Below are 72,089 nucleotides of genomic sequence, written 5' to 3'. Positions count from 1 at the left end.
TTCTAAAATACATTTATCAAAAAATTTTCTCCTTATTCCATTAGTTACGAGAGATTCTTTTGAATAAATGTCTCTCCAAATTCTATTTAATTCCTTCTTTCATAATACGATATATCGGTAAAAAAAAAAAAAAAAAACTGAGAAACAGGAAACATTGTTTAGTAAAGCACACACACACACACACACACACACACACACACACACACACACACACACACACACACACACACACACAAGATCCGCAAGATACGCCTTAAGGCAGAAGACGAAATGTGTAGACTTTTGTGACACACTCTCAAGTAAATAAAAATCATCTGGCGCTGGTTGGAAGAGAATAGTAAAGTTATCCCTGCCGTAACATGATAAAATTGGTAACCGCAGCTATTTTCATGCCACTAAAATTCAACTAATCGGATCGTCTAATGGTAAGAACATAATACTAGAAACGATAACGATGAGGCATTTCCAATAGTCGCGGCGCACGACTCTGAGTTTGTCATTATCGTACTTTGGCAACCTACCATTCAAAAGTGCGTTCGATTTCCTATCATATTATACATGAATCATATTATTATGCACGAATATATTATACATATACATGAATATTATTTTACACGAACATATTACACACGAATCACATGCGTCTCATATTATATATGAAATCGGATGCACTTTTGAGAGGTACGTTGCCAGATCACATTAATAACAACCCTAGAGTCGCTGACCGCAACTATAACAATCTGAACAAATATAAAATAGGAGTTTATCCAGGTGTCGGGGCCAGCTACCATGACACATCATTTGTGAATGTTATATTACTGCAGAATTTTAGTACATTCTTTAAAACTTGTGATCCATCAGTAAGAAAATATTTATTCAATAATACTGATTGCCTATAAAGTTACGATTTCCCTCTCTCTCTCTCTCTCTCTCTCTCTCTCTCTCTCTCTCTCTCATCGGCATCTGTTCAGTTCTATCTATCCACTGTTAAGTGTCACCCAACGTCGCCACACACCCAATAATCCATAGATGCTTATCTGTCCACCCCCACCCTCCAGACTGCGAAGCCATCCATATTTTCATCCATCCATCCATCTATTCATAGGCCTTCTTGTCACACTATCCATACATCTTTCCTTTCATCTATCCGTTCGTATTTCTAATATCCTTCCATTCCCTACTCCGACTCTGCTTCACCTCTTCTAATTTTGCACCTTCCACTCTTCCATAGCTTCATCTATTCATCCATATCCCCATTCATTCATCCACCTACTACTCAACCATCTATTTCTTCTATTCACCCTGTTGCTTGATCGACCTACCAATCCATTTTACCCACTTTTTCCCCTTGCTTTCACGATTCTCTTACTTCATCAATCCGCTCACCTATGAAAGTTGCCTATTTCATCCACCTTGTTCCTCATCCAAATAGACTGATCGTGCGGAAATTATGAGCAAGTTATGGAAATTAAGAAGAACTACGATCCATACTAGACAAACAAAAATTAAAAGTCATTAATTCTTCAATCCGATTATGTATTTTGTATGTTCGATTCTTCTCGCCAGCAGTTGACTTTAATCAACTTATAGTAGGACAGATCTTTCATGGTCAAGGAGTTGCTAAGTAAAATTTCTAACAACCCCAGTTCGAGAAGTCAGCAAAACTAAACAAAAGCTTCTGGAAGCAACAACAAGATGGTACTAAATACGTCATCGGAGTAGAGGAATGAACTATTTCTGCCCAGTACCCTTCCTTTGCTTAAAAAAAAAAAAAAAAAAAATCCTCGTGATAAAATGAATGGTTAAAAAATATCATAGAGGTTGTTTCAGTTGCTAACTAGTACACTTTTTTTTTTTTTTTTTTTAATGCACTATTTTCAGTTTTTTTTCTTCTTATCTTAACCTTCCTTCACAACTATATTTGGTTTTTAATATGAAACATCTCTCCTAATCCGATTTAATTTTTACACTTCTAATACGATGAATCGGCTAAAAGAAACAAAGATCCGCGCATCAGCAAGGCCACACTTCTATTCCCTACTCTGACTCCGTTTCAGCCAATACTTATTCTTTGAATCTCACCATCCACTTTCCCTTTCCTCATATGTTTATCCACCCCTCATTCTATTTACAATGCATCCATCCATCTTTTCCATCTATCCCCTTGCTTGCTCCATCCACCAGTACATTTTGCCCACGTATTCCCCGTGCTCTAACTACTCTTCCACCCATCCATTCACCTAGGCAACTACAGATTCCACCCACCCTGATTATTATCCTTTCCATCTGATCATGCTGAAATTATGAGCATAAGATGGAAATTAAGAAGACGCAATAATACTTTAAAAATACATGGAAAACATTAGAAGCCATTAATGTACTGTACTTTGCCTGATTATATATTTTTAAAATAAGATTCTTGCGGCCAGCAGCCGACTTTATTAACTTTTGTAAGACCCCTATTAGCGAAATGTGTTACTGAGGGCTGTACGTGACTCCTCGAGCTGGAAATTGTCTCTATAAAACTAAAATAATCTTTGGTAGCACCAGTAACTCAGTACTACATACGTCGTTTCGGTGCAGCAGTTAACCCCCGCTGTCAGATACCCGTCCTTTGCTTAATAAAACCACCTTCTGATAGCAACAGTGAGGAGAAAAAAATAAGAGGCTGGTTCGCCAGCCACTCCTTACACATATTTTTCTTTTTTAATGCACTATTCTTATCGGACTTTTTCTCTTAACCCCGTTGTTATGATGGATTTTTTTTTTTTTTTTTCGAAACGTCTCTCCTAATATATATTTTCTTTTTCACTCGTACTGCGATAAAATCAACTAAAAAAAAAAAAACAGCTTATCAATAGGTCCTCCCTATTAAATTACACACACACTCACATACACACAAGGATCCGTAAGGAACGTCATTATGTGGCAGACGGTATGTATAAATTTTTGTCTCACTCTCGGCTACACTTAAACGTATAGTTGTTTGGAGCAGAATAGTAACGTTGTCCTTATGAGAATAAATAATATAGTCGCGGCGCACGACTATGAGGTTGCCATTCTCGTGCCCTGGCAACCTACCATTCACAACGGCTGAAGAGTCACACTATCGTGACCATGAAATAGGATACAAAAACCCACACTGGCAGACGAAAAAAGATGTATTCCAAATAGTTTCAGCGACAGCTGTCGCCCTCGTCAGTGGATCTACAGACCAAGAGTGGTACATACAAATGCTGAGAAGCTGCTTATATGCAGGGTGAGGACACGTTTTCCCAACCACACCTGATGTGACCTCACCAGACTCTCCCTCTACTCTGTCCACGACCTGAGTGAGGGATTACAAGGGGCGGCAAGGACCTTGCCACTAATCCTCTCATCACTGGATCTAATTTATACATTCCTTCACTATGGTTAAAATTATTATATCTCTCTATACATACAGCTTCCACAATCGTACGTTTCTTATAGTTACTACATTTGTACAATATTTGGCTAGAATTCCAGTCGATTCTATGGTCGTTTTCCGAAGAGTGAACATACACTGCGTTATTTATGTTGCCTATCTTACAAGCATACTTGTGTTCCTTAATGCGAGTGTCCAAATCCCTTCCAGTTTCACCAATAAACCAAATCACAATCTCTACATGGAATTTTGTATACCCTGCAGTTTTGTTACTAATGGGTTTATACTTTACCAGTATTGACCTTAAGGTAGAAGTATATCTAAATGCAATGTTTATAAATGTTATGCCTATTGTTAGCCAGTTAGCGTCATATTGAGCTCTCAATCAGAAATTCTATATTCAATAATACTGAGTTCTTCAAGGTTATTTTTTTTCACTTTGTGTGTGTGTGTGTGTGTGTGTGTGTGTGTGTGTGTGTGTGTGTGTGTGTGTGTGTGTGTGTGTGTGTGTGTGTGTGTGTGTGTGTGTGTGTGTGTGTGTGTGTGTGACGATGAATCAGATTTATATTCAGTATCCATGTCCTTTCCGTACTTCAACAATCAAAGGACATTTGTCTTTGTAATCGTTTAATGATTTTTTTTTTTTTTTTGTACCCTGGTCATCTTCCTGCTTCTTTGTCTCTGATCAGGTAGTTTTCAGAGAAAATTAAACATACCAAAAACTCATACATTACAAGATGGACTGCACCACAGTTAAAATATGAACGTCCCTCAATTCCTTCCCTCCCCCCCACCCCCGGCATCTCCCGACAAAGGGGACAAAGGACTGACAAAGGGCAAATTCAGCATGTATTCACCTGGTCTGACGTCCAAATGAACCTGTGGCAATAACACCAATGATACTGTAGTTCGGTAACAAGTTTTTAGTCAGATGACGGTAGGATTGTGGGGAGGCGTGTATAGGAATAGGTACATCACGGTTGAGAAATGCTGTTCTATGTGTTTATCTTTACACACACATATTCCACCCACGTGCTTGGTTATACATCCATCCATATACCGTATGTTTACTAATACACCAAAATCACCAAAATGTCCATTACTCCATCTACGCATCCATCGATTAATCCATCCATCCATCTATCCACATATCATCAGTAAGCCTTTCACTGCATCCATTCATCCATCTATTCAAAGGCGTGAGGTCAGTCAGTCGCTCTCGTGAGGTCAGTCTGCTCAGACGTGCCTGAGATCTGTGGTAGTGTTGTGCTAGTGTGCTTTAGTGATCTGTGATAGTGGTTGTGTTAGTGTGCTTTAGTGATCTGTGATAGTGGTTGTGTTAGTGTGTTGTAGTGATCAGCGATAGTGCTGTGCTAGTGATCCGTGAGAGTGTGTGTTGTGGTGACCCGTAGTGACCCGTGAGAGTGTGTGCTACCTTGTGTGAACTAGTGCGTAATGGCTTCCTCGGCAGAGAGCTGTGTCCCCACTGCAGGTATTGAAAAGGACTACCTTGAATTAAAGGAGGAACTTCTCAAACTGAAGCGGGAGGAACAAATTCTCAGGCAGGAGAAGTCACAGATGAGGGAATTGTTGGAGGAGATGTTAGAGGAGAAAGAGAAAAAGGCTGAAGGTTGGACACTAGTTAACAAGGGTGCAACGAAGTTCACTCTTAAAAAGCAAAAGGAAGTTAAGACAACTAATGCATTCGACGCACTACGGGACGAATGTGAAGGGAAGGCAGAGAGGGAAGTAGAGGAGAAGGACGGTGAGAGAACTTCCAGTACAGGTAAGTATAAACAGAACAAGAAAGGTAAGAAAAATGTTGCTCTTGTTGGAGACTCCCAGGTGAGATATCTGAACAGGGCCATGTATACTCCACTCGCTAAACATGTGTGTCTTCCAGGGGCCAGGGTGGCTAATGTGGTAGAAAAAATTTCAAATATCGTAAAGGAAAGTGGTGACAAACCCACTGTGTGCCTCAGTGTAGGAGGCAATGATATTAGTAGCCGTAAGAGTGAGGTACTGTGGAAAAGGTACAAGTTGATGTTAGAAAAGGTTAGGGAGAGGGGAGGAACCCCTGTAGTGCTTGGTGTTTTACCAAGGTGGCGGGTTGGAAGGGAATGGTTGAGCAGGGCAATAGGATTTAATTGCCGCCTTGAAAGGTATTGCAAAGATAATGCAATACCTTTCATAGACAGCTGGGACCGGTTTTATGGACGGAGTGCCTTGTATAGTTGGGATGGGACTCATCTTAACAGGCAGGGAGTTACTGTTTTAGCTGGAATGATAGATAGGGAGTTGGAGGGATTTTTTCGATATTGAGAAGTAGGTGTATAGGAAGATGCAGCAACTACACTCAGAAATCATTATTACCATGTTTGGATGGATGCATCGATACTTGCAAAATTAAGAACAAAGGTTCAACCAATAGTGTAGATACATCCACTCAGGCACCTCAAATTGAGCGGGCGATGATAGATGATAGAACAAGCGATGATAGAAGGGCGATAAGCGATAGTACAAAAAATTGTTATATTAGTAAAGTAAAGAGTTTCCCAGTTAGTAATAAAATAAATAACAGTAAATGCCAAGGTAGAGGCATAACTACTCGTAATAATCTGAAAGTGTACTACACAAACAGCCGGAGTTTACGTAATAAAATGGATGAACTGAGGGCTTTAATTTGTACAGAGAAAATAGACATTGCCGTTATTGGTGAAACTTGGATGAATACAGACACTCGAGAATTTTTAGCAGAATATCAGATAAAAGGCTATAATATTTTTGTGTCAAACCGTCAGGGAAGAAAGGGGGGAGGGGTAGCTACTTATGTAAAGGATTCATTAAACTGTTACAATAAAGCAGACATTAAAGTAAATAGGGACACAGAAAGTGTCTGGGTTGAAGTTAGTAACAATAGGGAGAAATTAGTCCTAGGAGCAATTTACAGATCTCCTAAATTAAGTAGAGCTGATAGTAAATACCTCTGGGAGGAAATTAGGAAAGCATCACAGTCCAGCTTAGTAATAATTGTAGGGGACCTTAATCTGCCAAGGATAGATTGGAGAAATCAGACAGGAGATGCAGAGTCAGAGGAATTTCTAGAGGTAGTTCAGGATAATTTCCTTTATCAGTATATCAGGGAGCCCACCAGAGGTAATAATATACTAGATTTGGTTTTAGCTAATAAAGAAAATATCATTAGCGATATAGAGGTTGGTGGACGACTTGGTAATAGCGATCATGAAGAAATTAAGTTCAAATTTATTTGGGATGTCTGTTCCACTGAAAATACCTCCACCGTTCCTAATTTTCGTTTAGGAAATTTCGATGGCTTAAGAGCTTATTTTCGAACGGTATTCCACAGGGAGATTAGCTATTTGAGGGAATGCCAGGTCAGTGGGGAACGCCAGGTCATAGGTCAGGCGCAGGAAACACGTGGGGATGTCCGTCAGGTGTCTGTGAGGGGGGAGGTGGTATATAGGAATGTAGTCCAGGTGACGGAAATTAACTCAGCTCCAGTACCAAACAGACGTTCAACCAGTGAGAAGTATAACGAGTTTAAAAATATAATACACGGAGGCCAAGATAGATATATTCCTTCAAAACCGTTTAGAACTAATAATTCAGAACCAAGATGGTTAAACAACAGATTAAAATCTCTCATAGGCCAAAGGAAAGGAATATATAGAAAAATAAAACGTGGAGAGGAACACTTACGTAACCGATACACGATTTTAAATAGAGAAGTAAAGAGGGAGATAAGAAAAGCAAAGAGAAGTTATGAAATTAAGGTTGCTAGTGAATCAAAAGAAAACCCCAAGGGTTTTTATCAAATGTACCGTACGAAAAATAAAGATAGGATAGGACCACTCAGAACAGAATCAGGTGACATTACCAGTGAAGATAAAGAAATGTGCTCCATCCTAAATAATTATTTCATATCAGTATTCACCAAGGAAAATCTAAGCCTGGTCCCTCAAGCAGCAAATATTTACCATGAGAATACGGAAAATATTCTTAGTAAAATAACCATTAGTAAGGAGGACGTATTGAAAGAAATTAATAAGTTAAAACCTCAAAAATCGCCAGGTCCGGACGATATATATGCAAAAATTATAAAAGAAACCAAAGAAGAATTATGTCAGCCACTTTTAACGTTATTTAATGACTCTAAGTTGAGGAGAAGTTCCAGAGGCGTGGATAACCGCAAACGTAGTGCCCATCTTTAAAAAGGGTGATAAATCAGCTGCGTCGAATTATCGTCCGATAAGTCTAATGTCAATAGTAGGAAAAATGTTAGAGTCAATTTTGGCAAATAAGATTAGAGAACACTTAGAAAGATTTAATCTTATAAACGAAAGTCAGCACGGATTCAGGCAAGGACGATCCTGCCTCACAAATTTGTTGTCATTCTACTCGGAGGTCTATGAGGCAGTAGATAGCCATAAAGCTTACGATGTTATTTATCTGGACTTTAGTAACGCTTTTGATAGGGTCCCACACGAAAGGTTAGTTAGAAAGGTTCGAGCACACGGTATAGACGGCGATATCTTAAAATGGATAGAATCCTGGCTGAGAGGACGAAAGCAAAAAGTATTAATAAATGGAACTAAGTCGGACTGGGGATTAGTAACTAGCGGTGTACCACAGGGTTCAGTACTCGGTCCCTTATTATTTATCATATATATAAATGATCTAGACTTAGGAGTCAATAGCAGCATCAGCAAATTTGCCGGCGATACAAAAATAGGGCGTATCATTAACTCGACTGACGATTGCCATAACGTACAAAAAGACCTCGATACATTGTCCAAATGGTCTAAAACTTGGCAAATGGAATTTAACATTGAAAAATGTAAAGTACTTAACTTAGGCAAGACCATTGGAGATACTAAATACAGCTTAGATAACAAAGAAATTAGCAAATCGGTATGCGAGAGAGATCTAGGAGTTATGATTAGTAACGACCTTAAACCAAGACAACAGTGTATTAATGCGAGAAATAAAGCAAATAGGGTCCTAGGATTTATTTCGAGAAGCGTGAGCAATAGATCATCTAAAGTAATACTGAAACTTTATCTAGCATTAGTAAGGCCACATTTAGACTACGCAGTACAATTTTGGTGTCCTTACTATAGAATGGATATTAATTCGTTAGAAAATGTACAGAGAAGAATGACTAAAATGATACATGACGTCCGGAACCTGTCATATGAAGACAGACTGAAAAGACTAAGTCTGCATTCGCTAGAGAGGCGTAGAGTAAGGGGAGACTTAATTGAGGTGTTTAAGTGGATGAATGGTATAAATAAGGGAGATATTTGCAAGGTACATAAAGTGAGCATACAGGATAGAACTAGAAATAATGATTTCAAACTAGAAAAATTCCGTTTCAGAAAGGAAATCGGTAGAAATTGGTTTGGTAATAGAGTAGTAGACGAATGGAATAAGCTACCTAGTAAAGTAGTTGCTGCCTCGTCCATTGAGAGTTTCAAGCATAGGCCAGATAAGCATATGACAAATAAGGAGTGGATATAGAATAAAGAAAATCTTATAACCAATACTAATTCATAATTTTTCCCTTTCAGGTTACACTATGATAGTCTCTATTCTCCTTTCACACTTTCCTGTAAAATGTCCACGCCAGTTTTTCTATACGGCGTGGTTTTCTTTCCGACTTTTTCCTGCCGGCTTCGGCTGGAGGGTTTGGAGGGCGGGGGAGAGCCTTCTTCTTTGCTATCCTTATCTCATTCTAGTAGTTCGGTTACTCTTCTAGGAGCTGCCTAGCATGGGTCAACCGGCCTACTGCAGTTATCCTCTCTTCTTATGTTCTTATGTTCTCCTACGTGTAGGAAAAATATAACGCGGTGGACGTCCTCGTAGTGAAAATAACGTTATCATTAGATGTAAAATACATACGATAATGACGGTACTTCTTGAAATGTGTCCTGATAGTACCGGTTATCATAATACATAATTCAGGTACTGTTGGAGGACGATAATCTGTCAGTGAAAGTACTTACTACCCTACGAGATGAGATACGTATCAATCTTCCTACTCTTAAATTTTACCAGGATTGTGAGAAGGAGGCATACGCAGCAAGAGATAAAACTTATACTGCAAAATACTAATCATCTCCCGGTACAGATTCTCTCTCTCTCTCTCTCTCTCTCTCTCTCTCTCTCTCTGCCCATCATCGGCATCTTTTTTATCTGTCTACCGTTATATGCCACTCATATTCTTCGCCACCTATCCACCAATCCATATGTGTTTATCCACCCCACATCAAGCTGCACAGCCATCCATTTGTTCATCCATCCACCCATCTATTGATATACATTACACTCAGCTATCACTTTATCCATACACGTCACTTCATCTATCCGTCTGTAGGCTACTTATGTGCATCATTGAATTCCCTACGCCGACTCCGTATCAGCCAATTTTTTTTTTTTTTTTCTCGCTTTCTATTCTTTCTTTTCTCTCACCTGTGTAACCACGCCTCCACTCCTTCATCCATTTCCAATGCTACCATCCATCTGTTCCACCAACCCTCTTGCTTGCCCCACTGCCAATCCATTTCATCCACCATTTCCGCTTGCTCTCAAGAATCTCATCTTCCACATATCCATAACCCTGTGCAAGCTGCCGATTCCATCCACCTTGCTTACTATCCTTTCCACATAATCATCCGGAATTAATGAGCAAAAGAAGGGAAGGAAGATAATATTAGAATGCTTAAAAGATAGTAAAAGAACTACAGTTAATTAATTTAGCCAATCCGATTATGTATTTTATATGTTAGATTCTTGCTGCCATCAGTCAACTTTATTTAACTTAAACCAGACCTTCAGTAGTAAAGACGTTGCAAAGGGCTAAAACTACTCCTCCAGTTCAAAAAGTCTCTTTACAGCTGAATATATCCTTTTGGTACCTGCTTTAACTCAATACTAAATACGTCATCGGGGTGAAGCAGTTAACCCCTTCAGCGAGATATCCCTCCTTTCCTTAATAAAATGATCCTATGATAGCAACAATGAAGAAAAACCAGTTCTAGTAAAAGGAGCTGATTCAGCAGCCTCTTCTTATATCTTTTTATTTCTAAAATACATTTATCAATTTTTTTTTTCCTTATTCCATTATTTACGAGAGATTCTATTGAATAAATGTCTTTCCAAATTCTATTTAATTCCTTCTTTCATAATACGATATATCGGTAACAATAAAAAAATCCGAGAAACAGGAAAGATTGTTTAGTAAAGCACACACACACACACACACACACACACACACACACACACACACACACACACACACACACACACGATCCGCAAGAAACGCCTTAATGCCGAAGACGAAATGTGTAGACTTATGTGACACACTCTCCAGTAAATAAAATCATCTGGCGCTGGTAGGAAGAGAATAGTAAAGTTATCCCTGCCGTAACAAGATAAAATTGGTAACAGCAACTATTTTCATGCCACTAAAATTCAACTAATCAGATCGTCTAATGGTAAGAACTTAATACTAGAAACGATAACGATGAGGCATTTCCTACAGTCGCGGTGCACGACTCTGAGTTTGTCATTATCGTACTGTGGCAACCTACCATTTAAAAGTGCGTTCGATTTCGCATCATACAATACACGTATCATATTATTATGCACGAATATATTATACATATACACGATTATTATTATATACGAACATATTACACACGAATCACATGCCTCTCATCTTATACATGAAATCGGATGCACTTTTGAGGGGTAGGTTGCCAAAACACATTAATAACAACCCTAGAGTCGCTCACCGCAACTATAGCGATCTGAACAAACATAAAATAGGAGTTTATCCAGGTGTCTGGGCCAACTATCATGACATCATTTGTGAATGTTTTATTACTGCAGAATTTTAGTACATTGTAACTTGTGATCCATCAATAAGAAAATGTTTATTCAATAATACTGATTGCCTATAAAGTTACGATCTCTCTCTCTCTCTCTCTCTCTCTCTCTCTCTCTCTCTCCGGCAGCATCTCTACAGTTCTATTCATCCAATGTTATGTGTCACCCAACGTTGCCACCCACCCAATAATCTATAGATTTTTTTTTTTTTATGCGAGGAAGAAGGAACCAAAGGCCATGGCCCGCAGTAACAGTTCCCTCCAAGAGAAAAACAAAATACAATAGAGAGCCAAATTCAAGATCCGATCATTTTGAGATGCCTGGACACACTGCGTTTGAAAGACTGGAGATCATAGGCAGCAGGAAATACAGATAGAGGGAGACAGTTCCAGAGCTGACCTGTTGCATAAATGAAAGACTGGGAGTAACGGTTAACTCTTGCATTAGAGAGTTTTACAGAAAAGGGATGAGAGTTTGCTGCCAGACGGGTGCTACGCGCCCGTCGTAGAAGTGGAGGAATGCAAGCAGACAGTTCAGAGGAGCAGTGACCATTAAAGTAGCGATAGAAAAGAGATAAAGATTCAACAGTGCGGCGAAGAGAAAGAGGTTGAAGGGAGTCAGTAAGAGGAGGAGAGTTAATGAGACGAAAAGCCTTTGACTCCACCCTATTGAGAAGAGCTGTATGTGGGGAGCCTCCCCACACACGAGAGTTGTACTCCACACAGGGGCGGATAAAACCTCTGTATAGAGTCAATTGTGCAGAGGTAAAGAAAGAGCGGAGTCGGCTTAGCACACCCAATCTCTTGGAAGCAGATTTTACAAGAGTTGCAATATGATCTTTCCAAGATAAGTCCTGAGTAAATGAAACCCCAAGCATGTTCAAGGATGATGCAGGATTAAGCTGAATATTATTAAACATTAATGGGTATACCTGTGGAAGATTTTGTCGGGTTGATAGGTGTAAGAACTGAGTCTTAAATGCATTAAAGACAACCATATTATTTTTACCCCAGTCAGCGATACGAGCCAAGTCAGACATTAGGTGTGCCATAGCCTCATCCCTTGTTTCTTGAAGTAACTGTTGAGATGGGTGTTGCGGGAACCGAATGGAAAGGTGAAGGGTGGAGTCATCAGCGTATGAGTGGATAGGGTTAGATGTACAACTTAGAAGATCATTGATGAATAAAAGGAAGAGAGTTGGTGATAGAGAAGAGCCCTGAGGAACACCACTGTTGATAGATCTAGGAGAAGAACGATGGCCGTCTACAACAGCGGCTATAGAACGACCAGAAAGGAAGCTAGCGATGAAGGCACAGATAGAAGGATAGAAACCGTAGGAGGGCAGTTTGGAAATTAAAGATTTATGCCAGACTCGATCGAAAGCCTTTGAGATGTCAAGTGCAATGGCAAAGCTTTCGCCAAAGTCCCGAAAGGAGGATGACCAGGAGTCTGAAAGGTAGGTGAGAAGATCGCCAGTGGAGCGTCCCTGACGGAACCCATACTGACGATCGGAAAGAAGGTTGTGATAGGAAAGATGCCTTAAAATTTTTCTATTAAGAATTGACTCGAAAACTTTTGAAATACAGGACGTTAAAGCAATTGGACGATAGTTGGAGGGTTGGGAGTGGTCACCCTTCTTTGGGACTGGCTGAATGAGAGCAAACTTCCAGCAAGAAGGAAAGGTACAAGTTGACAGACAAAGGCGAAAGAGTTTGCCTAGGCAGGGTGTAAGCACAGAAGCACAGTTCTTGAGAACAACAGGAGGGACCCCATCAGGCCCATATGCAGTGTTAGTACTGAGGCCAGTGATGGCAGAAATACATCAACTGAAGAAATTTTAATGTCAGCCATGAGGAAGTCAGAGGGAAGAAGTGATGGTGGAACAGCACCGGAATCGTCTAAGGTGGAATTGGAGGAGAAAGTCTGTGCGACGAGATCTGCTTTATCAGAAGAAGAAATAGCTACAGAACCATCAGAGTAGAAAAGAGGAGGGAAGGATGATGAGGTAAAGTTGTTAGAAAGATTTTTGGCAAGGTGCCAGAAGGAGCGGGAAGAATTCGAGTTAGAGAGTTGAGAGCATTTAGTATGGATGAAATTATTTTTAGTAGAGCGAAGAACAGACTTAGCACGATTCCGGGCAGAAACGTAAAGATGATGCGATTCAGGGATGGGTTGCCTCCGGTACATTTTGTAGGCCTTCTCCTTGTTGCGGACAGCATTAGAACAAGCGTGATTAAACCAAGGCTTATCTGTCCACCCCCACCCTCCAGACTGCGCAGCCATCCATATTTTCATCCATCCATCCATCTATTCATAGGTCTTTTTGTCACACTATCCATATTCCTTTCATCTATCCGTCCGTATTTCTAACTATCCTTCCATTCCCTACTCCGACTCTGTTTCACCTCTTCTACTTTTGCTTTTATTTCCACCTTCCACTCTTCCATTTCTTCATCTATTCATCCATATCCCCATTCATTCATCCACTTACTATTCAACCATCTATTTCTTCTATTCACCCTATTGCTTGATCGACCTGCCAATCCATTGTACCCACTTTTTCCCCTTGCTTTCACGATTCTAATACTTCATCAATCCGCTCACATATGAAAGTTGCCTATTTCATCCACCTTGTTCCTCATCCAAATAGACTGATCGTGCGGAAATTATGAGGAAGTTATAGAAATTAAGAAGAACTACGATCCATACTAGACAAAATAATTTAAAAGTCGTTAATTCTTCAGTCCGATTATGTATTTTGTATGTTCGATTCTTCTCGTCAGCAGTTGACCTTACTCAACTTACAGTAGGACAGACCTTTAATGGTCAAGGAGTTGCTAAGTAAAATTTCTAACAACTCCAGTTCGAGAAGTCAGCAAAACTTAACAAAACCTTCTGGAAGCAACAACAAGATGGTACTAAATACGGCATCGGAGTAGAGCAATGAACCATTTCAGTCCTGTACTCTTCCTTTGTTAAAAAAAAAAAAAAAAAAATCCTCTTGTGATAAAATCAATGAGGTTAAAAAATATGACAGGCTGATTAAGTTGCTAACTAGTACGCTTTTTTTTTTTTTTTTTTAGCACTATTTTCAGTTTTTTTTTTCTTCTTACCTTAACCTTCCTTCACTACTATTTCTAGTTTTTAATTCGAAACATCTCTCTTAATCCGATTTAATTTTTACACTTCTAATACGATGAATCGGCTAAAAGAAACAAAGATCCGCGCATCAGCAAGGCCATACTTTTATTCCCTACTCTGACTCCGTTTTAGCTAATACTTATTCTTCGAATCTCACCATCCACTTTCCCTTTCCTCATATGTTTATCCACCCCTCATTCTATTTACAATGCATCCATCCATCTTTTCCATCTATCCTGTTGCTTGCTCCATCCGCCAGTACATTTTGCCCACGAATTCCCCCTGCTCTAACTACTCTTCCACCCATCCATTCACTTAGTCAATTAGCCTACCGATTCCACCCACCATGATTATTATCCTTTCCATCTGATCATGCTGAAATTATGAGCATAAGATGGAAATTAAGAAGACGCAATAGTACTTAAAAGATACATGGAAAACATTAGAAGCCATTAATGTATTTTGTCTGACTTTATATTTTTCAAATTAGATTCTTGCGGCCACCAGTCGACTTTATTTACTTTTGTCAAACCCTTATTAGTGGAATGTGTTACTGTGGGTTACACCTGACTCCTCGAGCTGGAAATCGTCTCTACAAAACTAAAATAATCTTTGGTAGCACAAGTAACTCAGTACTGCATAGGTCATTTCAGTGAAGCAGTTAACCCCTGCTGTCAGATACCCGTCCTATGCTTAATAAAACCACCTTCTGATAGCAACAATGAGGGAAAAAAAATAAGAGGCTGATTCGCCAGCCACTCCTTACACATATGTTTCTTTTTTAACGCACTATAATTATCGGACATTTTCTCTTAACCCAGTTATGGAATTTTTTTAAAGAAACGTCTCACCATTTTTTTTTTTTTTTTTAATTCGTGCTGCGATGAAATCAGAAAAAAAAAAAGCTAATCGATAGGTCCTCCCTATTAAATCACACACACACACACACACACACACACACAAGGATCCGTAAGGAACGTCATTATGTGGCAGACGATATGTATAAATTTTTCTGTCTCGGCTACACCCAGACGTATAGTTGTTTGGAACAGAATAGTAACGTTGTCCTTATGAGAATAAATACTAAAAAGTTATTTTCACGTACCTAAACTTACTCAACTGATCAAATCGTCTGGTGGTATGATTACAATATTGAAAATGATAAAGATTAAGCCGTTAGCAGTCTTCTGATTAAGCTCCAAGCAGGAAGTTTATCTCTTCGACGAAATCAATCTCATTACTGCCTTTCATAATTCAAATTAAAAATTTATGTGTGTTGCTAGCGTGATGTTGAGATCTCAAGAAGAAATTCTATATTCAATAATACTGAGTTCTTCAGTGTTTTTTTTCTTCATTTTGTGTGTGTGTGTGTGTGTGAGTGTGTGTGTGTGTGTGTGTGTGTGTGTGTGTGTGTGTGTGACGATGAATCAGATTTATATTCAGTATCCATGTCCTTTCCGTACTTCAACAATCAAAGATGAAAAAATAGCAATTTTCTCTTGTTCATCTAGTATGTGGCGCTTGATGAACATTTGTTCGCACTGACTGATTAATGAAATGACATCAATGCGATCCTTGTCTGTGCCAGAGAATTTTGGGGCAGTCTTATCCTCGTGATACACAAAAACGTGAGGTGTGGTTTTTAGATCAGCAGTATTTGTTTCTTGATTCATCTTTAATGATTGCCCTGTTAATTCAACTTGTACGAGTTTATCGTTATGTGAGGGAATGGTAGAATATGTATGACCGGACCGGTGAACACTGTTAAGTATATTGGCATACGTATTTAAGGCAGCTGCGAAGTCGATACTCTCAACATCTGAAGGGGTTTCCCACTCATCATCCGAAACTCCCGTATTTGTTTCCTTATCTATAACGTGTGGTGTGGGTTGTACAATGGGTGGGCTGTCTCTTAATTGTGAGTCTGATGTTGTGGCAATTTGTGTGTCATCTGGTATTAACGTGGGTGGTTGCGAAAATATTCCTGTCATTAAGATATGATGTTATGAAATACGCCTCTTGTTTATTTATGTCCTAGCAAACTAGATGATTAAATAAGTTGAATATAGCTAATTTTAGCACTGAGAAGAAATGAGCAAGTATAATTTTACCCACTTGATACAGATCGTAGAGGTGTGTCGTTACAAAAGTCGATCTCGGAAGAAAATACAGGTTTGATTGAAGATCTCTTGATAATTCTAGTGGTGTGTTGATGGACGATATTACTCAGGAAACTCCATGGCCTGGTATTTGTAGTGGTTAACGGCTGTCCCAGGCAAACCTCAACATAGAACGTCGAATTTCCAACTTAACTGTGAAAATAAGTGAATATGAGTAGGAGCTATGTGAATAATGAGTAATGAGTAGTGGGTGAGAAGTGCCTGGTGTCCGTCACACGTTGCTTGGCATGGCAGACTCGCGTTGTGATGTCATCTCAGCACATGGTGACGTCGGCTTCCCACACTGGTAGCTGTGGTGAGTGAATGAGTAGCGATGAGTAACTTGAGTGAAGACGAGTGAGTAAGATGAGTTGTAAATCGTGTCTCACTCTTCGTTTGTTTGTTCCCTTTATTCTATGTGGAAGTTTTCTCTGTCCTTTTCTCTAGTGATTTATTCGGTGTGGGATGAAGACCGCCGCTACTTGTAGGTGCGTGTAGAAGATTATACAGACGACGTAGAGTTGTTAATTGTAGTTGATTGTAGATGGCTGTAGACTTTGTAGAACTGGAGCTAACCTTGTAGTCTCGGTTGCTTTTGTAGAAATTTGCTTTTAATTCGGAGACGATGTCCGCAGATTTGCTGATTTGTCGTTAAGCTACTTGCAAGGCGTCGAGTGATCTCTTGACCTCTGCATCAGCGTAATGATCTGGGAGACGGAGGGGGCAGGAGCTGATATTGTTGGTTGTTGTCAATCTTGATATTTTGTAGGAATTTAATGTTGATTCGTAGACGAGGTTCGTATACGTTCGCTGCTACCAAATGTCATAAAGACTTTGTAGTTAATTGTAGAGAAGTATATTTTAGACTTGTGGTCGAGCGGCTTTTATATCTTGTAGTAGTTTCCCCACCAGATGTCATGTAGTGACGGGAGAGGTAAAGAATAGTATGGGACTATTTTTATTTGTCTTGGAAATATTAAACAGGTATAATAGTATAAGTCCTGGGTAGCTACCTCCCTGTCTCGCTATCTCTCTCTCTCTCTCTGTTCTCAAGCTAATCTCCGTCTCGACCTCTCTCTAGGGTCGCTTGTCTCCTTCTGTCTAGCCTGTTCGGTGGCTAATCTAGGTCTGAGCTCTCTTTCCTAAATTCTGGTATAGCAGGGGTGTGTCACATGTGTTCCTCGTGGGTGGACTAGATCTTTCTCACGAGAGGACTGCTGACAGCTAACTGAATCATCTCCTTACTGGCCGCTGTCGTCAGCTTTCCCCCGTGTAAGCGTTTAGCGCTGCTCGCTTCTCGCAAACACAACACCTTCTCATCATTTGACTTCCTGCTTCTATCTGTCTCTCTATCTATCTATTTATCTATCTATCTATTATGTAGTCCTATATGTCCAGCAAGCAATTTATTGCGCTCCGATAAGCTACATCGTGCTAGGACATATGATGAATTTAAAACTGAATTTCTGAAGAAATTTTCTGGAGGTATGAACTTCTTGCCAGGTATAATTCCAGAATTACATAAAATTGTAGATCTTGTAAGGGAGCACACTACAAACCATGTGCTCAGTGAAATAACTGCTGATGTCTCCACAATCAAGAGAACCCTATTAGCTACTCTGGAGAATTCTAAGTGGATAACAGATGATGGAAAGATGTCCCCAGACCTCGTCGTGGACATCATTGGTTATGTAGCTGCCTTGTGTAAATTACCTGATAGAACCCTTAAGATCGCCAAAACAATCGCGTACATCCCTGGAATGTGCTTACTAGACTTAATGAACGAGGTAGAGATGCAGTGCAGTAAAGCAGGTGTGGTCGACACACATGCACATTCTGGTAGAATCAGGGTACCTGAGACAGTATCAGCTGTGAAAACATCAACACCGACCCCAAACAGAGAACAAAATCGATCGCGACCTGAAATGAGGCAGTCCAAACAGACAAAGACGCCTAGACCTCGTTCCCACACGCCTTCCTACAGGCAGTTTCATAAGTTTTCGCGCAGCCCGAGCAGGTCTCGCGCTATAAACAACACTTTTTATGGGAAATCACCTCGTAGGTCACAGTCAAGGGATAGGTCCATTCTGTGTCATTACTGTGCAAAACCAGGACACACAAGGTATGAATGCTTTATCAAGGCAAAAGAGGATAATCAAAAGACACAAGGGTTTGGTCCTTACTGTAGGCATCATAGATACCAAGGGCACTGGACTAGTGATTGCAAAACAGTAGAAAAAATTGTGTCTATGTTCAAATCGGGGGAAGACCAAGTCATGACAAAAAACGAACAAACATAAAAAAGAACAAGGTTAAACTTCACATAGGAGGCATGTTGGGAAATGAGTGTATCTTGATACCAGCTGTATGTGAGGATCAAAACGTTTCCTTATTTTTAGATACAGGCTCTCCAGTGAACTTAATAACACATGAAGAACTAAATAGAATTCTTAAAAATAAAAAGAAAGTAACTTTTCTGGATGAAGCTGATTTAGAATTAAACACAGTAGATGGTCAAGAGATTACAGTAAAAGGTATGATAAGATTAAATCTCAGTTTCACAGAAACTACAAGACCATTCTCTGCATTGTTCTATATCGTTGAAAACTTAGCAATTAAAGCTCATATGTTACTGGGCTTAAGATCCATGAGAACTGAGAACATAACTATACTCCCACAAATGAATGGAATAGACTTTGATAATGAATTTATAGAGGAAATAACTTCAGAGCCCTCACCGATTGGTAGAAGAGAGCCAAAAAGAATTGGTAATATTAAAGGCTTAAACAAACATACACAAATAGATGAGTGTATAGATCCACTTACACCAGCAACCCCATCCTCCAGAATTAGTGACCCAGCTAACAGTACTGATTTATCAATTTTTCCAGCCCATCTCACTAATGATTTGGTTATACCACCTAATTCATACATGAAGGTTACCATAAAGAGCAAATTACGGAATAGTACTGTTCTTGTCTTAGAAGAATTATGTAAAGTAAAGGGATTGTCAGTAGAAAACGCATTATGTCATACGAACGACGAAGGGCTAACTCAGATATTCATTATTAATCACATGAATGGGGAAGTTCAGTTGAAGAAGGGAACTTGCATAGTTAATATTGAAAAATGTTTCGCCCCTGTAAAGGAAATAAATATTGGTGGAGTAACAAGTGAGATAAAATCTACGGATAGAGAAAGAATAAAGAGAATTTAATTCACTCAGGTGAATTTGACGAAGAAAATGATTTGTTAACCCTGCTGGAAACACACAGGGACACCGTAGCCTTGCCCGGAGAACGATTAGGGTGTACTAACTTGATTAATCACATGATTAATGTGCACCCAGAAACACCACCAATTTTCGTACCAGCTTATCGCATACCACACTCCCAACGTACACTTGCTAATCAGTATGTCGATGAAATGTTAAAGCTTGGAATTATTGAGCCTTCAGTTTCTCCGTGGAACGCTCCCCTTTTCTTTGTGCCCAAGAGAAATGGAGAAATGCGTGCGGTAGTAGATTACCGTAAACTAAATAATCACACCATCCCAGACAGATTTCCCATGCCATTGCTAAGTGATGTTCTACAGAATATTGGTCCTGAGAATAATATATTCTCGACCATCGATCTCCTAAACGGATACTATCAGATTCCGGTATCTCAGGAGTCACGTAAATACACTGCCTTTTCAACAAACAGAGGCCATTATCAATATACAAGAATGCCAATGGGACTGAGGACAGCCCCTGGTACGTTCCAGCGTCTTATGAATTACGTATTGTCCGGAATTTTAGGACAAGGAATATTTGTTTATCTTGACGATATTATTATCGCAACGAAGAATATTAAGGATCATCTCAGGAAATTAGACTTACTCTTACAAAAGCTTAGTGATGCTGGATTAAAAATTAAACTTTCTAAATGCAAATTTTGCTTTAAGGAAATAAATTTCTTAGGCCACAAATTAAGCTCTGATGGTATTCACACCACTGATGACAAAATACAGGCAGTGAGAGATTTTCCTGAACCCACTACGACTGACGAAGTTAGACAATTTTTAGGTCTGGCTGGGTACTATAGGTCCTTCGTACCACAGTTCTCTCATATAGCCTTCCCTCTATTCCAACTACTCAAAAAAGATGCTGTATTCCAATGGGAAGAAGAACAAAAAAGGGCATTTAACAATCTAAAAATTAAACTAACGAATGCACCTTGTTTAGCATATCCAGATTACACGAAATCATTTCTTATTTGTACAGACGCATCAGTTAAAGGATTAGGGGCTGTACTGATGCAGGAAGATAAAAGAGGAAAGAATCAACCAATTGCATTTGCCAGCAGACAAACAAGAGGTGCAGAAAAAATTATAGCACTACAGACTTAGAGGCACTTGAAGTGATTTTTGCATTACAAAAGTTTCGAGATTTGGTATATGGTTACGAAATCCACTTATTCACCGACCATAAACCACTGGTGGGTATGTTTAAAGAAAAACTCCTTTCTGGGAGGAGAGCAAGATGGAAATGTACAGTTGAAAACTACAGTGTACAAATACATTATATACAAGGTAAAATGAATATAGTAGCTGACGCATTATCTAGGAACCCGAACACAATTCAGGTTGCGGCGTTAGATCTCAAAGGAAATATCCCAAACCACGAGGATATCGCAAAGGCACAAAGACTTGACCCAGTATGGTCAAAAGTAATATACAAGTTAGAAAGTGGAGATGACATACAATTACCCAAACTGCATGTCCCACTTGAACAATTCACAATGGTCAATAATACATTATACAAAATTAACTCTAAACAACCAAAACGCCAAAGAAATACTAACCAGTTGGTAGTACCTAATGACATGATACCCCAAGTATTACGAATGATACACGACAGCCCACATGCAGGACACCCTGGAAAGAATAAGACATTCAACCAAGCCCAGCTATTATATTACTGGCCTTCATTACGAAGAGATATACACAATCATATAGACAGATGCGAATCATGTGCGAAACACAAAGGATACCCAATCACACCTGCACCGATGGGTAATTACCCAGTACCACATCAACCATGGGACGTTGTCGCTGTTGATTTACTCAAGTTGCCATTATCATACAATAATAACCTATACTTATTCGTAGCAACGGATCATTTTTCCCGTTATGTCATTTTAGCTCCAATTAAAGATAAGACAGCAGAGACAGTAGCAAAGGCAATAACAGATAATGTAATATGTCGCTTTACTACCCCAAAGGTATTAATAAGTGATAATGGAGGAGAATTTAATTCTGAGATCTTACAAGAAATATGTAAACAATACAACATTAAAAAGGTTAACGTTTTGGCCTATCACCCAGCATCGAATGGGTTGGTAGAGAGACAAAATAAAAAGGTATTAGATGTGCTACGACACATTCTCAGTGAAAATTATGCGAGCTGGGATGATTGGATTCCCAGAGTAGAGGCCTCCATTAATGGGTCTATAAATAAATCCATTGGTGACACACCACATTTCATTATATATGGCACGGATAAAAAATTACCATATGAGCTCCTAGAAGGTGACAGCATGCCTATATACAATTACGATGATTACTCTAAACTCCGTTTACGTGAATTCCAGGACATACACAAAAGAGTACAAAAACAATTAACGATGTCCAAGGAAGAAATGACGGAGGCATTTAACAAAAAGGCAAAAGATTCACCTATCAGCTTAGGAGACATTGTTTACGGAGTCATTCATACGAGAGACAATAAATTATCCCCTAAATTTGAGGGCCCATACAGAGTAATTAACATAAAGGCAAACAAAGTTTTAATTAAGTCACTTTCAAGTGGCGAGGAAAAACAAGTTCATATTGACCATTTAAAACGAGTTTCAAGGGAATTATCACATAATTATTCAGCCTCGGATACAACCGAACAGGTGAACGTACCTCAAGAAACCAAGCAAGAACACAACAATGATTACAAAAAGAAATTAAGGTCATATACCAAACAATCGAACATAGGTGCAACTATTCCAATGAAATCTACAGTACATCATTTACGAGAATTAAATATCGATTTAAACTCCTTCTATAAATGAAATAACAGCCAACCGTAACGCACATCATCACTATCATCAACCACAGCTTTATAGGAAATTAATAGATTTTTTTTTTTTTCGGTAGGTTACGATGAAGGGACTTATGCTATGGATTCTCCTATACATAGTAAGAGTATATGCGCACCTAGACCCCAAGCATATAGTACGACAAGGATGCCTCATAGCTCCAACGGCCACGACTACAATCGTCAAGGATGTCATGAGTACTGAAATAAGTCTAGATTACTTGTATGACTTACCTACTTATATAGAAAGACTTGCGACGCCGATGCGAACTCTGGACTTCAAGATAGGGAATTATGTTTCACAATCACATATCACCAAGGAAGTGGATGAAATGGTGAAGTTAGCGAAATGGAAACTAGAACAGGCGAAGTCAACTATGCTCGTCATGATCCAAGATCTCCCATCTTCTGGAACAGAGGTGCTGAGCGACAGGAACAACATCACACGTACTCGCCAAAAGCGCGGTTTGTTCGATCTGGGCGGCGCAATTCTTGGGAACATCTTTGGATTGGCTACAGAGGATGACCTTAAAGAAATAAACAAAAAATTTAATAAGATAGCTCCAGGTACTAACATACCAAGATAAATTCATCACAGGACAGAACTTGGCAATGAAAACAATTGTGAAAAATCTGAAACAAGCAGAAAACGTAGCTCTCGAGAGTATAGATAAAATAAATAACTTGGAGGGTAACGTTACCCTTTTCCAGCACTTCTCCATCATCACAGAACATATTGACACGATTCTACTACAATTAGAGAACACTAGAGATCATTTCAGGGCACTTATGCAAGGAATTTCGAATGCTGGTGATGGCAAGATCACAAATGACTTACTCCCAGTTCATGAGCTACGTCAGATAGTTAGTCAAGGCATACATAAACATAAATTGAAGCCATTGTTCCGCAGTAGGGAATTTATGCAATATTACCCGTACTTGGAAGCAACACTAACACCCACATCAGTGATAGTTCATGTACCATTCATCACGGAAGACCTGTTCACAGTATACCAAATACACCCCTTCCCCTATAGAAACAACAACACTTTAGTCATCATCAACATCAACACAGACACCGAACTCATCATGGTCTCCAAGAGACGAGACACTGTCACTTTCGCAAGTGAGTCAACGATTGAGCGAAAGTGCCGCACATCCTTACATGCTGTTCATCTTTGTCCTGCGTACATTTTCACGTTTCAGCCTACTGATACGGTCCCTTGTGAAATGGCTATCATCAGCAATAACAATATTCATCATCATTGCAACTTCACTTTTGCTCCAGATAAACTTGTACACCATCAACGCATTGGACACTCGCAGTTTTTTTATTTCCCTCATAACACATCAGTTTACATAGTCTGTCCAGATATACCACCATCTCATACATCAGCCTCAGGATTATACATAGCACCAGACTACTGTGCGGTATTTACACCATCCATGTCTACTTTTTCCACCATCAATCACTACGCCATCCTCAATCATACACACAAACATTTCCACCCACTGCCTGATATGGACTTAAACATGAGCACAAGTATTAAGCTGACTTCACCTAAGTTTGAAACTATGCAGCTGATCAATGAAACAATGAAGCCCTGGGAAGATTTGAGTTTGAGTATGTTCAACCCATATTATGTGTATAGCCAAGCACCTTCTGTCTTCATAATTATCTGCATTGTGGTTGCAGTAATGCTGTTGGCCATGCACAGAATGCATGCAAGAATTGCTAATTTGGAGTCATTGTTTAGTGGGGGGAGAGTTAACATCACAGTTAACCACCCTGAATGAAGTGTATATATTTTGTATATAGTATTAATTATATATATAAAAAAAATAATAATAATAATAATAATAATAATAACACAAAGAAGAATGACCCATATATGGCAGACCAGTACCATTATCTTTAAATGAAATATTAGTAACTCTTACAATAATCTTAATTTTAAACTATTTTTATTCTTGCATGTATGCATTTCACTATAATAACCCAAGTACATACTGTATTACAGTTAAATAATTTACTTTAATGCATTTATTCCAATATGTATTCAACTTATTTAAAATGTAATATTACTGAATAATCATTATTTACTATGAATAATATATGTATACAATATTCATACAATTATGTTACTTTACAATATTATGTATTTCACTTAATTAGCTTATAAGTTCATTATAATGTGTATGTAGTATGTATTAATATATATTAACTATTAAATGTCGATGGTACGTCATTTTCGCGCGGCCGAGCAAATATAGGACTACATAATAGATAGATAGATAAATAGATAGATAGAGAGACAGATAGAAGCAGGAAGTCAAATGATGAGAAGGTGTTGTGTTTGCGAGAAGCGAGCAGCGCTAAACGCTTACACGGGGGAAAGCTGACGACAGCAGCCAGTAAGGAGATGATTCAGTTAGCTGTCAGCAGTCCTCTCGTGAGAAAGATCTAGTCCACCCACGAGGAACACATGTGACACACCCCTGCTATACCAGAATTTAGGAAAGAGAGCTCAGACCTAGATTAGCCACCGAACAGGCTAGACAGAAGGAGACAAGCGACCCTAGAGAGAGGTCGAGACGGAGATTAGCTTGAGAACAGAGAGAGAGAGAGAGATAGCGAGACAGGGAGGTAGCTACCCAGGACTTATACTATTATACCTGTTTAATATTTCCAAGACAAATAAAAATAGTCCCATACTATTCTTTACCTCTCCCGTCACTACATGACATCTGGTGGGGAAACTACTACAAGATATAAAAGCCGCTCGACCACAAGTCTAAAATATACTTCTCTACAATTAACTACAAAGTCTTTATGACAGTTTATCTCTTCGACGAAATCAATCTCATTACTGCCTTTCATAATTCAAATTAAAAATTTATGTGTGTTGCTAGCGTGATGTTGAGATCTCAAGAAGAAATTCTATATTCAATAATACTGAGTTCTTCAGTGTTTTTTTTCTTCATTTTGTGTGTGTGTGTGTGTGAGTGTGTGTGTGTGTGTGTGTGTGTGTGTGTGTGTGTGTGTGACGATGAATCAGATTTATATTCAGTATCCATGTCCTTTCCGTACTTCAACAATCAAAGGACATTTGTCTTTGTAATCGTTTAATGATTTTTTTTTTTTTTTGTACCCTGGTCATCTTCCTGCTTCTTTGTCTCTGATCAGGTAGTTTTCAGAGAAAATTAAACATACAAAAAACTCATACATTACAAGATGGACTGCACCCCAGTAAAAATATGAACGTCCCTCAATTCCTTCCCTCCCCCCCCACCCCCGGCATCTCCCGACAAAGGGGACAAAGGACTGACAAAGGGCAAATTCAGCATGTATTCACCTGGTCTGACGTCCAAATGAACCTGTGGCAATAACACCAATGATACTGTAGTTCGGTAAAAAGTTTTTAGTCAGATGACGGTAGGATTGTGGGGAGGCGTGTATAGCAATAGGTACATCACGGTTGAGAAATGCTGCTCTATTTGTTTATCTTTACACACACATATTCCACCCACATCCTTGGTTATACATCCATCCATATACCGTATGTTTACTAATACACCAAAATCACCAAAATGTCCATTACTCCATCTACGCATCCGTCGATTAATCCATCCATCCGTCCATCCACATATCATCCATCAGCCTTTCACTGCATCCATTCATCCATCTATTCAAAGTCTTCTATGTGTAGGAAAAATATAACGCGGTGGACGTTCTCGTAGTGAATATAACGTTATCATTAGATGTAAAATACATACGATAATGACGGTACCTCCTGAAATGTGTCCTAATAGTACCGGTTATCATAATACATAATTCAGGTACTGTTGGAGGACGATATTCTGTCAGTGAAAGTACTTACTACCCTACGAGATGAGAGACGCATCAATCTTCCTCCTCTTAAATATTACCAGGATTGTGAGAAGGAGGCATAAGCAGCAAGAGATAAAACTTATACTGGAAAATACTAATCATCTCCCGGTACAGATTCTCTCTCTCTCTGCCCATTATCGGCATCTTTTTTATCTGTCTACCGTTATTTGCCAATCATATTCTTCGCCACCTATCCACCAATCCATGTGCTTATCCACCCCACATCAAGCTGCACAGCCACCCATTTGTTCATCCATCCACCCACCTGTTGATATACATTACACTCAGCTATCACTTTATCCATACACGTCACTTCATCTATCCGTCTGAAGGCTACTTATGTGCATCCTGCAATTCCCTACGCCGACTCCTTATCAGCCAACTGTTTTTTTTTTTTTTTTTTTTTCGCTTTCTATTCTTTCTTTTCTCTCACCAGTGTAACCACGCCTCCACTCCTTCATCCATTTCCAATGCTGCCATCCATCTGTTCCACCAACCCTCTTGCTTGCCCCACTGCCAATCCATTTCATCCACCATTTCCGCTTGCTCTCAAGAATCTCATCTTCCACACATCCATAACCATGTGCAACCTGCCGATTCCATCCACCTTGCTTACTATCCTTTACACATAATAATCCGGAATTAATGAGCAAAAGAAGGGAAGGAAGATAATATTAGAATGCTTAAAAGATAGTAAAAGAACTACAGTTAATCAATTTAGCCAGTCCGATTATGTATTTTGTATGTTAGATTCTTGCTGCCACCAGTCAACTTTATTTAACTTAAACCAGACCTTCAGTAGTAAAGACGTTGCAAAGGGCTAAAACATACTCCTCCAGTTCGAAAAGTTTCTTTATAGCTGAATATATCCTTTTGGTACCTGCTTTAACTCAATACTAAATACATCATCGGGCTGAAGCAGTTAACCCCTTCAGCGAGATATCCCTCCTTTCCTTAATAGAATGATCTTATGATAGCAACAATGAAGAAAAACCAGTTCTAGTAAAAGGAGCTGATTCAGCAGCCTCTTATATCTTTTTATTTCTAAAATACATTTATCAAAATTTTTTTTCCATATTCCATTAGTTACGAGAGATTCTTTTGAATAAATGTCTTTCCAAATTCTATTTAATTCCTTCTTTCATAATACGATATATCTGTAACAACAAAAAAATCCGAGAAACAGGAAAGATTGTTTAGTAAAGCACACACACACACACACACACACACACACACACACACGATCCGCAAGAAACGCCTTAATGCAGAAGACGAAATGTGTAGACTTATGTGACACACTCTCCAGTAAATAAAATCATCTGGCGCTGGTTGGAAAAGAATAGTAAAGGTATCCCTGACTTAAGAAGATAAAATTGGTAACAGCAGCTATTTTCATGCCACTAAAATTCAACTAATCAGATCGTCTAATGGTAAGAACTTAATACTAGAAACGATAACGATGAGGCATTTCTTACAGTCGCGGTGCACGACTCTGAGTTTGTCATTATCGTACTCTGGCAACCTACCATTCAAAAGTGCGTTCGATTTCGTATCATACAATACACGTATCATATTATTATGCACGAATATATTATACATATACACGATTATTATTATATACGAACATATTACACACGAATCACATGCCTCTCATCTTATACATGAAATCGGATGCACATTTGAGGGGTAGGTTGCCAGAACACATTAATAACAACCCTAGAGTCGCTCACCGCAACTATAGCGATCTGAACAAACATAAAATAGGAGTTTATCCAGGTGTCGGGGCCAGCTACCATGACATCATTTGTGAATGTTATATTATTGCAGAATTATAGTACATTCTTTATAACTTGTGATCCATCAATAAGAAAATGTTTATTCAATAATACTGATTGCCTATAAAGTTACGATTTCTCTCTCTCTCTCTCTCTCTCTCTCTCTCTCTCTCTCTCTCTCTCCGGGAGCATCTCTACAGTTCTATTCATCCACTGTTATGTGTCACCCAACGTCGCCACCCACCCAATAATCCATAGATGCTTATCTGTCCACCCCCACCTTCCAGACTGCGCAGCCATCCATATTTTCATTCATCCATCCATCTATTCATAGGCCTTCTTGTCACACTATCCATATTCCTTTCATCTATCCGTCCGTATTTCTAACTATCCTTCCATTCCCTACTCCGACTCTGTTTCACCTCTTCTACTTTTGCTTTTATTTCCACCTTCCACTCTTCCATTTCTTCATCTATTCATCCATATCCCCATTCATTCATCCACTTACTATTCAACCATCTATTTCTTCTATTTACCCTATTGCTTGATCGATCTGCCAATCCATTGTACCCACTTTTTCCCCTTGCTTTCACGATTCTCATACTTCATCAATCCGCTCACCTATGAAAGTTGCCTATTTCATCCACCTTGTTCCTCATCCAAATACACTGATCGTGCGGAAATTATGAGCAAGTTATAGAAACTAAAAGGAACTACGATCCATACTAGAGAAACAAAACATAAAAGTCGTTAATTCTTCAGTCCGATTATGTATTTTGTATGTTCGATTCTTCTCGTCAGCAGTTGACCTTACTCAGCTTACAGTAGGACAGACCTTTAATGGTCAAGGAGTTGTTAAGTAAAATTTCTAACAACTCCAGTTCAAGAAGTCAGCAAAACTGAAAAAAACCTTCTGGAAACAACAAGATGGTACTAAATACGTCATCGGAGTAGAGCAATGAACCATTTCAGTCCTGTACCCTTCCTTTGTTTAAAAAAAAAAAAAAAAAATATCCCCTTGTGATAAAATCAATGAGGTTAAAAAATATGACAGGTTGATTCAGTTGCTAATAAACTTTTTTTTTTTTTTTTAATGCATTATTTTCAGTTTTTTTCTTCTTATCTTAACCTTCCTTCACTACTATTTCTAGTTTTTAATTCGAAACATCTCTCCTAATCCGATTTAATTTTTACACTTCTAATACGATGAATCGGCTAAAAGAAACAAAGATCCGCGCATCAGCAAGGCCATACTTTTATTCCCTACTCTGACTCCGTTTCAGCAAATACTTATTCTTTGAATCTCACCATCCACTTTCCCTTTCCTCATATGTTTATCCACCCCTCATTCTATTTACAATGCAACCATCCATCTTTTCCATCTATCCTCTTGCTTGCTCCATCGGCCAGTACATTTTGCCCACGAACTCCCCCTGCTCTAACTACTCTTCCACCCATCCATTCACCTAGTCAATTAGCCTACATATTCCACCCACCATGATTATTATCCTTTCCATCTGATCATGCTGAAATTATGAGCATAAGATGGAAATTAAGAAGACGCAATAGTACTTAAAATATAGATTGAAAACATTAGAAGCCATTAATGTATTTTGCCTGACTTTATATTTTTCAAATTAGATTCTTGCGGCCACCAGTCGACTTTATTTACTTTTGTCAGACCTTTATTAGTGGAATGTGTTACTGTGGGTTATACCTGACTCCTCGAGCTGGAAATCGTCTCTATAAAACTAAAATAATCTTTGGTAGCACAAGTAACTCAGTACTGCATAGGTCATTTCAGTGAAGCAGTTAACCCCTGCTGTCAGATACCCGTCCTTTGCTTAATAAAACCACCTTCTGATAGCAACAATGAGGGAAAAAAAATAAGAGGCTGGTTCGCCAGCCACTCCTTACACATATGTTTCTTTTTTAACGCACTATAATTATCGGACATTTTCTCTTAACCCAGTTATGGAATTTTTTTTAAGAAACGTCTCACCCATTTTTTTTTTTTTTTCATTCGTGCTGCGATAAAATCTGCAAGAAAAAAAAAACAGCTAATCAATAGGTCCTCCCTATTAAATCACACACACACACACACACACACACACACACACACAAGGATCCGTAAGGAACGTCATTATGTGGCAGACGATATGTATAAATTTTTGTCTCTCTCGGCTACACCCAGACGTATAGTTGTTTGGAGCAGAATAGTAACGTTGTCCTTATGAGAATAAATACTAAAAAGTTATTTTCACGTACCTAAACTTGCTCAACTGATCAAATCGTCTGGTGGTATGATTACAATACTGAAAATGATAAAGATTAAGCCGTTAGTAGTCTTCTGATTAAGCTTCAAACAGGAAGTTTATCTCTTCGACGAAATCAATCACATTACTGCCTTTGATAATTCAAGTTAAAAATTCTAGGCGTGTTGCTAGCGTGACGTTGAGATCTCAAGAAGAAATTCTATATTGAATAATACTGAGTTCTTCAAGGTTATTTTTCTTCATTTTGTGTGTGTGTGTGTGTGTGTGTGTGTGTGTGTGTGTGTGTGTGTGTGTGTGTGTGTGTGTGTGTGTGTGTGACGATGAATCAGATTTATATACAGTATCCATGTCTTTTCCCTACTTCAGCCATCAAAGGACATTTCTCTTTATAAACGTTTAATGATTTTTTTTTTTTTTTGTATGTTTCCTGGTCATCTTCCTGCTTCTTTGTCTCTAATCAGGTAGTTTTCAGAGAAAATTAAACATACCAAAAACTTATACATTACAAGATGGACTGCACCCCAGTTAAAATATGAACGTCCCTCCATTCCTTCCCTCCCCCCCACCCACGGCATCTCCCGACAAAGGGGACAAAGGACTGACTAAGGGCAAATTCAGCATGTATTCACCTGGTCTGACGTGCAAATGAGCCTGTGGCAATAAGACCAATGATACTGTAGTTCGGTATCAAGTTCTTAGTCAGATGACGGTAGGATTGTGAGGAGGCGTGTATAGTAATAGGTACATCACGGATATGGGGAACACGATCCGATTAGGGTTGAGAAATGCTGTTCTATTTGTTTATCTTTACACACACATATTCCACCCACATCCTTGGTTATACATCGATCCATATACCGTATGTTTACTAATACACCAAAATCACCAAAATGTCCATTACTCCATCTACGCATCCATCGATTAGTCCATCCATCCATCTATCCACATATCATCCATACGCCTTTCACTGCGTCCATTCATCCATCTATTAAAAGTCTTCTTCTATGCGTAGGAAAAATATAACGCTGTGCATGTCCTCGTAGTGAAAATAACGTTATCATTAGATGTAATATACATACGATAATAACGGTACTTCCTGAAATGTGTCCTAATAGTACCGGTTATCATAATACATAATTCAGGTACTGTTGGAGGACGATATTCTGTCAGTGAAAGTACTTACTATAACGTATCAATCTTCCTACTCTTAAATTTTACCAGGATTGTGAGAAGGAGGCATACGCAGCAAGAGATAAAATTTATACTGCAAAATACTAATCTTCTGGTACAGAATCTCTCTCTCTCTCTCTCTCTCTCTCTCTGCCAATCATCGGCATCTTTTTTTATCTGTCTACTGTTATATGCTAATCATATTCTTCGCCACCTATCCACCAATTTATATGTGTTTATCCACCCCATATCAAGCTGCACAGCCATCCATTTGTTCATCCGTCCACCCATCTATTGATATACATTACACTCAGCTATCACTTTATCCATACACGTCACTTCATATATCCGTCTGTAGGTTACTTATGTACATCCTTCAATTCCCTACGCCGACTCCGTATCAGCCAACTGTTTTTTTTTTTTTTTTTCCCCTTCCATTCTTTCTCTTCTCTCACCTGCGTATCCACGCGTCCACTCCTTCATCCATTTCCAATGCTTCCATCCATCTGTTCCACCAACCCTCTTGGTGGCCCATCTGCCAATCCATTTTATCCACCATTTCCGCTTGCTCACAAGAATCTCATCTTCCACACATTCATAACCCTGTGCAAGCTGCCGATTCAATCCACCTTGCTTACTATTCTTTCCAATTAATGATCCGGAATTAACGATCAAAAGAAGGGAAGTAAGATATTATTAGAATCCTTAAAAGATAGTAAAAGAACTACAGTTAATCAATTTAGCCAGTCCGATTATGTATTTTGTAGGTTAGATTCTTGCTGCCACCAGTCAACTTTATCTTAAACCAGATCTTCCGTAGTAAAGACGTTGCAAAGGGCTAAAACTTACTCCTCCAGTTCGAAAAGTCTCCTTACAGCTGAATATATCCCTTTGGTAGCTGCTATAACTCAATACTAAATACGTCATCGGAGTGAAGCAGTTAACCCATTCAGTGAGATACCCCTCCTTTCCTTAATAAAATGATCTTGTGATGGTAACAATGAAGAAAAACCAGTTCTTGTAAAAGGAGCTGATTCAGCAGCCTCTTCTTATAACGTTTTTTTCTAAGATACATTTATCAAAAATTTTTCTCCTTATTTCATTAGTTACGAGAGATTCATTCGAGTAAATGTCTCTCCAAATTCTATTTAATTCCTTCTTTCATAATACGATATATCGATAACAAAAAAAAAAAAAATCCGAGAAACAGGAAAGATTGTTTAGTAAAGCACACACACACACACACACACACACACACACACACACACACACAAGATCCGCAAGAATCGCCTTAATGCAGAAGACGAAATGTGTAGACTTATGTGACACACTCTCAAGTATATAAAAATCATCTGGCGCTGGTAGGAAGAGAATAGTAAAGTTATCCCTGCCGTAACAAGATAAAACTGGTAACCGCAGCTATTTTCATGCAACTAAAATTCAACTAATCGGATCGTCTAATGGTAAGAACATAATACTAGAAACGATAACGATGAGCCATTTCCTATAGTCGCCGCGCACTACTCTGAGTTTGTCATTATCGTACTCTGGCAACCTACCATTCAAAAGTGCGTTCGATTTCCTATCATTTTATACACGAATCATATTATTATGCACGAATATATTATACATATACATGAATATTGTTTTATACGAACATATTACACACGAATCACATGCGTCTCATATTATACATGAAATCGGATGTACTTTTGAGAGGTAGGTTGCCAGACCACATTAATAACAACCCTAGAGTCGCTCACCGCAACTATAACAATCTGAACAAACATAAAATAGGAGTTTATCCAGGTGTCGGGGCTAGCTACCATGACACATAATTTGTGAATGTTATATTACTGCAGAATTTTAGTACATTCTTTAAAACTTGTGATCCATCAGTAAGAAAATATTTATTCAATAATACTGATTGCCTATTAAGTTACGATCTCTCTTTCTCTCTCATCGGCATGTGTACAGTTCTATTCATCCACTGTTATGTGTCACCCAAAGTCGCCACCCACCCAATAATCCATAGATGCTTATCTGTCCACCCCCACCCTCCAGACTGCGCAGCCATCCATATTTTCATCCATCCATCCATCTATTCATAGGCCTTCTTGTCACACTAACCATACATTTTTCCTTTCATCTATCCGTCTGTATTTCTAATATCCTTCCATTCCCTACTACGACTCTGTTTCACTTCTAATTTTGCACCTACCACTTTTCCATTTCTTCATTTATTCATCCATATCCCCATTCATTCATCCACTTACTATTCAACCATCTATTTCTTCTATTCACCCTATTGCTTGATCGACCTGCCAATCCATTGTACCCAATTTTTCCCCTTGCTTTCACGATTCTCTTACTTCATCAATCCGCTCACCTATTAAAGTTGCCTCTTTCATCCACCTTGTTCCTCATCCAAATAGACTGATCGTGCGGAAATTATGAGCAAGTTATGGAAATTAAGAAGAACTACGATCCATTCTAGACAAACAAAAATTTAAAAGTCGTTAATTCTTCAGTCCGATTATGTATTTTGTATGTTCGATTCTTCTCGTCAGCAGTTGACCTTACTCAACTTACAGTAAGTCAGACCTTTAATAGTCAAGAAGTTGCTAAGTAAAATTTCTAACAACTCCAGTTCGAGAAGTCAGCAAAACTGAACAAAAGCTTCTGGAAGCAACAACAAGATGGTACTAACTACGTCATCGGAGTAGAGCAATGAACCATTTCTGCCCAGTACCCTTCCTTTCCTTAAAAAAAAAAAAAAAAAAAAAAAAAAAATCCTCGTGATAAAATCAATGGTTAAAAAATATCATAGAGGTTGTTTCAGTTGCTGACTAGTACACTTTTTTTTTTTTTTAATGCACTATTTTCAGTTTTTTTTTTCTTCTTATCTTAACCTTCCTTCACAACTATTTTTAGTTTTTAATATGAAACATCTCTCCTAATCCGATTTAATTTTTACACTTCTAATACGATGAATCGGCTAAAAGAAACAAAGATCCTCGCATCAGCAAGGCCATACTTTTATTCCCTACTCTGACTCCGTTTCAGCAAATACTTATTCTTTGAATCTCACCATCCACTTTCCCTTTCCTCATATGTTTATCCACCCCTCATTCTATTTACAATGCATCCATCCATCTTTTCCATCTATCCTCTTGCTTGCTCCATCCACCAGTACATTTTGCCCACGTATTCCCCCTGCTCTAACAACTCTTCCACCCATCCATTCACCTAGGCAACTACAGATTCCACCCACCCTGATTATTATCCTTTCCATCTGATCATGCTGAAATTATGAGCATAATATAGAAATTAAGAAGGCGCAATAATACTTTAAAAATACATGGAAAACATTAGAAGCCATTAATGTATTTTGCCTGACTTTATATTTTTTAAATTAGATTCTTGCGGCCACCAGCCGACTTTATTAACTTCTGTCAGACCCCTATTAGTGAAATGTGTTACTGAGGGCTATACCTGACTCCTCGAGCTGGAAATCGTCTCTATAAAATAAAATAATCTTTGGTAGCACCAGTAACTCAGTACTACATAGGTCATTTCCGTGGAGCAGTTAACCCCCGCTGTCAGATGCCCTTCCTTTGCTTAATAAAACCACCTTCTGATAGCAACAATGAGGGGAAAAAAATAAGAGGCTGGTTCGCCGGCCACTCCTTACACATATTTTTCTCTTTTAATGCACTATTCTTATCGGACTTTTTCTCTTAACCCCGTTGTTATGATGGATTATTATTATTATTTTTTTTTGGAAACGTCTCTCCTAATATATATTTTCTTTTTCACTCGTACTGCGATAAAATCAGCTAAAAAAAAAAAAAACAGCTTATCAATAGGTCCTCCTTATTAAATCACACACACACACACACACACACACACACACACACACACAGGGATCCGTAAGGAACGTCATTATGTGGCAGACGGTATGTATAAATTTTTGTCTCACTCTCGGCTACACCCAAACTTATAGTTGTTTGGAACAGAATAGTAACGTTGTCCTTATGAGAATAAATAATATAGTCGCGGCGCACGACTATGAGGTTGCCATTCTCGTGCCCTGGCAACCTACCATTCAAAACGGCTGAAGAGTCACACTATCGTGACCTTGAAATAGGATCCAAAAACCCACACTGGCAGACGAAAAAAGATGTATTCCAAACAGTTTCTGCGACAGCTGTCGTCCTCTTCAGTGGATCTACAGACCAAGAGTAGTACATACAAATGCTGAGAAGCTGCTTATATGCAGGGTGAGGACACGTTTTCCCAACCACACCTGATGTGACCTCACCAGACTCTCCCTCTACTCTGTCCACGACCTGAGTGAGGGATTACAAGGGGCGGCAAGGACCTTGCCACTAATCCTCTCATCACTGAATTTAATTTATACATTCCTTCACTATGGTTAAAATTATTATACCTCTCTATACATACAGCTTCCACAATCGTACTTTTCTTATAGTTACTACATTTGTACAATATTTGGCTAGAATTCCAGTCGATTCTATGGTCGTTTTCCGAAGAGTGAACATACACTGCGTTATTTATGTTGCCTATCTTACAAGCATACTTGTGTTCCTTAATGCGAGTGTCCAAATCCCTTCCAGTTTCATCAATATAAACCAAATCACAACCTCTACATGGAATTTTGTATACCCTGCAGTATTGTTACTAATGGGTTTATACTTTGCCAACACTGACCTTAATGTAGAAGTATATTTAAATGCAATGTTTACAAATGTCATACCTATTGTTAGCCAGTTCGCGTCATTTTGAGCTCTCAAGAAGAAATTCTATATTCAATAATACTGAGTTCTTCAAGGTTATTTTTCTTCATTTTGTGTGTGTGTGTGTGTGTGTGTGTGTGTGTGTGTGTGTGTGTGTGTGTGTGAAACGAATCAGGTTTATATTCAGTATCCATGTGCTTTCCCTACTTCAGCCATCAAAGGACATTTCTCTTTGTAAACGTTTAATGATTTTTTTTTTTTGTATGTTGCCTGGTCATCTTCCTGCTTCTTTGTCTCTAATCAGGTAGTTTTCAGAGAAAATTAAACATACCAAAAACTTATACATTACAAGATGGACTACACCTCAGTTAAAATATGAACGTCCCTCCATTCCTTCCCTCCCCCCCCACCCCCGGCATCTCCCGACAAAGGGGACAAAGGACTGACAAAGGGCAAATTCAGCATGTATTCACCTGGTCTGACGTGCAAATGAGCCTGTGGCAATAACACCAATGATACTGTAGTTCGGTAACAAGTTTTTAGTCAGATGATGGTAGGATTGTGGGGAGGCGTGTATAGCAATAGGTACGTCACGGATATGGGGAATACGATCCGATTAGGGTTGAGAAATGCTATTCTATTTGTTTATCTTTGCACACACATATTCCACCACATGCTTGGTTATACATCCATCTATATACCGTATGTTTACTAATACACCAAAATCACCAAAATGTCCATTACTCCATCTACGCATCCATCGATTAGTTCATCCATCCATTTATCCACATATCATCTATACGCCTTTCACTGCATCCATTCATCCATCTATTAAAAGTCTTCTTCTATGCGTAAGAAAAATATAACGCGGTGCACGTCCTCGTAGTGAAAATAACGTTATCATTAGATGTAAAATACATACGATAATAACGGTACTTCCTGAAATGTGTCCTAATAGTACCGGTTATCATAATACATAATTCAGGTACTCCTGGAGGACGATATTCTGTCAGTGTGAGGAGGAGGCATACGCAGCAAGAGATAAAATTTATACTGCAAAATACTAATCTCCTAGTACAGATTCTCTCTCTCTCTCTCTCTCTCTCTCTCTGCCCATCATCGCCATCTGTTTTATCTGTCTACCGTTATATGCCACTCATATTCTTCGCCACCTATCCACCAATCCATATGTGTTTATCCGCCCCACATCAAGCTGCACAGCCATCCATTTGTTCATCCATCCACCCATCTATTGATATACATTACACTCAGCTATCACTTTATCCATACACGTCACTTGATCTATCCGTCTGTAGGCTACTTATGTGCATCCTTCAGTTCCCTACGCCGACTCCGTATCAGCCAACTGTTTTTTTTTTTTTTTTTTTTTTCCGCCTTCCATTCTTTCTTTTCTCTCACCTGTGTACCCACGCGTCCACTCCTTCATCCATTTCCAATGCTACCATCCATCTCTTCCACCAACCCTCTTGCTTGGCCCATCTGCCAATCCATTTTATCCACCATTTCCGCTTGCTCACAAGAATCTCATCTTCCACATATCCATGACCCTGTGGAAGCTCCCGATTCAATCCACCTTGCTTACTATTCTTTCCAATTAATCATCCGGAATTAACGATCAAAAGAACGGAAGTAAGATAATATTAGAATCCTTCAAAGATAGTAAAAGAACTACAGTTAATCAATTTAGCCAGTCCGATTATGTATTTTGTAGGTTAGATTCTTGCTGCCACCAGTCAACTTTATTTATCTTAAACCAGATCTTCCGTAGTAAAGACGTTGCAAAGGGCTAAAACTTACTCCTCCAGTTCGAAAAGTCTCTTTACAGGTGAATATATCCTTTTGGTACCTGGTATAACTCAATACTAAATACGTCATCGGAGTGAAGCAGTTAACCCCTTCAGTGAGATACCCCTCCTTTCCTTAATAAAATGATCTTGTGATAGCAACAATGAAGAAAAACCAGTTCTAGTAAAAGGAGCTGATTCAGCAGCCTCTTCTTATAACTTTTTTTTTCTAAAATACATTTATCAAAAATTTTTCTCCTTCTTCCATTAGTTACGAGAGATTCTTTTGAATCAATGTTTCTCCAAATTCTATTTAATTCCCTCTTTCATAATACGATATATCGGTAACAAAAAAAAAAAAAATCCGAGAAACAGGAAAGATTGTTTAGTAAAGCACACACACACACACACACACACACACACACACACACACAAGATCCGCAAGAAACGCCTTAATGCAGAAGACGAAATGTGTAGACTTATGTGACACACTCTTAAGTAAATAAAAATCATCTGGCGCTGGTAGGAAGAGAATAGTAAAGTTATCCCTGCCGTAAAAAGATAAAATTAGTAACCGCAGCTAATTTCATGCAACTTAAATTCAACTAATCGGATCGTCTAATGGTAAGAACATAATACTAGAAACGATAATGATGAGGCATTTCCTATAATCGCGGAGCACGACTCTGAGTTTGTCATTATCGTACTCTGGCAACGTACCATTCAAAAGTGCGTTCGATTTCCTATCATATTATACACGAATCATATTATTATGCACGAATATAATACATATACATGAATATTCTTTTATACGAACATATTACACACGAATCACATGCGTCTCATATTATACATGAAATCGGATGTACTTTTGAGAGGTAGGTTGCCAGACCACATTAATAACAACCCTAGAGTCGGTCACCGGAACTATAATAATCTGAACAAACATAAAATAGGAGTTTATCCAGGTGTCGGGGCCAGCTACCATGACACATAATTTGTGAATGTTATATTACTGCAGAATTTTAGTACATTCTTTATAACTTGTGATCCATCAGTAAGAAAATATTTATTCAATGATACTGATTGCCTATTAAGTTACGATTTCTCTTTCTCTCTCTCTCATCGGCATCTGTGCAGTTATATCTATCCACTGTTCTGGGTCACCCAAAAACGCCACCCACCCAATAATCCATAGATGCTTATCTGTCCACCCCCACCCTCCAGACTGCGCAGTGATCCATATTTTCATCCATCCATCCATCTATTCATAGGCCTTCTTGTCACACTATCCATACTTCTTTCCTTTCATCAATTCGTCCGTATTTCTAATATCCTTCCATTCCCTACTCCGACTCTGTTTCACCTCTTCTAATTTTGCACCTTCCACTCTTCCATTTCTTCATCTATTCATCCATATCCCCATTCATTCATCCACTTACTATTCAACCATCTATTTCTTCTATTTACCCTATTGCTTGATCGACCTGCCAATCCATTGTACCCACTTTTTCCCCTTGCTTTCACGATTCTCATACTTCATCAATCCGCTCACCTATGAAAGTTGCCTATTTCATCCACCTTGTTCCTCATCCAAATAGACTGATCGTGCGGAAATTATGAGCAAGTTATGGAAATTAAGAAGAACTACGATCCATACTAGACAAACAAAACTTAAATGTCGTTAATTCCTCAGTCCGATTATGTATTTTGTATGTTCGATTCTTCTCGTCAGCAGTTGACCTTACTCAACTTACAGTAAGTCAGACTTTTAATAGTCAAGGAGTTGCTAAGTAAAATTTCTAACAACCCCAGTTCGAGAAGTCAGCAAAAATGAACAAAAGCTTCTGGAAGCAACAACATAATGGTACTAACTACGTCATCGGAGTAGTGCAATGAACCATTTCTGCCCAGTACCCTTCCTTTCCTAAAAAAAAAAAAAATAATAAAAATAATCCTCGTGATGAAATCAATGGTTAAAAAATATCATAGAGTTTGTTTCAGTTACTGACTAGTACACTTTTTTATTTTATTTTTTTTTAATGCACTATTTTCAGTTTTTTTTTCTTCTTATCTTAACCTTCCTTCACAACTATTTTTAGTTTTTAATATGAAACATCTCTCCTAATCCGATTTAATTTTTACACTTCTAATACGATGAATCGGCTAAAAGAAACAAAGATCCGCGCATCAGCAAGGCCACACTTCTATTCCCTACTCTGACCCCGTTTCAGCAAATACTTATTCTTTGAATCTCACCATCCACTTTCCCTTTCCTCATATGTTTATCCACCCCTCATTCTATTTACAATGCATCCATCCATCTTTTCCATCTATCCCCTTGCTTGCTCCATCCGCCAGTACATTTTGCCCACGTATTTACCCCTGCTCTAACTACTCTTCCACCCATCCATTCACCTAGGCAACTACAGATTCCATCCACCCTGATTATTATCCTTTCCATCTGATCATGCTAAAATTATGAGCATAAGATGGAAATTAAGAAGACGCAATAATACTTAAAATATACATGGAAAGCTTTAGAAACCATTAATGTATTTTGCTCTGACTTTATATTTTTTAAATTAGATTCTTGCGGCCACCAGCCGACTTTATTAACTTCTGTCAGACCCCTATTAGTGAAATGTGTTACTGAGGGCTATACCTGACTCCTCGAGCTGGAAATCGTCTCTATAAAACTAAAATAATCTTTGGTAGCACCAGTAACTCAGTACTACATAGGTCATTTCAGCGGAGCAGTTAACCCTCGCTGTCAGATGCCCGTCCTTTGCTTAATAAAACCACCTTCTGATAGCAACAATGAGGGAAAAAAAATAAGAGGCTGGTTCGCCGGCCACTCCTTACACATATATTTCTTTTTTAACGCACTATTCTTATCGGACTTCTCTTAACCCCGTTGTTATGATGGATTTTTTTTTTTTTTTTTTTTTGGAAACGTCTCTCCTAATATATATTTTCTTTTTCACTCGTTCTGCGATAAAATCAGCTAAAAAAAAAACAGCTTATCAATAGGTCCTCCATATTAAATCACACACACACACATACACACAAGGGTCCGTAAGGAACGTCATTATGTGGCAGACGGTATGTATAAATTTTTGTCTCACTCTCGGCTACACCCAAACGTAGTGTTGTTTGGAGCAGAATAGTAACGTTGTCCTTATGAGAATAAATAATATAGTCGCGGCGCACGACTATGAGGTTGTCATTATCGTGCCCTGGCAACCTACCATTCAAAACGGCTGAAGAGTCACACTATCGTGACCATGAAATAGGATACAAAAACCCACACTGGCAGACGAAAAAAGTTGTATTCCAAACAGTTTCGGCGACAGCTGTCGCCCTCGTCAGTGGATCTACAGACCAAGAGTGGTACATACAAATGCTGAGAAGCTGCTTATATGCAGGGTGAGGACACGTTTTCCCAACCACACCTGATGTGACCTCACCAGACTCTCCCTCTACTCTGTCCACGACCTGAGTGAGGGATTACAAGGGGCGGCAAGGACCTTGCCACTAATCCTCTCATCACTGGATCTAATTTATACATTCCTTCACTATGGTTAAAATTATTATATCTCTCTATACATACAGCTTCCACAATCGTACTTTTCTTATAGTTACTACATTTGTACAATATTTGGCTAGAATTCCAGTCGATTCTATGGTCGTTTTCCGAAGAGTGAACATACACTGCGTTATTTATGTTGCCTATCTTACAAGCATACTTGTGTTCCTTAATGCGAGTGTCCAAATCCCTTCCAGTTTCACCAATATAAACCAAATCACAACCTCTACATGGAATTTTGTATACCCTGCAGTATTGTTACTAATGGGTTTATACTTTACCAGCATTGACCTTAAGGTAGAAATATATCTAAATGCAATGTTTACAAATATTATGCCTATTGATAGCCAGATAGCGTCATATTGAGCTCTCAAGAAGAAATTCTATATTCAATAATACTGAGTTCTTCAAGGTTATTTTTCTTCATTTTGTGTTTGTGTGTGTGTGTGTGTGTGTGTGTGTGTGTGTGTGTGTGTGTGTGTGTGTGTGTGACGATGAATCAGATTTATATTCAGTATCCATGTCCTTTCTCTACTTCCGCCATCAAAGGACATTTCTCTTTGTAAACGTTTAATGATTTTTTTTTTTTTGTATGTTGCCTGGTCATCTTCCTGCTTCTTTGTCTCTGATCAGGTAGTTTTCAGAGAAAATTAAACATACCAAAAACTCATACATTACAAGATGGACTGCACCCCAGTTAAAATATGAACGTCCCTCCATTCCTTCCATCCCCCCCCACCCACGGCATCTCCCGACAAAGAGAACAAAGGACTGACTAAAGGCAAATTCAGCATGTATTCACCTGGTCTGATGTCCAAATGAACCTATGGCAATAACATCAATGATAATGTAGTTCGGTAACAAGTTTTTAGTCAGATGATGGTAGGATTGTGGGGAGGCGTGTATAGCAATAGGTACATCACGGATATGGGGAATACGATCCGATTAGAGTTGAGAAATGCTGTTCTATTTGTTTATCTTTACACACACATATTCCACTCACGTGCTTGGTTATACATCCATCCATATACCGTATGTTTACTAATACACCAAAATCACCAAAATGTCCATTAATAAATCTACGCATCCATCGATTAATCCATCCATCCATCTATCCACATATCATCCATAAGCCTTTCACTGCATCCATTCATCCATCTATTCAAAGTCTTCTCCTATGTGTAGGAAATATATAACGCGGTGGACGTCCTCGTAGTGAAAATAACGTTATCATAAGATGGAAAATACATACGATAATGACGGTACTTCCTGATATGTGTCCTGATAGTACCGGTTATCATAATACATAATTCAGGTACTGTTGGAGGACGATATTCTGTCAGTGAAAGTACTTACTATAACGTATCAATCTTCCTACTCTTAAATTTTACCAAGATTGTGAGAAGGAGGCATACGCAGCAAGAGATAAAACTTATACTGCAAAATACTAATCATCTCCCGGTACAGATTCTCTCTCTCTCTCTCTCTCTCTCTCTCTCTCTGCCCATCATCGGCATCTTTTTTATGTCTACCGTTATATGCCACTCATATTCTTCGCCACCTATCCACCAATCCATGTGTGTTTATTCACCCCACATCAAGCTGCACAGCCATCCATTTGTTCATCCATCCACCCATCTATTGATATACATTACACTCAGCTATCACATTATCCATACACGTCACTTGATCTATCCGTCTGTAGGCTACTTATGTGCATCCTTCAGTTCCCTACGCCGACTCCGTATCAACCAACTGTTTTTTTTTTTTTTTTTTCGCCTTCCATTCTTTCTTTTCTCTCACCTGTGTACCCACGCGTCCACTCCTTCATCCATTTCCAATGCTGCCATCCATCTGTTCCACCAACCCTCTTGCCTGGCCCATCTGCCAATCCATTTTATCCACCATTTCCGCTTGCTCACAAGAATCTCATCTTCCACACATCCATAACCCTGTGCAAGCTGCCTATTCCTTCCACCTTGCTTACTATCCTTTCCATTTAATCATCCGGAATTAACGAGCAAAAGAAGGGAAGTAAGATAATATTAGAATGCTTAAAAGATAGTAAAAGAACTACAGTTAATCAATTTAGCCAGTCCGATTATGTATTTTGTATGTTAGATTCTTGCTGCCACCAGTCGACATTATTTAACTTAAACCAGATCTTCCGTAGTAAAGACGTTGCAAAGGGCTAAAACTTACTCCTCCAGTTCGAAAAGTCTCTTTACAGATGAATATATCCTTTTGGTAGCTGCTATAACTCAATACTAAATACGTCATCGGAGTGAAGCAGTTAACCCCTTCAGTGAGATACCCCTCCTTTCCTTAATAAAATGATCTTATGATAGCAACAATGAAGAAAAACCAGTTCTAGTAAAAGGAGCTGATTCAGCAGCCTCTTCTTATAACTTTTTTTTTTCTAAAATATATTTATCAAAAAAATTTTCTCCTTATTCCATTAGTAACGAGAGATTCTTTTGAATAAATGTTTCTCCAAACTCTATTTAATTCCTTCTTTCATAATACGATATATCGGTAACAACAACAAAAAATCCGAGAAACAGGAAACATTGTTTAGTAAAGCACACACACACACACACACACACACACACACACACACACACAAGATCCGCAAGAGACGCCTTAATGCAGAAGACGAAATGTGTAGACTTTTGTGACACACTCTTCAGTAAATAAAAATCATCTGGCGCTGGTTGGAAGAGAATAGTAAAGTTATCCCTGCCGTAACAAGATAAAATTGGTAACCGCAGCTATTTTCATGCCACTAAAATTCAACTAATCAGATCGTCCAATGGTAAGAACATAATACCAGAAATGATAACGATGAGGCATTTCATATAGCCGCGGCGCACTACTCTGAGTTTGTCATTATCGTACTTGGGCAACCTACCATTCAAAAGTGCGTCCGATTTCGTATCGTATTATACACGAATCATATTATTATGCACGAATATATTATACATATACACGAATATTATTATACACGAACATATTACACACGGATCACATGCGTCTCATACACGAAATCGGATGCACTTTTGAGGGGTAGGTTGCAAGACCACATTAATGACAACCTCAGAGTTGCGCGCCGCGACTATAACAATCTAAACAAACAAAATAGGGACTAGTTTATCCAGTTGTTCGGGGCCAGCTATCATGACACATTATTTGTGAATGTTATATTGCAGAATTTTAGTACATTCTTTTATAACTTGTGATCCATCAATAAGAAAATGTTTACTCAGTAATACTGATTGCCTAAATAGTTACCAATTTTCTCTCTCTCTCTCTCTCTCTCTCTCTCTCTCTCTCATCGGCATCTGTTCAGTTCTACTTTTGTCCATCCACTGTTATGTGTCACCCACCTTCACAACCCATCCAATAACTCATAGATGTTTACCTGTCCACCCAACCTTGCAAACAGCTCAGCCATCCATTTGTTCATCTATTCATTTATCTGTTCATATACCTGGCTATCACATTATCCATACATCTGTTCTTTTGTATATCCGTTCGTATTTCTATTCATCCTTCCATTCCCGACTCGGACTCCTTCACCACTCCTAATTCTTCTTTTATTCTCATCTTCACTCTTCCGTTTCCTCATCTATTCGCCCATCTCCCCATCCATTCATCTACTTACAATGCAACCAACCATTTATTCTCTTCATCCTTTTGCTTGTTCGATCTGCCGATCCATTTACCCAGTTTTTCCCCTTTCTTTCACGAATCTCATATTCCATCAATCTGCACACCTATGCAAGTTGCCTATTCCATCCACTCTATTTCTTATTTTAACTTGATCATGCGGTCATTTTGAGCAAAATATGGAACTTAAGAAAAAATAGGATTCTTAAAAGACATTTAAAAATTTAAAAATCGTCAATTTCTCCAGTCCGATGATGAATTTTGTATGTTTGATTTTTTTCTCCACCAGTTGACCTTACTTAGCTGTAAAATAATACAAGGGAGCCAACATTCCTTCTTACTTGTAGGGAAGGTAGTTTATTTGTAATGGCAGGGTTGTTAATAATTCTAACGGCTTTGTTCTGAATTTTGTCTAGTTGTTTTAATGCAACCTCTCCACATCCACTCCACAAGGGTAAGCAATATTCAAGCTGAGAGCGCACATGACTCTTATAAATTACAGCTAACTGCTCGTCAGCGAAGAAGTTACGGACTCTGTACAATAATCCAAGTTTTTTTGAGGCGGTTTTAGCAAGTGATCTAGTTGTTTTAATGCAACCTCTCCACATCCACTCCACAAGAATAAGCAATATTCAAGCTGAGAGCGCACATGACTCTTATAAATTACAGCCAACTGCTCGTCAGCGAAGAAGTTACGGACTCTGTACAATAATCCAAGTTTTTTTTGAGGCGGTTTTAGCAAGTGATCTAACATGATAGGTCCAGCTGAGGGCATTGTTAAGTGAGACACCATGAATTTCAACACTTTTGGAGATGGGAATATTAGCAGCACTGAAGATAATGTACGAATCTGGCAATATCTGTCTTTTAGTAAATTGTACTGTATATATTTAGTTTTATTAGCATTAAATGATATACGGTTGTTTTGTCCCCATTCGCTGATCGTAGATAGGTCTTGATTTATGGAGATGGCTGTGCTGAGATGAGTAGTAGAGATATTAGACTTTGTAAATGGGTGTCTGGGTGTGAATGAACTATGTAGTGTTGAGTCATCTGCATATGAGTGGATGGGATTGTGGGTGACAAATAAGAGATCATTAATATGAACCTGGAATAGGGTTGGCGCCAGAACTGGATCACTGCGGTACGCCGGCGTTGAGTGAAAACTGAAATATACATCATCTACTTTTACTCTTATTTTCCTGTCACTAATATATGAAGAAATCAAAGGAATAAAAGACGTTTGTCCATAGTAAGGGAGTTTGGACGGCAGAGAACAGTGCCATACTCTGTCAAAAGCTTTAGAAATATCAAGGGCTACTGCATGAGTTTCTCCATGTAGATCAATTGCTTGAGGAATGGCATGAGTTAGGAGATTGAGTATGTCAATGGTGGATCTTCATCTGATGAAAATACACAGGAAGTTAGCTACGTAGCGCAACTTATGACTATCCTCTGAAAGGGGATCGTTGAACTTTCCCCAAATATTTGTGCGCTGGTGATTTTAAATGGAGCCTCTGTGGTACAGCGGTAGTGTGTGTGTTTCGCACGCTGGTGGACGCGGGTTCGCCTCCCGCCAGAGTTGTAAAAACTTTGGGAAGCATTCACCGAGCCACTTACTACTTTGGCGAATATAAGGGGTGCTGTGGTTGAACCAGTCGCATACTAGCATCTTTGCACCCAATCGGCTTAAGGCGGCCGATTACACTTGGTTCACAGACTACACACATCCAAAGCCACTACAACACTGCAATTACACTCACAAGCACTTCTCACCCTACAAACAGTCTCTACCAGACAGCCTAAGCCACTGGGTAGACATACATTGGTAACATTGGCTGTATCGTCCCTGCTTCTGTAGGGACAGGCCGCTTCTGCAGTGGACCTCATATATATACTAATTTACTGATTATGTAAGCGGTGCTAATTCACTCAGTTAGGAACTTTTACCAAACTGGAGAACCATCCATCTGTCCATCCAACTGTTCATCCATACATCCATCTATTCATAAACTTGCCTATCACTTTATCCATGCATCTGTCACTTTGTCTATCTGTCCTTGCTAATGTTCATCCGGAGCGGTTGAAACATACCCGATGTTGGGAGTGCCCAAAATCGAGTCTGTTTCAACCGCTCCTGTATTTTTTTCTCTCATTCTCTCTTAGTTTCACCTTCCTTCCTCATCTGTTCATCCATCCCTCCATCCTGTCACCCACTTACAGTGCTAGTATCCATCTACTCCATCCACCCCGTTGCTTACTTCTGCCAATCCATTTTATCGACCATTTCCTCTTGCTTTCAATAATTTCATCTTTCATCCAACCTATTTGATTTGCCTTGTTCATTATCCTATCCACTTGATCATGCTGAAATTATGAGCAAAAAATGGATATTTAGAATATAAGATGCTAAAAAAAAAAAAAAAAACATTAAAAACATTACAAGTCATTAATTTATTCAGTCCGATTATGTAATATGTATTTTCGATTCCTATTGCCACCAACTGACCTTACCTAACTTAGGTCACACCTTTAATACGGAAGGAGTTACTAAGGACTATACCTAACTCCTCCAGTTCGAGAAGTCTCCAAAACTGTACATAACCTGGAAACAGCAATAAGCAAATGTTAATTATGTCATCGAAGTGAAGCAGTTAGCCACTTCAGTCAGGTACCCTTCCTTTGCTTGATGAAATCATGTGATAAATACAATTAAGCAAAAAAGAAAAAAAAAGAAAAAGAAAGAAAGAGGCTGCAGCAGCCATTTCGTACACTTATGTTTATCTTTAATGCACTACTCATATCAACTATTTCCTCCTCTTAACTATCCGTTACTACGATTTTTTTTTTTTTTTTTTTTTTTTTTACTATGAAAGGTCTCTCCTAACCCGATTTCGTCTTTATACTTCCGTACGATAAATCAACTAAAAGAAACACAAAACCGCGCATCAGTATGGACATAATATTTCTATTCCCTTCTCCCAACCACTACTTATTCTTCTTTCAATCTCACCATCTACTTTTCCTTTCCCACATCTGTTCATCTATCCCTCATTCAATTTACAATGTTGCCACTTTTCCATCTACCCTCTTGCTTGCTCAGTCTGCCAATACATTTTACCCACCTAATCCCCCTGCTCATATTAATCTAATCTTTCGTCCATCCATTCACCTATGCAAGCTGCCGATTCCTTTCATCCTGATTATAATCCTTTTCATCTAATCATGCGGAAATTATGAGCAAATAATGGAAATTAAGAAAACAATGGTGCTTATTAGTCAGATAAATAAACATTGAAAGTCATTAATGTAATTAGCCCGATGATATATTATGAATATTAAATTCTTGCTGCCACCAGTCGACTTTATTTAACTTAGGTCAGACACTTATTAGCGAAATGTGTTACTGGTGGCGATATCTGACTCCTGCAGTTGGAACAGTCCCTCCAAAACTGAATATAATCTTCTGGTAGCAAAAATAACTGAATACTATATACGCCAGAGCTATTCAAGTACTTCAGGAGTAGCGCCGGATTATGAAACTCAGCGGGGCCATACATTTATTGTAGCTCCATTCTTTCCTCTATCTAAACACTTACACATAGAATTAAACGAATAATTCACATAATTTTCCTTTAACATTTTCCACTAAGCTTATAAATAACAAGAAAGCAATAAGAGAGCGCATACCTCCACCCATGTCACTGCCATTAAAACAAATCTGGATCCAGATCCGTGGATATAGGATCCGCATCCGGATCCGCCTCCAAATTTTAACAATTCTTTCTAGGTCCATGGCCCACCATTCCAGAAAATTCTATTGAAATTCATTGAGAAATTTTGGAGATATTGTGCTTGATACTCCGGATGCGGATCCGCATCAGCGTCAAAATTTAATTATTTCTTCCTTGGCCCGTAGCCCATTATTCCACAAAATTTCATTAAAATCCGTTTATAACTTTTTGAGTAATCCTACTAAACGATGTACAAACAAACAAACGCCGGCAAAAACAACCTTCTTGGCGGGAGGTAAAAAGAAAAATATAAGATTTTCTGTTTTATGTGCTCCCCCCCCCCCCGCCTAATTATATTTCTGGCTGCGCCCTGTCTGACACCCATCCTTTGCTTAATAAAAGTCTTGTGATAGCAACAATTGGGTAAATATAAGAGTAAAAGATGCTGATTAACCAGCCACTTCTTACACATATGTTTGTTTTTACTTGCACTTTTCTGATCGGACTTTTTTAATCCCTTAGTTATGATATATATATATATATATATATATATATATATATATATATATATATATATATATATATATATATATATATATATAAAATGAAAGGTCTCACCTAACCGGATTTCATTCTTACATTCGTAATACGAAAAAATCAGCTTTAAAAAATGAGCGAATCAATAAGGCCTCCATATTGAAGCATAGGAACGAAAAAGCGCACACACACACACACACACACACAAGTATCCGTAAGGAACGCCATGATACAGCAGGCGGTATGTGTAGAAATATTTTTGTGACACTCGACTAAATCAAATTGTGTAGTTGGCTGGAATAGGAAAGTTGTCTCTGGTATAAAAGAATACACAGTAACCACAGTTATTTTCAAGCACCGATGACTCGCTCAAGTACTCAAATCATCTGGTGATAGGTATAATACTTCTAATGATAACTATAAAGCATTTAGCAATTATCTGAATTAACATGAAGTGGAAAGGTTATCCCGATGGGTCACCTCTCTTACAATACGAAATATGGTTTATTGCATTACCTAAAATTTATTTACTGAAGTGAGTACAATGCATAGTTATACTTACCAAAACTTATATTCAAAAATACTGAATTCTTCAAGGTAACAGAATGTCCTCTCTTCCCTACATTGGGAAAGGAGGTCCGTTGTTGTATACACGGAGTGACTCTATTTAGTCAAAATTAAAGTAACATAACCAACCTTAACCTAGCCTTATCCTAGATCAACCTGACTTAAATAAACCTAAACTAAACTAACCTCAATTCACGAAATGACTGATTTCACAAAACACACACACACACACACACACACACACACACACACATTTTATATATATATATATATATATATATATATATATATATATATATATATATATATATATATATATATATATATATATATATATATATATATATATATATCGACCTATCTTCCTGACACATGTATTTAATACAATGTTGTTGATAAATGGCACAATTCTCGAAATAACATGCGGACAATTTCAGAATAGCAGCTAAAAGGGCTCTACGCGCATGCGCCCTGTGCGGAACTGAAAATTACACATAGGAGACCGGATGATGAAAGTATTCTCTCTCTCTCTCTCTCTCTCTCTCTCTCTCTCTCTCTCTCTCTAGGCATATATATATATATATATATATATATATATATATATATATATATATATATATATATATATGTCTTCGGCATCTGTTCACTTTTACTTCTATCCACCCACTGTTATGTGCCACCCACCTTCGCTACCCATCCATCGACAGACGCTTATCTGTCCACCCCACCCACCACACCGTACAGCCATCCATATGTTCATCCGTCCATCCATCTACTCATATACTTGCCTGTTTCCGTCTGTCCGTATAGCCTACCTATTGACCCTTCCATTCCATACTCCGACTCTGTTTCACCACTTTTAATTCTTCTTTTACTTGCACCTTCCACACTTCCATCCATTTTATCCACCTATTCCTCCTGCTTTGATTAATCTCATCTTCCATTCTTCTGTTCTCCTAGCTGTCTCCTGTATACACCCTGTTTAGTACCCTTTCCACCTGATCATGTAGAAATTATGAGCAAAAGACGAAAATGAAGAAAACAGAATGCTAAAATGATACTGTACATCCGAAACAATTAAAGTCAATAATTTTTTCAGTCTGATTATGTATTTTGTATATACTATATTTGCTAACATCAGTCAGTTTTATTTAACTTAGGTACGACAGTAGTGAAGAGGTTACAGATGGCTATACCTACCTCCTCCATTTCGAAGTCTCTCCAGAACTTATTGTAACCTTCTGGGACAACAATAACTGATTACTAAATACGTCATCGGGGTGAAGCAGTTGACCTCTTCAGTCAGATACCCCTCTTTTGCTCAATAAAATTGTCTTGTGATGGCAACAATGAAAAAAAAAAAAAAATCAAGTAAGAGACACCGATTAAGCAGCCACTTCTTACACTTATGTTTATTTTTAAAGTGCACTGTTCTTATCAGATGTTTCTCTTCTTAAACCCCTTAGTCTAAAACGTCTCTCCTAATGTGATTTAATACCTACACTTGTAACACAATAGTTCGGCTTAAATATCCGCGAATCAGTAAGACCTCTTTATTAAATTACGGACACGAGAAACACACACACGCACACACACACACACACACACACACACACACACACACACACACACACACACACACACATATCGTATGAAACGCCATAATTGAGCAGACGATAAATGAAGACTTACTCCTTTAAGTCACTCTCAGCTAAATAAGATCACTTGGCGTTGGGTGGAATAGAACACTAGTGTTGTCCCTACCACTGGAGGATAAAATTAATGATAACCGAAGTGTTCTTTTCAAGCACGTAACACTTACTCTACTAATTACAGCGTCTGGTGCTAATCTGAATATAATACTAATGATGATAATGATGAGGCATGAAAATAAATCATCTGAAGAAACAATATAAAATGGGAATTTGCCCAGGTGGCACAGACAATTGCCATACTATATTAGATACTGCTCGATAAATTCTTAAAAATTTTAAATACATACTTGGTGCTTGTGCGCTTTTTCTTTTTCTTTTTTTTTTTTCTTTTTTAATACTACCGACCATAGACCCAGAAGGCAAAGACAGGAAACCTTTTATTGTTCATTGGTTTTAGTGTTAACCGTATCATTAATTCCTTTACATATGCTCGTATATCATATAGCTTTTGTCTGGTTGTTGGAGGCGACATGGCGTAAAGGGTGAATCTGACCTTGTCAATTTTGTATTTTTCGGAGGGACGGCCCGAACTGAGAAGAAACATGAAGGAGGGGAACTGAGAACTGCAAGGAGTGCAAAAAACGAGTAAGAGAGTATGATAGTGGGCTGCAGTGTGAAAAGTGTGAAGGCTGGTTCAATGCCGGATGTCAAAAGGTTCCTGTGGATCTGTACAAGGTATTGAGGAAATACGAGGACGAAATGTGGTTTTGTAACAGGTGTAAAAATGCAGTTCAGGAACAGATAAAAGAAATAACGCAGCTGAAAGGGCTGAATAAACTTAGGAAGAAAAGTAGTTAGCTTAGAAGAGAAATGAGAGAAACTGGGGTAGCACTTAGTGGATCAAGTAACTGTGAGAGTGCTAGGAATAAGAGATCAAACAATTTAGGTTGACAGCGGCCGTGAAGCAAACAAACGAGCAATTAAAGGAGGAAGAGGACAGAAAAAATGGCTAAACTTATTTAGTGATGTATAATGTAGAAAAATCAACAATAGGAAAAGCAGAGGACAGAATAAAGGTAGACAAAAGAAGCTGTGAAGACATAACAGAAGATGCATAGGGAGTAAAAGAAAGTGACATCCAGCAAGTAACTGGATTAGGGAGGAGGAAAGAGAATGGAGAACCAAGACAATTGTTGGTGAAACAGATGGAAGAAAAAGTGAAGTGGTTACTGCTTAAGAATGCTAATTATCTAAATGATGAAGGTCAGGAATGAAGGAAAGGGTTCATATGTAGGGACTAGACCAAACAAGAACTAGAGAAGGAAAGGAAATTGGTGGAAGATTGAAGGAAAAGAGGAGAAATGTTGAATATGGAGGGTATATAAACGAAAAATTGTGCAGAGCAGAATCAGTAAGAGGGACACAGTAAAAACTGAAATATTTTATAAAGAGAGAGGAAAGCCAAAAGTAGTGATAAAATTGTTAAACATTAAGAGTGTTAACAGAGGAGAAGCATTATGAAATAGAAAAATTACTAGAAAGTCTAAATGACATAGAAATCTTTTGTCTAAAAAAACGCAACATCCATCCGTCATCCAATCCTACATTGCTCCGTTAGGAGCGTAGGAGCCCGGGGTTAGGCAGTTGGTCCTGACATTTAGGATGAGGGTGACCAGCCTCACTCATCCATGAGTGGCATTACATGAGCTAATCAACCCCAACCACTCCTTGGATATAAATCTTCACCGGCTCAATCCGACTGCAGTGCAATAATTACCCACTAAACCATCAGGCGCCAAAATTTGGTTATATGGTTACCAACCAGCGTAGTAAATGATTTCCTAGTGTACAGGAAACCATTTGGCTTGTCACTCAGTGTAGAGTCACCCACAGGAAGAAGGATGTGGAAAGAATGAAGGAAAAAAAGACAGAAGAGAGGGGTGTAAAGTCACTCGTAGGCAGAAGTACAAGGAAAGAATGAAGGAAAAAAAGACAGAAGAGGATGGAAGGAAAGAAGGATGGAGAGGAAAGGGCAGACACCCGACAACAGCACTACATCGAGAGAGTGGATGGTAAGCGCCCCCACCTACCACAAAAAAAAAAAAAACGCAACAAATAAATAAATATATAAATAAATGAATAACATAAAGTAGGGAGAAACCTTGGTGAGTCATCAGGGAATGAGAAAACTGCCGGACAAAACAGGAGGTGGCTTACTGATAACTTACAGATAAAGATGTTGAACTGGAAAAGATAGGAGCTAAACATAAGAATGTGCTGGAGATTAAAGGAAAAATCTGGGAAATAAACATAAGGATAATTTTGGCATACACGTCGACTGGACATAAAGCAGAAGACAAAGAATGAAATGAGAAAATTCGAACTGAAGTAGAAAAGAAAATAGAAAAACATAAGCCAGAGTGGGGAATTGTGATTCTGGGTGACTTTAACGGACACCTAGGTATTCTTAGTAACCAAGAATTGGACTATTATGGGATGATGGTGTTGGAATGGATAAATTGCTTTAATCTGATATTATTAAACTGTGATGAGAAATTTGTAGGCCAATATACATGGAGCCGAGAACAAAATAGTGCCACAGATTTTACATTAGAGAATGGAAAAACGTATGATCAGTTCAACCCCCTGGTAACAAGATGAGAACAAGGAAGAGTTTGACACAAATTAACAGTTCTAATCATAGCTTAATGACAGCTAGTTTTGAGGGAAAGGAAAAGAAAGCCTGTTGCGATGGAAATCAATGGGCAACTCAAAAAACATTATAAGACTGATAAAGTATCATTACAACTGTTTACGGAGGAGATGGAGAGGAATTTAAAGTATGAAGAGGTGCATAATATTTAAATGGAACAGCAGCAAATTAGATACGACAGAAAACGCAAAGAAGAAAAATCGGAATAAGTAATAATTAAATAGAACCACCGTGGATAAATGAGAAACTAAGAGAAGGAATAAAAAGAGAAAAAGGCTAAATAGACAAAATGGAAATGAGATGGACAGAGAAGAAAAACGAAGGCTCAGTGAGAAATGTCTTGAAAACAGAATGATGCAAATGAAACTAAGAGGTTCTAAATGTGTAAGGTAACCGAAGAAACAAGAAAAGAAAAAAGAAATACTTGTGGGATAATATAAATAAACTAAGAGTAAAATCAAATAATGCAGGCAGGGACATTCACATATAGGATGATAATGGAAATATACTGAGTAAATAGGAAGCAGCAGAGGAGGTCGGCAAGTTCTGGGAGAAGATGTATAGGAAACGTGGATATGTAACTGACCGTGAATGGAGTGAAGAAAATAAGCAGAAGTTTCAGAAAAAGTTGGAGGAAGATAAGGACCATCCAGGAGAGCTAGGGGAACACATGGACATAGTAATGAAAATAGAAAAGCAAAGTACTCCTATGGAAAAAACAAATATAACAAATTATAAAGTGAGGAAAATAATATCAGTAATGAAAAAAAAAATAAAAGCAGCAGGCCCCGACAACATTAAACTGGTGTTTTACAAAGCACTGATGAACACTGAAAGATGCCTCGAGAAAATAACACAGTGCTCCATGAAAGACCTTGAGCAAGAGGATAAACCACAGGAATGAAAAACATCGAAAACAAAAATGATAGAGAAAAGCCAGAAACCCCACAGTCAAGGACTTGCGTCCAATAGCATTAACCCTGGATAGGCAGAGGCCATTTTTACTCACACTACAGGCATACCCGGGTATTATTCACCCAGCCAAAATATATATATACTGTATATATATATATATATATATATATATATATATATATATATATATATATATATATATATGCACAACCAGGTGAAAATCACCTGATACCTCTAAATGCTACATGAAGACCGAGGTGTAGAGGGTCACCCACCCACCTAACACTGAGTCACAACACACAATACAGCTACTGAGAGAGAGAATGTTCTGGAGATAAAGGAGCCATGGGTGTAATGCAGTGTTGCAATATCACCATTGAAAATCACCCGGATATGCCTATCTACGGTTAACAAATATTTAGCATTAAATTTTTGACAATACTAAAAGAGGAAATAGACATACTTCGTTATTAATAACGAAATCAAAAAGAGCAGGCAGGCATTACGAAAGGGATAGAGTGGAGGACAATCTGTTTATTCTGCAGTATTGTGTGCAGGGAAGCATGAAAATAGAGAAGCCATTGATGGTGACAGCTATTGACTTTAAACACGCATAGGACTCGGTGGAATAAGGGGCGTTAATACAAGCACTGGTGAAATATAAGATATATCCAACAGTCATGGAAACAATAAAAGAGAGAAATAGAGAAAATAAGACAATCAAACAGTTTGAAATGACATAAGTAAAGAAATAATATTAACTAGTGGTAATATGCAAGGGTGTATAGGATCAACAACTCTTTTAAAACAGTAACTTATGTCATTATGAAAGAATTAAAGACCAGAGGAGGTGCATTTGAGAATAAACTATTTAAAATACGTACATTATCCAATGCTTATGACGGGTTGTTGCTAAGTCCATCGGTGGAAGAAGCAGATATCAGTGTTAGTATTTTAACAGACGTTGGCGCAAAATGTGGGCTGGAGATCTTTACAGAAAAAACTGTTGTAATAGTGAATAATACGAAAGAAATGCCAGCAGAAATTGCTGGAATCAAAGTGATAGATGATACCCGAGATTTGGGAGTAATAACAGATGGTAAAACGAACATATTCAAGACTCAATAACAGAAAATGACTTAAAAAACGCAGAGGATGGCAGACATAGTATATTCTGTTATAAACAGGAGTAGAAATAAACTGTTGATTGGGAAAACGTATTGGAAAAGTATAAGTCTCCCAGCAATGCTTTATGAAAGTAGTGAGTTAAATATGACAGATGGCGATATTGAAAGGATGCAGAAGACAGCAAACAGGGTATGCAGACAAATTCTGGGAGTTCCAAGATTTGCAAGTGTTTTCAGTGCGAGGTAAAATTGGTATATCGACTATGAGATCAAGAACCGTTGAAGAATTAAATATATAAAGAATACAGAGGAAAGAGAAATCAAATATTGGAAAGAGTTTGGGATGCAGTAAGAGAGGACCAGAGAAACCAGTGGAGACCACAGACATATGGACGAGAGTGGAATAGTAAATAGAAATTTGAAAGAGAGAGCAGGAAATAAAAGTGACTGGTTAGAGAGAAAGATATAAAGAAATGGAATGATATGGAAAGTAAATTGACATTAGTAATATACAGAAAATAGAAAGAAGAAATAAAAGATGACTCATGATAACAGGCCTTCTTCAGTAATATGGTAAAGAGCCGGAAGTAACTGCTTGCCCCTCCAGAACACTAAAAGACACAAGGGAGAAGACACAAAAAGTAAATTATAATAAGACGAGGAAAACCTAAGTCATTTTGTGCTATACTGCCCATAGATACAGGATGTGAGAAATCTGGGAATGACAGAGACCTTTTATGAAAGACGAAGAGCTGGTGATGGGACAGTTTTTACTTCAAAACGATATCGGAAGGAAGAAAGAATGTTTATATAAATTATGGAAGAAGAGAGAGAAAGAACTGAAGAAAAATAATGAAGAATCATAGTGTGGTGAGACCAGCGTAAGTGTGCCGCTGGGAAGGCAAACACCTCGACCTAAACCTGAACGTGGTAGCATGTGCAAATTCAGAAGCAAAAAAATAGTCCCCCTAATGTGTTCAAGGAAACAAATAAACCTTTGCTATGACCCTCTCGTCGACAGACGTAACAAACACATCGCTATCCTACACAAAGACCTAAAGAGACAAATCGTTAAACCGAACTAATCATGCACATAGGACTTACAGTATTTTTTTTTTTTTTTTTTAAATAACAGAACGGAGGAAGGAAAAACAAATGGAGAAAAAAAAAATAATCCATACACCAGATTACTGGTGTCCTCTGTTCATAAAATGTCTGTAACAGTTAGACTTGAACAGTTGTAGGTTGAAATTTGGAGGAAAACAACTCTGGGGAAGCGAGTTCCAGAGAGATGCAGTTCGGGGAATGAAAGAATTCTGATAGGCAGAAGTTCTGCAATATGGTTGAGTGACATTCCAGTTATGAGCGCTACCAGATGCCCGTGTAGCACGAGGGAAGGCATGGAGAGGTGGCACCATGGACGCAACTTCATCTGAGCATTTGCCAAAAACATATCTGTAAAATAATGCAAGGGAGGCAACATTCCTTCTTACTTGCAGGGGAGGTAGTTTATATGTAATGGCAGGGTTGTTAATGATTCTAACAGCTTTATTCTGAATTTTGTCTAGTTGTCTTAATGCAACCTCTCCACAACCATTCCACAAGGGTGAGCAATATTCAAGCTGAGAGCGCACATGACTCTTATAAATTATAGCTAACTGCTCATCGGCGAAGAAGTTACGGACTCTGTACAATAATCCAAGTTTCTTTGAGGCGGTTTTAGCAAGTGATCTGACATGAGAGGTCCAGCTGAGGGCACTGTTAAGTGAGACACCAAGAATTTCAATACTTTTGGAGATGGGAACATTAGTAGCACTGAAGGTAATGTACGAATCTGGCAATATCTGTCTATTAGTAAACTGTATATATTTAGTTTTACTAGCATTAAAAGAGACAAGGTTGTTTTGTCCCCATTCACTGATTGTAGATAGATCTTGATTTATGGAGATGGCTGTATTGAGCTGAGAGGTAGAGATATTAGACTTTGTAAATGGATGTCTGAGTGTGAATGAACTATGTAGTGTTGAGTCATCTGCATATGAGTGGAATGGGATTGTGAGTGACAGATAAGAGATCATTAATATGAACCAGAAATAGGGTTGGCGCCAGAACTGATCCCTGCGGCACGCCGGCGTTAATTGAGTGGAAATTCGAATATACATCATCTACTTTTACTCTTATTTTCCTGTCACTAAGATAAGAAGAAATCAAAGGAACAAAAGACGTTAGTCCATAGCAAGGGAGTTTGGACAGCAGGGAACGGTGCCATACTCTGTCGAAAGCTTTAGAGATATCAAGAGCTACTGCATGAGGTTTCTCCAAAAAGATCAATTGATTGATGGATGGTATGAGTTAAGAGATTGAGTATGTCAATGGTGGATCTTTCGTGGCGAAAACCGTATTGTCTATCATTAATTAAGTTGTTGGATTCAAAATGTTTAACAATATGCTTATTAATTAAAGTTTCAAATACCTTACCAAGAGAAGATGTGATAGCTATTGGTCTGTAATTGGAGGGGTCAGACGAACTTCCTTTCTTCGGAACTGGGTGGATATTGGCTTCTTTCCATGAATTTGGGAATAAAGAAGTACGTATGCATAGTCTGAATAATTTAGCTAGGACAGAGGCAAGTTCAGGGGAACACTTTTTCAAAACAATTGGCGGAATTCCATCTGGACCTGGAGCTTTGTTGGTAGGTAAATTGTCTAGGATGGATTTTACGTATCTTGTCTGTATTTTAAGTGGGGCAATTTCGGGAGAATCAAGTTCCAGTACTGAGACATTCTGGCTGGTATCATCTATTGTAGAGTTTCTTGCAAAGGTACTAGCAAAGATATCTGCTTTCCCACGTGGGTCATTTGTAATATTGCCATCTGAAGATTTTAGTGGGTGAATGGAAGATGACTTGTTAAAGTTATTATTGAAAGAATTAAGAGTTGACCAGAATAATCTATTGTCATTAGGGTTGTTAAGTAGTTTTGATGCTTGCTTTTGAAGAAAGTTTGATTTAGATAGATTTAATACAGCTTTTGCATGATTTCTAGCAATTTTAAATTGGGAGAGTGATTCAGGTGTTTTTGATTTTAAGTAAGAGTTATATGCTAATGACTTTTGGGCTGTTGCTCTAGCACAATTGCCATCAAACCATTTTGGAGAGTTTGATCTTTTAGTGAATTGTTGACTTGGTATGAATAAATCCATACCAGCTAGTATTAAGTCACAAATGTGGGACTGGGTAGAATTGGGATCACTAGAGAAGAAAGACTGCCATGGAACATCAGCAAGATAATTTCTAAATCCATCCCAGTCTGCCCTGTCAAAGTGCCATCGGGTCACCCTGACAGGTTCGGAATGGGGAGGTGTAGGAGGGTTAACTAATGAGGCTTTGATGAGATTGTGGTCAGAGGATCCAAGTGGTGACAGTACCTCTATCCTGTATTGATCTGGATTATTTGTCAAGAATAAATCCAAGAGATGGGCATTATGGTCAGGATTATCAGGTATTCTGGTTGGTTGCTTTACCAACTGGGTGAGATTAAACGATTCCGCAAACAGCTCGCATTCTAGACCAGCATCGTCAGTCCGGGCAGAATGCAATAACCATTCAACATTGTGTATGTTAAAATCACCCAAAATGGTAATTTCATTGCCAAGGGCAAGGTCAAGGTTATTCAACTGAGTGGATATGGAATCAAATACACTGGGTTCCGAAGAAGCATTGGGGGAATGATAAACGACACAGATATATTTGGTAATGTTTTGGCAATTTAATTTATATAATGAGTAATCAAAACTGGATGAAGTGAAGTTTAAAATAGTATCAACTGCATATTGGGATTTGATATAACAACAGGTGCCGCCCTTGTTTCGAAAGTTTGTAAGGAGATGGTAACCGGGAAAACAAAATGGAAAACTACCTCGAAAAACAGAAAACCATCGACTACAATATTTAATGTCACTCTACACTGTACATTGTCCGACCATTAAGATAATGTATGATCAAGTATATTAAATAATTAAGTGTTGAAATTTCTCTCTCTCTCTCTCTCTCTCTCTCTCTCTCTCTCTCTCTCTCTCTCTCTCTCTCTCATCGGTATCTGCTCATTTCTTCTTTTATCGATCCAGCGTTATGTGCCACCCACCTTCTTCGCAACCCATCCACCAATCCATATTTCTTTATCTGTCCACCCAATCCACCAAACTTCACATCCATCCATCTGTCCCTCCATTTGTTCATCTATCCATGAATCTCTTCATATACTCGCCTATCAATTTCTCCATATATCTCTCCTTTCTTCATCCTTCCACTTCCAGCTCCATCTCCGTTTCATCTACTTGTATTTTTTTTTTAATATCACCTTCCATTTTTCCCTTTCCTTATTTATTCATCTATCCCTCAATCCATTCATACACTGACAGTGCTATCATCCATCATTTCATCCACCCTCTTGCCTGCTTCATCTGTCAATCTATTTTACCCACCGTTTTCCCTTGCTCTCACGAATCTCATCTTCCATCCATCCATTCACCTGTGCCACCATGTTTATTATCCTTCCCACCTGATCACGCAAAAATAATGTAAAATTATGGAAATTAAGAAAAAAAAAAATCGGATGCCTAAAACACACACACACACACAAAAAAAAAACATTACAAAGCTATTCCTTTCTCCAGTCTAGTTATATACATTGTATATTAGATTCTTCCTGCCGACAGTCGACTTCCTTTATTTTGGTCAAACCTTTATAGTCAAGAAGTAACTGAGGGCTGTACCCATCTCCATTTCGAATACTTTCTCCAAAACTGAATATAACCTTTTGACAGAAGCAATAACTGAATACTAAATATGTCGTCGAAGTGAAGCAGATAACATCAGCCAGGTACCCTTCCGTAGTAAAGAAAATCGTCTTATGATGGCAACGATAATAAAGCAAAATAAATAAATAAATAAATAAATCAGCAAACACTTCGCACACTTATGTTTATTTTTATTACACTATTCTCATCAACGCATTATCTCCTTCACCTCCTTCACTGCGTTTTTCTTTTTCAGCATGAAAGGTCTCTCGTAATCCAGTTTAATTTTTACACACCTACTACTATAAAATAATGAGCTAATAGTAAAAAAAATACGCGCATCAATAAGGCCTCCTTAGTAAAAGCAACAATAAGAACACACACACACACACACACACACACACACACACACACACACACACACGCACACACACAATACTCGTATCCGTAAGAAACGCCATAAGACAGGAAACTGTATGTATACCTATTCTTGTGAGTCACTCTCAGCTAAATAAAATCATCTAGCGTTTGCTGGAATACAACAGTAGAGTTCTCCCTACCATATGAGGGTAAAACCGTGGTGTTATTTTCAGAACTAAAGACTCAACTAACCAAAGCGTCTGGTGTTAACTGAAATACAGTGTTTGATAATGAAGATGCATTTATTAATTCGTTTGAAGGACCATACACAAAAGAGGAAGTTATCCAGGTGGTAGAGACAATTACCATACTATACTGGATATAGAGCGTTACACTCATGGTATTATTTTATTAATGTTTGGGCCTTGTGCGTTTTTTATTTTTATTTTGTGCGGGGGGGGGGGGAGGAGGGGTGGTGTGAGGGGCTATCGATCATCGGGCTGGGGGCCAAGGTTATTAATATTTTTTATTTATTAGTTTTAAGTATGTCAGTAATGCCTCTATGTATATATGTAATATCACATAACTTGCGGAAGTTAACAACAACAAAAACTCCAATAATATGTTCCAGGACACAAATATACCTATGCTTAGACCCTACGATCGAAAGACCTAACAAACAAACCGGTCTCCTGCACAAGACCTAAGGAGACAAGCAGCAAAACCTCACTTATCATTCATATGGGACTTACACTAATTGGTAAAATGCCTAGACCAACAGAACACCATCCAATAGAAATATGTAATGTCCGTCTACATCACACATTGTGCGGCCATCAAGAAGAAATTGTATATTCAAGCATACATTTTCTTCTTGTGCGATTATCAAGAAGATAATGTAAACTGCACTCAGTATACTATATACTGAAGGGATGCAAACTCTCTCTCTCTCTCTCTCTCTCTCTGGCACCTGTTCATTTCTACAGTACTTCAATCGATCCATTGTTATGTGCAGTCCACCTTCTTCGCAACTCATCCGTCAATCCATATATCTTTATCTATCCAACGAATCCACCAAACCGCACTGTCATCCATTTGTCCATCCATCTGTTCATCCATCCATGCATCTATTTATATACTTGCCTATCACACTCTCCATACATGTCACTTCTGTCCTTCCGTACTTTTAATCCTTCCGTTCCCTACTCTAACTCCATTTCAACCGCTTCTAATTCTTGTTACCAGCCGTGATAGCGAAGCTGGTATTGTTTTCAATTTGTCTGTCTGTGTGTCTGTTAGCACGATAACTTTGCAGCCGCTCAAGATATCATCACAAATTTTGCAGGTGTGTAGTTGGGGAAAAAAGTCGATCACGAGTTAGAAACTGGTGAAAACAAGTGGAGGATTGTGTGTCTTACCACGATAACTTCGCAACCACTCAAAATATCATCACAAAATTTTACAAGTGTGTAGTAGGGATAAAAATCTCCTACGAATATTTTTTTCAGTTTCTCTGTCTGTCTGTGGGTTTGTCAGCACGATAACTTCGCAACCGCTCAAGATAACACTACAAAAACTTGCAGGTGTGTAGTATAGATGAAAGTCTCCTACGAGTTCGAAATTGGTGAAAGTAGGTCAAGATCTATGTGTCTGATACCACGATAATTTCGCAACAGCTCGATATCATCACATTATTTTGCAGTTGTGCAGTAGGGATGAAAATCTCCTACGAGTTTGAAATTGGTTAAGTAGGTTAAAATCAAGGCCATATTCCGAGCCCCGCTAGATACGTATCGGCTCGCGGCTGGTGCGATTGCCCCCTTGGGAGGGACCTCTAGTTCTTGTTTTAATTTCATCGTCCACTCTTCCCTTTCATCTATTCATACATCATTCCATCAACTTATCCATTCACAATGCTGCCACCCATTAATTTCATCCACCCTCTTGCGTGCTCTATTAGCCTATCTATTTTATCCACCTTTTCCCCTTGCTCTCGCAAATCTCATCATCAATCCCTACATCCATCCATTCACCTGTGCTCACTGCCTGTTCCATCCACCCAGTTTATTATCCTTTCCAGCTGATCATGCAGAAACTATGAACAAGCAAATTAAAAAGAAAGTAGAATGCTTAAAAAAACGATAGAAAACGTCCGAAGTCATTAATGTCTTTAGTCCGATTATGTATTCTGTATTATAATTCTTGCTGTTACGAGTCGACTTTATTTCACTGAGGTCGGGCTTTTAGCACTGAAGGGGTTACAGATGGCTATACCTGACACCTTCAGTTCGAAAGGTCTCTCCAAAAATTAATATAACCTTCTGGTAGCTAGCAGCGATAACTCAATACATGATACGCCACCGATGTGAAGCAGTTAGCCCCTTCAATCAGGTACCCCTCGATTCCTTACTAATATCATGTGATAGCAACATGGAAAAAAAAAAAATAAAGCGTATACTTCATTCGGCAACTAGGTAAACACTTTCGTACTGTTATCAGGTAGAAGATCCATATTCAACAATACTGATCCCCTAACTGTGTATTATTCTCTCTCTCTCTCTCTCTCTCTCTCTCTCTCTCTCTCTCTCTCTCTCTATTTCATTTTCTCTTCATTTTTTTTTTATCTCTGTTTTACGACTGTTTAAGTAATATTCTTTCTAGTGTACAGTATCATGTATCTTTTTTTTATTCCTCTCTCTCTCTCTCTCTCTCTCTCTCTCTCTCTCTCTCTCTCTCTCTTTCTCTCTCTCTCTGTCATTTTCTTTTCATCTTTTTTTATTTGTTTTACGACAGTTTAAGTAATATTCTTTCCAGTGTACAGTATCATGTTTCTTTTTAAATTCATCTCTCTCTCTCTCTCTCTCTCTCTCTCTCTCTCTCTCTCTCTCTCATTTTCCTTTACTTTCTTCTCTCTCATTTCTTTCGCTCTTCAGTTCTAATTTCTCTTTCCTTTTCCATGTGTTTATCCACTATTCTTTCCAGTATGTTAAAATCTTTCTTCCTTATTCCCCTGTTCCTCAGTAATATCTCTATCTTTCTATCCCTGTCTGTCTATCTTCCTACCTATCTATCTATCTGTATATGTATATATGTATGTATGCATGCATGTATATAATATATATTTACATGTATTTATATATACACAAGTATCTATCAGCATATATATATATATATATATATATATATATATATATATATATATATATATATATATATATATATATATATATATATATATATATATATATATATATATATATATATATATATATATATATATATATATATATATATATATATATATATATATATATATATATATATATATATATATATATATATATATATATATATATATATATATATATATATAATAGGGGCGTGGAAGAAGTTGAGAGACGGAAGAGAGAGTTATATGTAGAAAGAGAGAGGTAAAAAGATTAGTAAGAGAGAGTAAGAAGAGAGTGGATGAGGATTTTGGAAGGAATTTGAGTGTAAAGTGGAGGGACTGTAAGAAAATGTTCTGGAAAGAGATGAAGAGAGTAAGACAGGGTGGAAGTGAATTAACAGGGGAGTGAAAGATAATAATGTAGATTACTAGTGGAGAAGGGAGAAAAAGTGAGCAGATGGAGAGAACACTTTAAGGAATTGTTGAACATAGAGGATGGAAGTGATGTGAGTATAAGTGGCTGGGGAATGGCTGGGAGAAGGAGGGAGATCAGAAGACAGGAAGAAATCAATAGGACAGAAGTTGTGGAAGCAATGAAGAAAGTTAAATTGGGGAAAGCCCCAGGAATTGATGGAGTGTGTGGTGAAATATTAAAGGGGGGGAGAGATAGTAGTAGAGTGGATGTGGAAGATGTGCAGATTGGCCTGGGAGGAAGGTAGAGTTCCGGAGGATTGGAAGTCAGGTATAATTATTCCCTTGTGCAAAGGAAAAGGGGAAAAAGAAGTGTGTGGTAATCATAGGGGCATTTGTCATCTTAGTATAATAGGAAAAGTGTATGGTAGGATACTTATTGACAGAGTTAGGGGAATAATAGAGGAATTAGTTGGAGAAGAACAAGGAGGCTTTAGGAAGGGAAGAGGTTGTGTAGATCAGACATTCATTCTTAGATCTTTAGTGGAAAAGTTTCTAGAGAAGGGAAAGAAGTTATGTGCAGCTTTCATGGATTTGGAGAAAGCATATGGCAGAGTGGATAGACAAACATTGTGGAAAGTATTAAGAATATATGGAGTAGATGGGAAGTTGTTGAATGCTGTGAAGAGTATGTATGATGGTGCTAAGGCTGCAGTGCGTGTGGATGGTTAACTGAGTGAATTTTTCTCTTTGAAGGTTGGGTTGAAACAGGGATGTGTCATGTCTCCATGGTTGTTCAATCTGTACATGGATGGGGGTAATAAAAGAGGTACAGGGTAGGGTAGTGGATGTTGGAGTGGCCCTGGTGAGAGAGGGTAGTGTTTGGAAACTCCCTGTACTGTTGTTTGCAGATGATACTGTGTTGTTGAGTGAAGACGAAGGGGAGCTGCAAGGCTTGGTGGATGAGTTTAGGAGAGTGTGTAAGAAACGGAATCTAAAGTTGAATGTAGGGAAGAGTAAAGTGATGGTCTTTGAGAGAGGTGCAGTTAGTGAATGTACAGCGAGGTTAAATGGTGAGGAATTGGAAAATGTGAGTACATTTAAGTACTTGGGTAGTGTGATGAGTAAGGATGGAGGGTTGCAGGGTGAAGTGCTTGAAAGGGTACAGCAGGGAAGAAAGGTTGCTGGTTCATTGAAGACAGTGATAAGAAACAGGGAAGTGAGCATGGAAGTGAAGAAGTTACTACATGACAGTATTGTGATACCAACTCTAACGTATGAAAGTGAAGCTTGGACGTTGTTGGAAGGGTGTAAGTCAAGAGTGAGAGCAGTGGAAATGAGTTATTTAAGAGGAGCTTGTGGAGTCACATGGAGAGACAGGCTGACAAATAAGGATATAAAGGAGCGTTGTGGTGTGGATGTGGATGTGATAGGAAGTGTTAGGAGGAATACACTGAGGTGGTTTGGCCATGTGGAGAGGATGGAGGGTGAAAGACTGACGAAGAGAGTGTATGTGAGTGAGGTGGAGGGGGGGAGAGGGAGGGGGAGGCCGAAGATGAGGTGAAGGGATGGGATGGAGAGGTATATGAGAGAGGGGAGTGTGAGTTGGGAGCAGGGCAGTGAAATGGCGGGGGACAGGGCGACATGGAGGCGATTTGTTTGTGGCCACCCCGGACGGGATTGAGGCGTCTGGCAATAGATTATATATATATATATATATATATATATATATATATATATATATCTCGGATCCTCTGTGGTAAAGTGTGCATTTTCGTTCACTGACGAACGAGGGTTGGCGCCCCGCCAAGGTAGTAAACTTTGGGAGCGTTCTTAAGGCCAAGTACTGCATTGGCGGACACAAGGGGTGCTGTGGTTGAACCAGTGTCGCATACTATTAAGTATGCCTGCACCCAGTCGGCCTGCACGGCCCGATTACATTTGGTTCACAGACTACACACACATCCAACGCCACTCCAACACTACAATTACACATACAAGCACTTCTCACCCTACATACAATCTCTACTAGACAGCCTAAGCCACTTGGTGGAGATACATTGGCTGGATCGTCCCCGCTTCGGTCGGGATAGGCCGGTCCCTGCAGTGGACACACAAACGGCTGATGAGATATATATCATCAGCCGTTTGAGTGTCCACTGCAGGACCGGCATATCCCAACCGAAGTGGGAACGATGCAGTCAATGTATCTCTACCGAGTGGCTTGGCTGTCTGGTAGAGATTGTATGCAGGGTAAGAAGTGCTTGTACGTGTATTTATAGTTTTGGAGTGGCTTTGGATGTGTGTGTGTAGTCTTTGAACCAAGTGTAATCGGCCCGTGCAAGCCGACTGGGTGCAAGCATACTTTATTGTAAGCCACACTAGTTCAACCACAGCATCCCTTTTGTCCGCCAAAGCAGTACGTGGCCGGAGGAACACTCCCAAAGTTTCTTACCCCGGGGGGAAGCGAACCCTGGTTCTCTCATGTACGAAAACGCACACTTTACCACCGTAGCCTAATACAGAGGCTCATATTATATATATATATATATATATATATATATAATGTGTGTGTGTGTGTGTGTGTGTGTAATGTCTGTCGCTATTTTATTTTCATTCATCTATCCATCCACACAGCTATACATACTCCACACATCTTCAGTGCAGTCTTTCTATCCAACTTACCTATTCATCTGTATCTACCTAACACTGCCAGGGTTGACAAACACCCCTGATTCCTCTAGTTTGGGCCCCGACCACCACCACACCGCCTATCCATTTATTCGTCCATATTCCGTCCATCCATCTTGCCATCATTACAATCATCAAGAAAATATTCCGACTGGTATATGAAGGGTGGGTAGGATCCAGAAGCAGGAAATGGATGTTGTCAGTTCACTCATCCATCTTTCCTATCATACATTCATCCGGACACCCATCTCCCTGTCCACCCACCAGTAATTTCATCCATTTCTCAACACATCCATTTACTCTCCGTGTGCAGCTCGCAGTCAGGTAACACTGGAGTACTCAGCAAACTTCAGAATATAGTCTTGCTAATGATGGCGCAAACATCCCCATTGATTCCTCCATTAATAACCAACACATTACACAGGCCATCCAATAACCAACACCATTACACAGGCCATCCAATAACCAACACCATTACACAGGCCATCCAATAACCAACACCATTACACAGGCAATCCAATAACCAACACCATTACACAGGCCATCCAATAACCAACACCATTATACAGGCCATCCATTCATCCATTTGTTCATCAGTTTATCTGTTCATCTGTTAATTAACAAAGTCTCACAGACAGCTCCGACAGGCCACCCTTCCATTCATCCATTCATTCACCCATCGGTCTCTTCATTCATCCACCCATCCATCCATTCATGTATCCATCCATCCATCTACCTCTTCATCCATACATCCTTCCATCCATGCATCTACTTCTTCATCCATCCATCCTTCCATCCATCCATCTAACTTTTCATCCATCCATCCACTCACCGTATGCCGCTCCCAGACAGGTAACACTTGAGTGTGCAGGCAGCTCCGGTTCGGCATCGCTTCTCGTCTCTGTTCCCTGGACTTTTATGTATGGTCGCGGAGAGAGACGACGTGTTTTCATTTACTCTCTCCTCTAGTTTTCAGGGCTGCCTCACCGGCATTAGTTTTTTTTTTTTTTTTTTTCACCCTTCTGGTGACACTTAGGATAGCTAGTACTAATTTTCCTCCCTACCCTTGCTAGAGATATAGTAAGTGTCTATATCTATTTACTAAGATTGCCTTTGCTTACTCGCCCACGGAGGGTCCCCCCCACTGATCGCTCTGGGGTGTGAAGTAACACGGTCGGGCCTCCCTGGAGTGGTTTGAGAGGGCAATCTTAGCCATAGGTGTGTGGTCCCCGGTTGTTTGTCCCTTGTTCGTTTTTCCTCCTCCTTCCCACTTCCCCCGTTAGGGGGAAGTGGTCCCTATGGCGGACAACCCTACTGCCTCCCCCCCCTTCAGGGGGGGAGGTAGTCCTGACCGACTCCCGACTGCTGCACGGACGGACTGCCCCCAGACTGAATGGCCCCAGACACGTACCCGCCTTGACATTCATGTAAATAATGCCGAGTTTGTTTTGATTCATGCGGTTGTTTCCACTCCCCTGTCCAGCCTCAATCCCTTCATCATCAAGAAGGTGATTGATGGGTGTGCAGGAGAGGTGGAACAAGTGAAAAAACTTGCGAGTGGAGACCTCCTCGTAAAAACCATGAATTCAGCTCAGGTCAAGGATTTGCTTAAACTGAGGAAGTTCCATAGTTACGATGTCCAGACGACGATCCCCCACTCCATGAATTCCTGCAAGGGTGTTATCACCTGCAGGGATCTGGTGCTTATGGAAGAGGAAGAAATCGTACAGGAACTTGCTCAGCAAGATGTAATAGAGGCCAGATTTATTACAAAAGCTGCAAGATTTTCCGGAAGGCATAAGGACGAAGACCGCAACAGTTGTTTTGACTTTTGGAAAAGTATCTCTTCCATCCAATGTGAAAGTTGGATACGAAATTTTCAATGTCAGACCACATACATCCCAAACCCCCTTCGTTGTGCAAAATGTCAGATATATGGACACCACAAAAAGGTCATTTTTGTCGGTCTTCAAACCTAGTATGTGGCAAGTGTGCGGCTGTAGGCCATTCTGCTGACCACTGTACATCAGAGAATGAACACGTTGCTTTCACTGCCAGGGCGCTCACCCCCACTTCCTCTCCGGGTTTTGTCCCAAGTGGAAGAAGGAGGAGAAAAGAGGTCTGCACAGTGAAGGCAACTGAGGGCATATCCTTTTACGATGCTAGGAAGAAGGTGAAGGAGTAGCATGCAACTCCCAAACCAAATATCTCCTATGCATCGGCGTGATTTGTGTCCCGTCTCTGTGATGTGCACCGTGGAGACACAGACTGACCTTACATTTCGCTCCTCGTGCCCCACGCCCTACCTCTCAGCCCTAAGCCTCCTGTACGTTTCAACTCTCTGACAGACATCCCTGTTGCCACTTCATACTCTCAGGCTGCCGCTGCTCCTTGCGCAGTCAGTGCGGCCAAAACAGAGAGCCTGACAAGTCAGATAAAATTAACCTGACCACCCTCACCAAACAGTCACGTCACTCATGTCCTTCCTGCTCCTACTCCATGGCGAGGGAGAGAAAGCAATAGCTCTTCCTCGGTGGATTCTGGGAAAGACCTTGTTACATTGACAGAGAATATGGAGATCTCCACAAGCTTAAGCACCGGGAAAGGTCCCCCGGTAGCCACTACGCCTGATGGCGGGCGGCATAAAAAAAAACTAAGAGCACGGACCACCCTCGTAAATCTTAAACCGTCGCTTTCACTGTATTACAGTGGAATTGTAGAGAGTATTGGGAATAAGTTACATAATAATAGCAATATCTTGCTTTCACTACACAGGCCAGACGTTGTTTGTTTACAGGGAGACGCACCTGGAGGAGGATCACCCTGATCCTCCACAGTTCAGACTTACTACCACTCGTAAATAGAAGATATGAAGGCCACGGAGTTGCCATTTACACCCACAAAATCACACCCACAAACGGAAGTGATTCTAAATTCTACTCTGGAAGTGGTCACGTGCAGAGTAAAATTTATCTTAACACGTATCTGTCTATTTGCTCTCTGTACTATCACTCCTACACGGCCCCATTGATAGTGATGCTTTAAATTCACTAGTGGAACATCTCCACTGGGAATAAGTTGGCAGTGTTGGGCGATTTTAACGCCCATGTCACTATCAATGGGGTAGCATGAGGATTGATGGTCGTGGGGAGCAAGTAGCCGACCTAATACTACAGTCCAACCTCTGTCTTCTGAACGATGGTAGAGCGACTCGTGTAGATGATCTGTACTGGTAACTTTTCGGCCATTGACTTATCTTTGGCCTCCCCTGAGTATACATCAAGATCTCTCGTGGGACCCCTTACCTGACGACTCCTTGGGGAAGTGATCATTTACCCATCTGTCTTTCTTATACCACAGCGACGATCATTTCGGACACCTCCACACTCCAAAATTTAACTATAAGAAAAGCAGATTGGGGATCCTTCTCCAAGGATCGCCAATTTAGATATATCTGGGGAGACCATAGATGTTAAGGTCGAAAATATAACTACTTCCATATTACACGCAGCTGAGGCTGCTATTCCCAAGACTTCTACAATTCATGCGAAGCATAGAGCACATTGGTTGGACGCCGGATTGCCTGACAAGCATTAAGAAAACGCCAATAAGGAGATACAGGATTTTTGATAGTCAGCCCACTGAGGAAAATTTTATTGCATACAAACAGGCACGGACTGAGGCAAGGAGAATAATAAGAAGTGGCTAAACGTGACTCCTGGCGGTCCTTTG

The sequence above is a fragment of the Coenobita brevimanus genome, chromosome 57 (assembly GCF_032717465.1).
Source record: "Coenobita brevimanus isolate Jiangsu-jjx chromosome 57, ASM3271746v2, whole genome shotgun sequence".
Classification (NCBI taxonomy): domain Eukaryota; kingdom Metazoa; phylum Arthropoda; class Malacostraca; order Decapoda; family Coenobitidae; genus Coenobita; species Coenobita brevimanus.
Note: the sequence above shows the minus strand (reverse complement) of the source record.